The 70,781-nt window shown below is 49.1% G+C and overlaps 1 protein-coding gene and 1 long non-coding RNA gene across 2 annotated transcripts; one reads left to right on the plus strand and one right to left on the minus strand.

Annotated features, from left to right (window-relative positions):
• Positions 1–16,511: 16,511 nt before the first annotated feature.
• On the minus strand, positions 16,512–19,029 carry HES1 (hes family bHLH transcription factor 1). Its single transcript, XM_070403595.1, has 4 exons — positions 18,669–19,029; positions 18,438–18,533; positions 18,111–18,198; positions 16,512–17,435 (listed from the first exon to the last, which is right to left on the minus strand). The coding sequence occupies exons 1-4, from the start codon at positions 18,774–18,776 to the stop codon at positions 16,885–16,887; spliced, it is 843 nt and encodes a 280-aa protein (XP_070259696.1). The 5' UTR covers positions 18,777–19,029; the 3' UTR covers positions 16,512–16,884.
• A 1,086-nt stretch (positions 19,030–20,115) lies between these two features.
• Positions 20,116–47,925, plus strand: LOC139002210 (uncharacterized). Its single transcript, XR_011470130.1, has 3 exons — positions 20,116–20,208; positions 24,248–24,323; positions 47,175–47,925. It is a non-coding gene; the product is annotated as an uncharacterized lncRNA (long non-coding RNA).
• The last annotated feature ends 22,856 nt before the right edge of the window (positions 47,926–70,781 follow it).

Here is a 70,781-nt window from a genome sequence, read left to right on the forward strand (position 1 = left end):
TCTCAGTGATTTATTTGTGAAAGGCCTGGAGTGGGGCTGAAGTAGATATGGGTCCTGCGGCTCTCAGAACTTGGCGAATGATCACGCAAACCACTGAAGCGAAAAAAGAGAGACAGGGGCGTGGGGGAGGGGTGGGGCGGTGGAGTCATGGGAGAGATGGAAATATTGAGATTCTCACGCTGAGCCTGAGCTCACGCTGCAGAGAGGGAAGCTTCTAACATTTGGCTCTCAGGACACTGTAAATCAGTCTTGTTCTCTCTCTCTCCATACATACTCACCATCCCACTCTCACCCCAACTCATTTCTGCCTTTAGACCACCCTCCCCACCCCAGCTCAGAGATTTCTCTTCTTTCACTTAGAGGTTGCAACTCCTTCGGGCTGGCCTGGGCTCCCAATTCAGCATCCCTTTCCTGCCTTCACCATCTCCTTAACTACAAATACAAACACTCTTCAGGGCAAAGAAGATGGGGGCGGGGGAGATGTGGGCTCCCAGAGGATAGGAGGAAAGTCTGTGACTCCTGCTCCCATGGGGACCTTAACCACCAGGTCAGCTGGGGATGGAGGGAGGGCTGTAACCCCAGCAGCAGCCCGGGCCTGCCTGCTCTGTCCATGGCTGGGAGAGCTTGCCGGGTCTCCCTGTCCTCAAATTCTGGGCATCGATTAGATTCCATAACCGGCCCTCCCAGTTCAAAGCAAATAAGGAGCCACAGGGAGGGAAAGAAGGTGACTTGGGGGTAGGAGAGAAAGGCCAGTGGCTGTCAGGTACCTTGAACCCTGAAACCAGATTATTCAGCTACTGGCTGGCTTTGGCAGGGGCCCTCCCTGGGCCTAAGGCCTCTCCCAACACAACTTCCTTCTGCTGCTTCAATCCTCTGTTGGTGGGCAAGTGCCCTTTCCTCGATGCTTGTCAGGACCACACTCGCCCTTCCACTTCTTGGGATCACTTGCCTCCTCTGTGTAAGGAGTGTAAGGAGTCCATAGGGACTGACATGGCTTTAACTGGAGGGGACAGGAAGGGTATTTCTGTTAACTGTTGGGAAAGGAGTGATGTGAGGAGGAGGAAATCTTGAGTTTCATTTTGAAGTACTGAGTCTCAAATATGGTGCGACACCCATGTATGGTAACTCCCTCACTCTCCATTTGCTGAAAATCCAAAGACTGGGCAAGACCTTCCCCAGAGCTGAGCATTAGAGTCCTGGGACCAGCCTGACAGCACTTTCACTTAGAAAGTTCGTCCCAGAGTGAGGTTGGGATAGCTTGTGGTGCCTCATATAGTGCTTAGTATTCAGCAGGTGCTAAACAGTTTTGTTGAATAAAAGAAAGAAGAAAGAAAGAAAGAAAGAAAGAAAGAAAGAAAGAAAGAAAGAAAGAAAGAAAGAAAGAAAGAAAGAAAGAAAGAAGAAAGGAAGGAAGGAAGGAAGGAAGGAAGGAAGGAAGGAAGGAAGGAAGGAAGGAAGATTAAAATTGAAATCAAAAGGAGAGTAGAGCAGGGAAAGACAGAAGAAGTAGAAATTAGGAGTGGGCAGAGACTGGGGACAAGGGTGGATGAATGAGAGATTGAAAGGGGCTCTGTGTCCTTGGGCAGATCACATGTGCTTGCAACGTATGAATGATAACCATTAGTTTCTAAATGCGGCATCTGGCATACATAGTTCCATGGCTCACATTGTCTGCACATATTGACCCTCACTGAGGAGACAGGACTATTGGGAGGGCATTGTGGGGATTGTGGTCTCAAGTAGGAGCTGGGACCATATGACCCACTGCTCCCATTTTACAGGTAAAGAAACTAGAGTTAAATGAGGGCAAGTGAGAGTGTCAAGGTCTTGGTGAGTTGGGGCAGAGCCCATCTCCAGATCAGGCTCTTCTGCCTGTATCTGGGCTCCTCCGGGGGATTTAAAGAGGCAGCTTTTTCTGGACAACATTGACTGATGGCCGTGACTCATTAGCACATAAAACCAGTCAAACCTGGCCTTTCTCTGCCCTCCCTCTCTAAATCACACCCAGCCCTGCAGCCTCTTCTAACCTCTTCTCCCTCTACTTCAACCTCACTCACCTACCACACCGTCTGGAAGCTCCAGCCTTAAAAGAAGCACTCATTATTCTTAAGGGACCTCTTCAAACAAAATCTTTATTTACACCTAAATGCTCCAGAGATTGAGAGGCGGGTGTCCCATTCATCTGCCTCTCTACAGCAGTGATTCTCAACCTTTCTAATGCCGCGACCCTTTAATACAGTTCCTCATGTTATGGTGACCCCCAATTTCATTGTTACAAATTGAACATAATTAAAGCATAGTGATTAATCATAAAACAATATGTAATTATATATGTGTTTTCCGATGGTCTTAGGCGACCCCTGTGAAAGGGTCGTTTGACCCCCAAAGGGGTCGCGACCCACAGGTTGAGAACCGCTGCTCTACAGGATAGCACATAGTAGGTGTTTAGTAAGAGTTTAGTGTTAGTAGGGGATAGAAAAAGATGGAGACCGAAACTCTAGGTAGCCTGGGGCACCATGAGTTTTATGAACTCTGAGAAAGAATTTACCTGTCAAGACTCCTTGTGGTTAAATGAAACTAAAAATGTAAATCTTATGAACCTTGGACCCCAGGAGAAACCACACACTGAACTTCTAACCTCCTGCACCATCCCGTCTGTCTATGCTGCTGTTTGAGCCCATCACTGTAGGGAAGTTCCTCCTTCTGTCGCCATGCCATCCAGCCAATAGACTGCAACCTGCCCGGACCAATCAGAACTATACAATTTGGAAACCTCATTTGCATGAAATGGACCAAAATGGGAACTCTGGGCAGGAAGTTTCTCTATAAAAGGTGGTCTCCCCTTTGTCTCAGGGGCACAATTTAGGTTGCTACCTGAATCTGTGTCTTCCCGACTGGAGCACTTTTTGCTCAAATAAATGATTCAATTCCTTATTACAGTTTAAAATTAATTCTGTTTGACAGCTTTGTCTGTAGGTTTTCTCAGTAGAGCCCTGGACCCGTGGTCTGGCAAGGAGAGGGCCTTTAAAATGTGCCTATTAGACAACCAGGAAGTTTGCAAAGGAGTGAAGGAGGCTCCCAAACCAAATTAAAATCAAGCCAAATCAAGTTACTAGAGAAGATCTAGGGAATGGGGACTCCAGCTGGAACAAGCTCATGAGCCCTTGGCCTTTTAATATTAGTTTTCAGAGATGCAAGCACAAGCTTCCTTCAATAGCAAGTTATAACTTCCTTCACTTCCAGTCTAGCTCTGGAGTTAATATCTCACACCCATAAATAGTCAAGAGCAGCTGTGTGCCATGCACCGGCATGTGGCCATCATGTGAATTTTGTCTTGATGGCTCTTTTGGAATGGGGTCTGCAAAAATTACATATTCAGTTACTTACAAGTTTCAACCAAGGGAAAAAAGAAAAACATGAGGAATGGCCTGCAACCACACTTCAAAGAGGGTGGTTAAGATGCTCTCCCAAGGTCATAACCAAAGTTGAGGAGGATTTTAGAGATTCCCAGCCTGGACTTGTTATATCCTATAGTGTTTCCTGTAATTTCAAGTGATGTCATAGGCTTTTAAAATACAATTAAGTCTACTTTAGCTTAAAATTTTACACACACACACACACACACACACACACACACGTGTGATGCTTGTTTACATACAGTTGCCATACCTCACTTTTGCTAAGAGTTGGCTATAGGACAAGAACAAACAAATCAAGCAACAAGCAGGCAACTCATATCCAAACATTGCAGGTCACTGGAACTGCTTTTAAAATAAATTTTAAAAACTTTATAAAATAAAAACTATCAAGTAAAAACTAGAAAAAAAACCACTTTACAAAATAAAAACTATACAGAAAAGAAAAGTACTATTAAAGAAAAATAATAAGCAGAAACAAATCCTGAAAGCTTCCAATGTTTGAGTATAATTAATCCATGGTGTTTAATGATATTTTGGGCAATAACATAACTTTTGTGAGTCACGGGGGCAAGTATAATGATGTGGACCAAGCTGGGACCTGGGTTTTAACTGTGTTACATAAAGAGGGCCGTGGGAAAGAAGGCTAAAAGGACAGGTGGGGCTATTTTAGGAGGGGTCTCGTAAGGCTTCCAAAGGCGTTTGAACTGCAGGGCACGGGGAGCTATGGAAGGTTTTGAAGGGGAGAAGGGAGAAGATGGAAGCTGCGCTTTAGCAGAGCTCATCAGTAGCCTGGTAGGGAGAGATTGGTGTAGTTAGAGCAAAGGCAGAAAGCCCAAATCAGAGGATGTAGCAATAACTGACATACCAAGTATGGAAGACACTTGATCTGGGGTAAAGATGATGGAAGAGAGGAGGCAGTATTTAGATGGAATTATGCAAGCTCTTGGATAATAATGGCAGGTCAGTATGTGGGAAGAGAGAAATGAAAGCTCTGAGGATGATGACTGTTAGACCCTCCATGCTGCTCTGGCCATTACTGCTCCTGAGCACTGTAATGTGGCTAGTCTGAATTTGAGATGTGCACAGAAAACAAAGACTTAGCACCGAAAAAAGAATGTAAACTATCCCATTGATAATGTTACATATGGATTACATGTTGACATAATATTTTGGATACATTGGGGTAAATAAAATATTAAAATTAATTCTAGTTAATAACTACTTTTAAAAAATGTGGCTACTAGAAAATTAAAAATTGCATATGTCGCTCCCATTTGACTTCTAGTGGGCTGCGCTGCTCCAGTGGCTTCAGTGGCTTCCCATTGCCCTAGATTCAAATCTGAGTTCCTCACCATGACCATGGCCCTATGTGATCTGACCTCTGCCAGCCCTTCAGGCCTCACCCTGGGCCCCACCCGCTCTGGTCTGCATGTTTCAGGCACGCCAGTGCTCTCTCCTGCCTCATGGGCTTTGCCCTGGCTGTGCCCCAGCCTGGAATGCTCTCTGCTGAGAGCTTGGCTTGTTGGGGCCTTCCACCATTCACAGGTCACCCAGCGCATCTTCTCAGGAGGACTTCCCTTGCCCTATTTTATTTTCCTCAGAACACTTCATTCATATCGAAATTACCTTGTTCATGCTTTTGTTTAATGTTTTACTGTCTATCTCTTCCTGACTATAATTTAAGCTCTGAAAAAGCAGGGCCCCTGTCTTTTTCTCCTCTGTATCTCCAGTGCCTAGCCCTGTGCTTGGCACATGATAGGTGTATAATGTTTGATGAGTAAATGGAGAAATACAGAAACATTGAGAAGTGGAAGGTTTGGGGAGTGTCTCAGTGGTTAACTGCTGTATAACAAACCATCCCCAAACTTAGCGCTTAAGAACCGAAATCAGACAGCCCCACACTCAGCCTGGACATGAGAACATAAACCACATCTTATTGTTTATTTTAACAGGACTCTGTGCTCTTTCTCTGTCTTCATTAGCAGAACTTTAATATTCCTCTGCCTTCATTAATACAGTGGGGCCTTGACTTACGAGTTTAATTTGTTCTGAGACCGAGCTCGTTAACTCAAATTACTCTATCAACTCAATGCAAAAAATAAGTGAGAGACCGCTGGTATCTCAAAAAAACTCGTTAGTCGGGACACTCGTAAGTCAAGGCCCCACTGTATCACTATTTCTTCAGGAGTCTCCTGCCCAGGGAAATGGTTTGATTGTTCATTAAAGAAACTTCTCATCAACGCTTCAATGGGAAACGTCAACAGATTGTGCTATAAGATTCTTTGAATTGCTGCAGTAAAAATCCCTTGCCTTGCTGTTTCCACCAATCTCGGATTGTGATGTGGTAATTCTTGCCCAATTCTACTCATGTCTCTGCCTTAAACCAAGCTTCTAGTTATCAATATGTTCTGACCTTACCTCCCTCCTTGGAGATACTGACAAAGCTTTGCCACCTGGTGTTTCCCCTTACCACAGTAAAATGTAAGCTAAGGTTTGTCTTATCAACAAGTTGTGCTAGTTTTATTTGCAAGCCAGCTTGATAGGCTTAAAAAATAAGGCAATTATTTCTCATCATTCTGCAGGTTGACTGGGCTCAGCTGGGCAGCTCTTCTGCTCCATATGCCACTGGCTGTGCAGCAGTCATCTCGGGACTCCACCAGCTGCAACATCAAGTTGTTCCCTCTCATATTTGGTGCTGGTGCGTTGGTGGTGCTGCTGGAGGGTTAGGCTCAGCTGGCATGCTGTGATGGTGGGTCCTCTCTCTCTCCATGTAGTTTTTAAAAATATATATATTTTTATTGATTTCAGAAAGGAAGGGAGAGGGAGATAGAAACATCAATGATGAGAATCATTGATTGGCTGCTTCCTGCATGCCCCTAAACTGGGGATGGAGCCCGCAACCTGGGCATATGCCCTGATCTGGAATCAAACCATGACCTCCTGGTTCATAGGTTGACCCTCTACCACTGAGCCACGCCAATTGGCTGCTCCATGTACTCTTGAGGCCTCTCTCTCTTCCTCTTGATGTGGTTGCCCCTCCCTCCTCCCACCCTTAGGTCTCTCCATCAGTGTAGCTGACTTCTTAGATGGCAGCTCAGGACTCCCCAAGGTGCAAAGGCAGAGGCTGCCAGCTCTTCTCGAGGCTCAGGCCTGGAAGTGGCACAGGGGCAACTTGGCTGCTTTTCATTCATTAAAACAGTCACAGGGCCAGACCAGAATCAAAGGGAGGAGAAAAAAACTCTTCCTCTCTTCTGGGGAAATGGCAAGAAATCTGCCTCCACCTTAATCCACCAGAGAACTGAACTCAGAGACGTACTGGTAGACATGCATTAGCCATCATGACTGGGGAAGAGAGTGATCAGGCAGGGCCAAGCCCACCGGCTGAAGCCCTGGGGCTGCCCTCCATCTGCTGCATGAGCAAAGGAGCCCAACAGTGTCTCTGAGCAGCCCAATGTGCCAGGCAGACCCTGGCCTGATCTCAGCAGAGGAAAGCATCAGACTGCCTCTGTGTGCCAGGCGAGCGGTGAGAGACCCAACAAAGACACTCAGGACTCAGGAACATAATAATTAAATGCTGAGCCTTACTGGCACTTAGAAAAGAGAACTATTTCCTCTAAGCTGTTGTCAAAAACTCATTTTTAAAAACATAAACATTTCAGCTAGAAAAGTAGCATAACCACTTTACAGAGTATTTGGAAAATGGGAAGAGGGGAAAAAAACAAACCCCCACCCACGTTCTCTTTCAACACAGCCGCCCTGACAGTTCCGGTGTGCTCCCTCCCAGCCTAATTCTGTGCCTGGGTGCTGTTGGGGTACTTGGGAAACTGCTAAGGAATGGGTGGCTTTTGGGGGCCAATGAGTGTTTACTCACAGAGAGATCTTCCCAGCCTTTTGCAAAGGGATGCAGTTGGGAGTAACAGGCTCAGTCAGGGCTTTTCTGGGTCTTCTGTCCACTCATCAAACCAGACCGCCCAGACTGGGCAAGTGCGGTGTGAATAGTCCCCAGGCACTTTGGGGAAGGCTGGTCTCAGTGAAGCCCTGGTGGGGCAAGCAGGCACACTGAGGTCTGGGGTGCTGCCTGGAGGTGAGAAGGGCAGGGAAGGTGGGAGGTGAGGAAGAACGGAGGTCTTGGAGATAATAGGATGCCTTTGGAAGTTTTCTCATAGAGACATGATTGGATATGTAACAGCTGATGGATTGGAGGGAAGCAAGACTGAAGGTGAAGAGATCCATTTAGAGGAGGTGAAGGCAAAAAAAACTCGAAACTCCTGAACAAAGGCAAGGACGATGGGGGTTGAGATTCAGAAGACAGGGAAGCCTTCTGGTTCCTGGTGACCTGTGAGATGTGGGGAGGAAAGAGGTCATGGGGGTGAAAGGGACACTTTGAACCTGGGAAACGGGTAGGGTACCTCAAAGAGACGGGAACCGGGGCCATGAATTGAGTTGAAAACATACTGACTTGCATGTGGAAATGTCCTGTGGGCAGCAGGGTCCATGGTATGAAGCTCAGGAGAGAATTCTGGGTTGAACAAACCAGCTTTGCTGGTCTCCTTCCTGAAGATGCCACTCACTGCCATGAGTGGCTGAGTGACAAGAGGAAGAGGACATGGATAGAATTCAGGGACTGTGACCTTAATGGAGTGGGTAGAGGGCAAAAAAATCCATGGTGGATGTTGAAAAGTCATCAGAAAGGTTGGAAGCAGTCAGGAGAAGGAGATGCCATAGGGGCTAAGGAAGGAAGGAATTGCAAGGATGGAGTTTGCACATGGTCAAAAGCTTACACATGTTGACAGAGGAAATGACAGGAAAGTAATCATCTGGTCTGTTCTCTGAGTTGCCCCGGCCAGAGCATGCCAGTAGAGACGTGTTACAGAAGCCCGGCCTCGAGGGGGGCAGCGAGAGACAAGTGAGGCAGTGCAGCTCTGAGCAAGGTTTCCGGAGTCTTGGTGAGAAAGGGGCAGAGAAGTTGCAGGTAGAGAGGGAAGTAGAGGGTTGGAGAAGTTGACTCTTAAAGATTGTAGAGGAATAAATGTGTTTATAAGCTGAAGAAACAAGGAAAAAAGGTAAGGCAGGTTGAAAATTCAGGACTAAAAGCAGTAGTTCTCTGGGCCACCTCCCCGATGAAGGGGAAGGGATGGATCCAGAACACAGGCCCTGAGAAAGGAGCACAGGAGGAAGCCGGGTGAAGGTAAGCTGAGGGGGAGATGTCAGGAGATGACAAGGACCAGAATGGCAGGAGGACAGATTTTTACTTGAGGAAGGAGAAGCCCTGTTTTAGCATGGGTATGGGGAGGCAGAGATGTGTCCTCACTCCCAGCCCAGTGTGCCTTCCCTGGTCCATGGTACCCATGCTCCCAGGTCCAGATGCAAACCCCAGCTCACAGTACCCCACTCCTGAGCCCAGGCACCCACATTACCCATCCCCCTGTAAGTGCTCCCCACTGGGGTGGGAAAATGAAGTCATCAATCCAGCAGGCTCAAAAGAAAGGCAGAACCAGGCAATGAGGGGGTTCATACTGAGGCTGCAGTTGGAGGGGCATTTATTTAAAACAGAACAAGTTTCCAGGGAGTCCAGTGAAAGTCTGAGGAGGGACCCATCCAATTAGGGGAAGCACGGAGCTGAGATCTGGACCTGTGGCTAGAGGTTGTATATTAAAAAAGGAAACTTGGCTTTTAAAAAATTAAGTTGAATTCAGCTCAATATCAGTTTAGCTATATTTCAACATAATCGATTGTTTGAAACTCAACTTCTATTTCTAAGCCAGTGTATGTGTGTAAATATGATGATAGCCTTAGGTCTTTGATATGGGAGCTGTGCAAATATCTGAAGCAAGAACAACATTTTAAGTTATTCTTTTGAACTGTTCCCAGCATCAAACTGTTTCAAAATGTCTCTTCTTTGGATGCATACTCTCTGTTTTGAACTTAAAATCTCAAAGAGATCACACAAAAGTAGTTTCAGAATTGTCTACATGATTATGTATTACTAGAGGCCCAGTGCACGGAAATTTGTGCACTCAGGGGTGGTGGTGGTGGGGCACCTGGGAGCCCTCAGGGGATGTCTGCAGTCTGGCCTCCCTCTGCGGGAGGCAACCAGGGGGCCAATTGGGGGATGGCACCAGCACCACTGGTTGTGAGCCACCCCCCACCCTCACCCCCCATCGCCATCCCCTCCCTCTGCCCTCTGGCATCCGCCTTGGCTGGCCTGACGCCACCCACTCGCTGGACCCACCCCCTGCTGACTGGTAGTTCTGCTGTTTGGTCGATTTGCATATTAGGCTTTTATAATACAGGATGTTCCCCCTCCAATCTGGGCCTCCCCATTTTGCTCCTCTCCCAAACTCCAAAACAAGAAAACAAAAATGCCACCAATGAGTCTTTGGTTTCAGGGTTCTTTAGAGACTTCTTCTCCCCTGCAAGGCATTAATGGCCAATTCCACAATTACTCTATTTTGTAGAATTTTAAGGGAAATATTCATCATCTCCTGCAAGATTCTGTTTGTATGAAAATAATTATATGGGTCCTAATTATGGAGCAGAAGACAGGAAAAAATAACTTTGTGTGCTGAAAAGTATTTGTTCTTCCTAAAACTGGGGTGTGGGAAGCCTTCCCACAAGTTTTGTATCCCATCCCTGACCCTAAATATCTATTAGGTCTTCACTAAAATGAAGAAATGCCTTAAGCACTTTTACACTTACTTTTACTCTGAAACGTCACATATGGCAGTAGCTTCTGAAACTGATTTTACATGGCATTTGCCCTGTCATTGCCCTGTTAAGGAATAATATTCCTGTTTTACATTTTGATGCCTTAAGGACATATTTTATGGCTCAGGGGAAAAGCTGAAAGAGGGGAACTGTGTGGCAGAAAACATGAAGTCATGGGTGGTGGTGTTTGTCAGCATCAATAGGATTTTTCTAGGCTGGAGATTTTTATAAGCTGGATTTATAAATTTCAGGTCTCGCATTGATGACTAAACCAGCAAAGTTAGTTGAACATGAAAACAGATCACATTAGTGAATAACAAAATAGTAAGTTACAAGCAGTGCTCTTTAACATCACCATCATTAAGTGATATTTGCAATTCTAAGGGGGGAAATGCATTGATCCCTGCTGGACTAAATATAAATTACCACTGAAAATATATCTGGACATAAAAAGAATAGTAACAGTAAAGTCTTATTATTAATTTAGACTGAAATTATTTATGTGGACTGCAATCATGGCTCCTCTTATTCTTACTGTAAAGAAAGGTTTATAGTATAAATGATATTGCAAGAGCCACGCTTCACCTGCTTGAGAGAATACATTCTTTACATGACTTTAATGCATTAGTTTTACGACAGCAAGTGCCTTTGTAAGCTGTGAATTCAGACCCACTACAAGTATTTGCAAAGTTTCCTGCTTTTCCTGTTGGATATTTAAAATTCAGAGTTTTCACTAATTCAGACTGACATTCTTGTCTAACCAGACTAATTCAGCAGTGTACCAGTGGAAAAACTCTAGCCTGTTGGGGAAATATGTTTCCTTGGTGGAAAGAGTCCTGATAACCAACAAATCACATTCTCCATTCAGAAAAGAAGTGGGCAAATAATAATAATAATAATAATAATAATAAAGGAAGTGAGAAAATGGACAGGGTGGGAAGACATTTTTTAGGATGAAGAGGGAAAGTGATGGTATTTTTAACTCTTGCTAGTCTGTTTTCCAGGTAAGATAACCAGACATTGTGAGCAAATCCCATCAGATGCAGCCTCCTTGGATGTGGGGCATAGTTGTCAGTAACAGGGCAGGTCTCCAAGCATCTAACGTGTGACCTATTTCCTTACAGCAGTGGGACTACAATGCTCATCCTTTAGGTCTGTTTTCACATCTTTAACTGCAGATAAATACTTGGTTGTAAAACCACCCCAGGAGTTGGTTGAAAGTTTTGAAATATGCCCCATGTAGGCTCTTAGAGACATAGAACACATGTTAAACTGTACCAGGCACAGAGAAGCATGCTGAGCAAAGAGAATCACACTGACTGTGGAGTTGAAAAGGACTTCCGGTCTAGCCTTCTCACCGTATCAGTGAGGGAACTGGAGCCCAGTGACGTATGGGGAATTGCTCAGCATCTCACAGGGAGTGGCCCATTTGAAACCAGGATTTTGTGACCCTGGTCGAGTTCCTTGACCTCATCAAGGTGATGATGCAGACTCAGAAAATATTAGCATTGTAAAATAATTAATCTAGAAATTAACCATTTGACAATAACTTTTTTTAGGTGGAATTTGACTCTTTATTGTCCCAGGAATATGGTCACAAAAATTCACAAAGATTCATCATAATTTGGAGGACCAAGAAGTTACCTGTCATGACCTGCGAGCTTCTTTTGTACCACCATGCACACTACTCTTTTACGGCATTTAACATAATTTTTTTTTAAACTGATCTGTCTTGCCTACCAGACTGTGAGCTTTATAGCTACAGAGATTCTGTCTTTCTTCTCCCTTATTTCTATAGTGTGTGACTCAGTAATTATTGAGTGAATACTTGAAATTCAGAAACCAAGGAAGAAGCAGTGATCCTTTCATATGAGGCCTGGTGCAATTACAAGCCGATCCTGAAATCGCTGGGCAAAGGCCAGGACTGGGTTTCTTATTTGGCGAACAAACTTCACTGTGGTTGTTTAAAAATCGTCACAGCTGACATGTATTGAGGACTAATGTGTCAAGCACCATTTTTTTTTTTTTAAATCCTCACCCGAGGATATTTTTCCATTGATTTTTAGAGAGTGGAAGAGAGCGGGAAAGATGGAGAGAAATATTGATGTGAAAGAAACACTTGGGGCAAGCGCCCTGACCAGGGCCCTGGCGGGGAGGAGCCAGGGGAGGAGGCTGCAAATGAGGTACATACCCTTTACTGAAATCGAACTGGGACCCTTTGGTCCGCAGGCCAGCTCTCTATCCACTGGGCCAAGCAGGCTAGGGCCAAGCACCGTTCTTCATGCTTTATGAATGCTTACCAATTTCATCCTCACAACCCTATGAAATACTACCCGAAGAGCCCTAAGTTCCAAATGTGGCCCAGAGTTACAAAACTGAGGCACAGAGAAGTGAAGTAATAATTTGTCTTGGTTTTACAACCTAAGCATCCAAAACCAGATCATGAGCTTTTATACGCTCCCCTCCCCCCACCCCAGACTACACTGCACTAAGTCAGGACTGAGGCAGACAAGGCAGCCTTCTCTCTCTCTCTCTCTCTCTCTCTCTCTCTCTCTCTCTCTCTTTTACCTCTAAGCCAATGGACGTATTTGAAAAGTGAAATGTAACAACCACGGGCGAACTTCCTGAAATGTCCCCAGACTGGCCCTACCTGCGTTTTCCTTCACCTTCCTATTCCTCTCTCTTCCTGCTGAACTCATCTTCCACCTCTCCACTTCAAGTGCCAACTCTCTGCAAACCTTACCCGGTCTCCTCTCGAATCAGAATTAATCTCCGCGCTGAGATGCCCTTTGTTCAAGCTTCGGTTTTGGCACTGACCGCCCCACGCCCGGGATGAGTCACTGGCGTGCGTATCTCTGGCTAAACCGAGAGCGCTGTGCGCGCAGGGGCCGCGCGGGACCTTCCGGAGTCTCTCCCGCGCGGGCCGTGGCTTTGCGGCGCACTTAGTAGGTGCTGGGCTTTGGGAAATGAGGCTGATGGCTTAAGGAGTCCAGGGTGGCCGCCTGGTGACTGTCTTTTTTGGGGGACGCCTCTGTGGGCTGAGATGCCCCCGCAGCGCCCCCACTCGCCCCGCCGGCCCCGGCCCCCGCCCGGCCTCCCGCTGGGCATGGCTCTGCAGGCCGCCAGGGCCTCCGGTGCCCTGACACCGGCCTCGGCCCAGTTTCCCCGGCTGCTAACCACGGCCGGGAGCTACCGGGAGAACTGGAAAAACACTGGCAGGCGGCCCCACCCCCAGGCCCCGGCGGGCCGGGCGGCCGCGTTTCTGCGGCGAGGGCCTGCTGCTTGGGAGGCGCTGGGGCCCCGGGCGGGGGAAGCGGGGGAGGCGGCCGGGCGCGGGCGGCTGCCTGCCTGTCAGCGGGAGCGGGCGCGGGCTCGTGTGTCAGCGGCTCCCTCCTCCCTCCCCCGCCGCCGCCCGCCCGCCCGCCCGCCGGGCCTCCCGGCCTCCCGCCGCCGCCGCCGCCCGCTCCCCCCGCGGCCTGGCAGGCTGCCGGCTGCACAGGCGGGGGTTCGCGCCGTTCTCACGACCTCTCAGGTTGCCTGAGCTCATCTGGGAGCTATTCATTTCCTGCCAGAAAGCAGCCGGGCCTGCTAAGCAAACCACCTTGGCCGCAGGGCCGCCGGGGCTGGCCCGGTGTGGCCGCCCTGGCCTGCTCCCGCCCGGCCGCGGGCCCCGGCCGCCTCCCTGGAACCCCCGGCCTCCCCGGCGGGCGGGCGCGCGGCGGGGGCCGCTCGGCCGCCCATCTGGTTGCACTTAGGAGCCGGGGAGGAAGCTAGCAGCGAGTAGTTACCGGCCAAGGGGTGTGGGAAAAGTTAATTGACTTTAATGACAGGTTTCCCGGGACGGCGGTGACGCCGAGGGGGTCCAGTTTAACCCCTGGGTCCCCACTCCAGAAACACGTGGGGTGGAAGGGGGAGCGAGGGGGTGCGCATCGCGGAGTCGCGCTTAGTCACCATTTAGGGGAGGCTCCTTTCTTGACCTGGAGAGCCCCCCCCCCCCGCGCCCCCACTTCCAGTTCAGCGGCTTTCCCGCTCCCGGTGCCAGGGTCCCAGAGGGCCGGGGCCCGGGAGGGTCACCAGAGAGAGGCTAATGCGGGCGCGGCCCAGGCCCGTGGCCGGCATCCCGACCTGGAGCTTGGGGCAGTGCCTTATCTCCCGGAGCCACCAGCGCCGCCGGGGGCGGGAGAGGGGCTGCTGGGGGTGCCCCAAGGCGGTCCCAGGGATCCTGGTGAGGGTGGGGCAAGACTGAAGTGGTCTTTGAAGCTTCGCCTCGGGCCACTGATTGCTCCAGAATCAGCCTGGGTGCAGGACGGCACAAAGTCTTAGGAATAAACCCACTCGGGTTACGGGTGTAGAATTGTCCCGGAGAAGGGAAGTGGCTCGTGCAAAGTGACACGGTGAGTTTAGTAGCAGAGCTGGCACCGGAGCCCCGGGTCTCCCTTTCTGCATACTGTACAGAAACAAATGCCTCACCTAGTAATCGAAACCCATATTTCAGGGGAAAATACCACTTTTATTTTCAAGTGAACAAACGTTTACTTCTTAAAAAAAAATTATTACTATCCTCCCCAAGATACCTATGTACTGTTGATATTAATAAAAATTCACCTTTCCCCCTGTTGTTTCCCTTTAGCACAGGGAAAGACAGACTTAGTTTAAAGTTGGTGTAGAGATTGCAGGGGAGGGAGAGGGAGGGGGGAGAGAATGTAGAATTTTTAAAAACACAAATGTACTTTTATAAAAATGGGGCTGATGTCTCCATTGTTCCTGCCAGGACAGTTAAGGACTTCTAGTGGGGCCAGAAGACAAGTTTACCTAATGAAGTATTGGAGCTTGGGTTGGGCGTCTTGATAGAGCAATCGTTATTATGTTTGTGTTTAAACAAGAGGGAAATCTTGGAAATTTATGATGAAGAAGGGTGTGTGTGTGTGTACTAGTATTTATTTGGGCGTAGGGTGTATTGGGCCCTTTTCACATACACGAAATGAAGCAAGTAGAAGCCAAATTTTTAAAAGTATCTTTTAAATCTCTTCCTCTGAGTCTGAAGTTGGATAGGAGGTATCTGAATAGGAAACTAACCGCCGTCTGCTAGATCATCCCTTTGATAGAGCTGCTCTCCACACTGGCCTGTGGGAAAGGCCAGAGAAGGCAGGGGAGGAGGTAAAGCTTTTGAAACAAGACAGAAAATCGTTGGTTTTATCTTTGTTAGGAAGGCTTCAAAGATTGATCTCTCCCGCCTCATCCTTCTCCTCCCAGAAGCCCTTCTAAAGGAAGGGCGGAGGAGGGGGGGCGGTGGTGGTGAGAGGAGACTGGCGGGAGGGGCCTGGCAGGGAGCAGGACTGGCCGGCAGTGCGGGAGGAGGGCGCGCCCGCCAGACCCACAGCGCCGCTGATGTGTCTGGTCTCGCAGGGCTCGTGGTTTTCATTTCCCCAACACCTGGATGCAGTCAAACACCTGGCCAAATCTGACAAAATCTGACAAGCCTTTGTGATGGGATTTGGAAGAAATTCCCTGCAGATCCTGGCACAGTTTAAAGCTGTCCGCTTTGAGTTAGGACTTGTTAAGGAGGGTTATGTGAGCTGAAACCCGAGACAAGCCTTTTGCTCCTATCTGGAGCCCACATCTTGCCTGGAAATGGGGCATGACCAAGCGAAGGGGTCGCTTGCTGTTTGTATTAAAAGGGGGAAGATGGCCTGTGTGCCTGCCAGCTCGGCCCCCACATGCTTTCTCTATTAGAGCCAAGCACAGAAACTTATCAAAAACATATGTCTGGTGTTAATCATCTGGACTTGGGCTCCACATGGGAGTCTAACTAGCTGTCCCTTGGCAGAAGGAATCTGTTGACCTTCTCAGCTTGCTTGAAGAGGGTGCAGAGAGGCATTTCAAACTTTTGGATGCTGGTACGAGGGAATGTCTAGCTGAACCTAAGGGCTGACTAATTAAAGGAAGACTTCCAACACTTGAAGGTTGGAGGCTGCACTGGTTAAGAGTGTTTTTACTTTGAATGTTGGTAAGCTACCCCAGGGGGGAAGGGCTGCAGGAGCCTCCCTTAAAGTGACCCGGGCAATGGTACTAGATCCATTAACTTTATGAATTCAGTCCTGTTCAACCTTTCTCAGAAGGAGCAGGTACCCTGAATGGCCTACCCAACTATAACTGTTTGAAATTCTTTAAGGAATTTATCACAAATTGACCAGAGAAGCCATATTGCATAGGTTCTTGCAAATTAAATGGAATATAGTTCATGGTGAAAGGTTTGATGGATTTTTAAAAATGTTCTTTGAATAACAACAGAGCCGGTTCCTGAATTCTCAGATTACAAGTAATTCAAATTCTGCCAAGTGCCTTTATTTTTTTACATATTCTGAAATAATCAGTTCTAAGACATAAAAGTCTTCACTTTTTTCTTTTATTATATTTTCTCAAATAAACTTCCCAAAAGGAAGATATTTTAAGAGCATTTTCAAACATCTTTGGCATCTCATAAAAAAGAAATCTCGTGTAAAAAACGAAATGTCATCTGAACTTTTATAATACAAAGGCGCAATCCAATATGAACATATAAAATATATACAAATATAGTGCATGGTCAGTCACTTAATACAGCTCTCTACAAAAAAAGTAACTTTTTAGAAATTAAAAAAACAAAGTAACCACTTAATCACAAAAGTTCTCTTCTTTCCCAGCATCCAAGTTCCTGTTTAGTGTCCCGAGAGAAGAGAGAGAGGTTGAGTTTGTGGGGAGGGGTGGCCTGAGCCCCTCAGTTCCGCCAGGGCCTCCACATGGAGTCGGCCGTGAGCGAAGGTCCGCTGGAAGGCGACACTGCATTGGGTCCCACGGTGGTCCCGCTGTTGCTGGTGTAAACTGGGATGACGGGGCCACTGTGAGCGAAGGCCCCATTGGGGATGAGGAAGGCGAACTGGCCGTCTGGAGCCGGCACCACCTGGAAGCCACCGAACACCTTCGCTGCCTCTCCGGCGGGGCTGCCCAGCTTGCAGGGCGCGCCGCCGGGAGGGGGCGCCGCGCCCCCGGGGATGGGCACGAGTGGCGGCGGCGGCGCGAATGGCGCGTGCTGCGGCCCGCCGGGTCCTGGCGGGGGTGGGGGCGGCGCCTGCAAGACCGGGTGCGGCTGCCCGGGGTAGGTCATGGCGTTGATCTGGGTCATGCAGTTGGCCAGGTGGCCGAGCAGCCGGGTGCGCACCTCGGTGTTAACGCCCTCGCACGTGGACAGGAAGCGGGTCACCTCGTTCATGCACTCGCTGAAACCCGCGCGGTACTTCCCCAGCACGCTCGGGTCTGTGCTCAGCGCGGCTGCAGACCAGAAGGAGACAGACAGGTCACCCTAAGGCCCTGGCCCCGAGACCACCGCCTCCGCCCTGGGAGGTCCCCGCGGCGCGCCTTCCTGACCACTGGGCCCGCAGAACTGCCTCCAGTTAGGGTGGGTGGGTTTAGTAAAACCATCCACTTCTCCACACTAGCTTGGCGACTTAAGCCAAGACGCTCCTTCTCTCCCTTCTTAATCGCTGGATTTAAACCGATCTCGGCCCTAGATCTTACCCACCCCCTCCACTCCCACCACCCCCACACACTCAGCGCGTGCGATGTGACCTTGGGTAATGCCCTTCCCCGGCCATCCGAACCTCATTTCCCCTTCTATAATGGGGGAGGAGGGGCTGCTAAAGCAGAAGACCTCCAGGCTCTACGCAGCTCAAAACGCCAGTTCTAAGCCCTTTGGCCCCCACCCGCTTTCCCCACTGCCAAGCCGCCCGCCGCCCTCGCCGCTGCAACCACTCTCCCTCCCTTTCCGGAACAGTAACAACTTGGAGTTGTGGCTATAAATAAGCCCCAGACCGTGGGAACGTAAGAGTGAGCCAAGGCAGTAAAATGTAGCTGAATGCCTCTCACAACCACGGGCGGAAGTCTGGAAGAAATCACCGCCCGGTGAGAGGGACGCCCGCAGAGGGGGATGCGGCAAGCCGCCCTCACCCGTCATCTGTGCCCGCTGCAGGTTCCGGAGGTGCTTCACTGTCATTTCCAGAATGTCTGCTTTCTCCAGTTTGGAATGCCGCGAACTCTGCACAGAAGAGAAGGCAAGGAAGGCAAGTGAGACCCCCGCCGGCAGCCTCGGAGTGCTGGGGTCCCTCCCACGGAGCCGACCTCCCCAGACCCCCACTGAAGGGGACCGGCCCTCCCGCCTCAAAGAACGCAATGCTGGCGGGGAAGATCCGCCGGTGAGAGGATTTCATTCTTACGTGGTACCCGAGAAATAGTATTTCATTTATTAAAGCTAAAAAAGCAGCATTATCCACTTACATCTTTCTTAAGAGCATCCAAAATCAGTGTTTTCAGCTGGCTCAGACTTTCATTTATTCTTGCTCTTCGTCTTTTCTCCATAATAGGCTTTGATGACTGTAAAGAAATAAAAAGTCCTTAGTTACCATGGGATCTGCCGTTTCACCAAGGGAGTTTTAAGGGATAAAAGACCCCCCGCCCACCCCAGCTTAATTTCTTGGGGCTGCAGAGAGATACAGGTACTCCCCTTACCTTTCTGTGTTCAGATGCTGTCTTTGGTTTATCCGGTGTCGTGTTGACACTGGCTGGAGTAGCAGCCACCGGGGACGAGGAATTTTTCTCCATTATATCAGCTGGCATTTTCTGTTGTTGTTTTTTTTTTAATCCCTAGAGAATTTTATTTTTGGAGTCCTTCACACACACACGAAAAAAAAATTGTTTTATGTCCCTTTTATTCGAGACTTTCACAAAACTACTGAGCAAGTGCTGAGCGTTTATTATAATATCTTATGGCTACTTGGTGATCGGTAGCGCTATTCCAGGACCAAGGAGAGAGGTAGATAGGGGATTCCGCTGTTATCAGCACCGGCTCCGGATCCTGTGTGATCCCCAGGCCCTGGCGGCCTCTATATATATCTGGGACTGCACGCGAACGGCTCGTGTGAAACTTCCCAAACTTTCTTTCCCACAGTAACTTTCAGCCAATGGGAGGAGGAGACACGCGGCACCGCTCGTGGACCGCGCCCCCCCATTGGCCGCCAGGCACAAGGCCTGGCGGCCAATGGCGCGCGCCTGAGCCCGGGGCACCGGAGGCTACAACGTCAATCAAAAGGATTTTAACCCTTTGATACTATCCCTGCTGGGCTTTGCTTTAGGCAGGATTTTTTCCGCATTGGTTTTGCTCTAGTCTAGTTTATTTCTTTGGGGGCTACGGTCTTTGCTCTTCATTTCCTTTCAAATGGGTAATAGAGCTGCTTTGACACTAAGTTAATTTGAAAAATATTTTTAAAAGGTTTAGAAGGACAGGGTAAAAGATTATACTTGCAGTGGTTAAAAGGGGGAACGTGTGCAAGGGTGTGAGTTACCGACACATCCAAGTAATTTCCCGCTCAGACTATACATTGGGGGGCGGGGGTGAAAGTCGATCATGCAGAAAAAGAACAAAAAATATGTCCTTTTGTCATGCAGAAAAGGGAAAAAAAATGCCTCCCACCTTACATTTGCAGGTCGTTCAGAGCAAGGTGGTTTTTGATCTTCACCCCTCATTCCTCTTCAGGAGTTGGGGCTTGGATCCCGCTCTTCCTCTGGAAATAATCAGAATAATTTCCAACTGGGCAGAAAGGAAATAGAATTTCAAATGAAAGATGAACAAGGAGGACTTTGATGGCAATGCCTTAGGGACTCGCCATCTCCACCCTTTCCCTTTCAACCCGCAGGCTCTCGGTTCCGTGGCACTTAGAGGTGGCGGGCTGTGCAGGAGCCTCTCCCCTCCTTCTCGCCAGGCGGGCGGCGGCGGCGGCGCAGCCTCAGCACCAGGCGCACGCGGGCCCTTTAAGAGCGACACCAGCCGAGCTGCAGTTTGACATCAGCCGGCCGGCGAGGGCGCGCCTGGAGCCGGAGCACGTGCCAGGATGTTTTATTGCCGCCGCGGCTGCGGCCGGGGCCGGGAGGATGTGTGTGTGCGTGCGTGTGTGAGTGTGTGTGCGCGCGCCCCGGGGGCAGAGAGGCGGGGGGCGGCGGCGGGCGGCGGAGCGCGGGGGCTGGTTCCTGGTCCCCAGGAGAAGCCAAGAAGGTAAATAGCAGCTGCTGTGCTCGAGCCTGGGAAAACCCCGCCCCCTGCCCCTGGCCAGGGCTCATTGGCGCGCGCTGCGTGTGGGGTGTGTGTGTGTGTCCGGGGGCCCCCTCCTTGGGCTGGGAATCCGAGGGGGCGGCGGGAGGGCGGGCTGGGAGCCGAGTCCCTGTGCTTACTGCCCCCCTCCCCCGCGTTCCCCCGGCCAAGGTCAGCCCTTCGGGGCGGGGAGCGCGAGCCCCAGGGTGGAGAGTGGGGAACGATTCCAACTTCCCACTCCACCCCTGGTTTCAGGCTTGGGGTTTTAACTCGGGCGAAAGCCTCACCAGCAACAGCCCGGGGGGCGGGGGGGGGGGGGGGGGGAGAGGGCGGAGGGGGAGGGGCCTTCTTGTTTGCTCCTTGCCCCGGCCAGCCCGCCTTCCCTCCCCCCGCGGGGCCCCGGGCGCCCGCCGCGGTCACGAGATGCCTGACCGCACTTAGGAAGCGGCCGGGTCAGCCTCCTGCCTCCGCTCGGCGACTGCGGTTAGAGCGGCTTCGCGCCACCCGCCTCTTCCCGGGGTCCAGGGCGGCCGGGCAGCTCCCCCTTACTGCGCCCGGGAGGCCGCCGGCGGGCGGCCGGGAGGAGGCGGGCGGCGCGGGCGGCTGCGTGCTGCCGGCTGGCCGGGCCGCGCGCCGCGAGGAGCCGCCGCCGCCGCCGCCGGGTGCCACGTGGCGGGCGCCGGGCCGGGAGCGCCAGGGCTCTGGCGGCGGCCTCCCTGGGGGATTTGCCGCGCGGGGCGGGCGACGCGCACTACCCCGGCCTGCCGGCCGCCTCCTGCCCGCCCTCCCTCCCTCCCTCCGGCTCGCCTGCCCGGGTCGGCCACCCCTCGCCCCCACCCCCTCCGCCCTTCCCGCCGCCCGGGCGCTCGGCGCGCTGTTCCGGCGGCTCGGGGCAGCCTAGGCGTCTTGTTTGATGTCGCCCCCCTCTTCCCCCCGCCCTTCCCCGGGCTTGGAGGCCGCTGAAGGCCTGGCACACATTTCTCAGACACTTCATTCTTTCCTTCCTCCCAGCTCCCCACTGAGATAATGTTGTAAATGATTTCACCAGATCTCGTCTCGGCTGAGATTAGGCGATTCCTGACTCTGGGTGACCTTGTGCAAGCCCCCCTCTTCCTTTCATTATGGATCGCCACTCTGTGCCAGACAGTGTGTTAATCCCCCGGATTACCACGTTGAGAGAGACAGTGGCAGCCTACAAGGAGTTTCCAGTCCATTCTGGAGGCAGACAGACCCTGACTTTCTGATTGATGACCAGGCATTCCTCTACCGTTCCTTTTTCTTTGGGCTTAGATGATGGCCTGAGAGATCAGGAGAACCTAAAAGAAACACTAGAACACACATGTGTGGGCAACAGTATTGGTCTATTTGGGGATACAGGGATGCCTAAGATAGGTATTACCCTCAGGAAGCCCACAGACTAGAGATACTATATTCATAAGGGCAACTAATGTCTCCCAGTATATTTCTCTAGTATGTCCTAGGTTCAATAGAGACAGTTATATGTCTAGATCAGCGGCTCTCAACCTGTGGGTCGCAACCCCTTTGGGGGTCAAACGATCCTTTCACAGGGGTCGCCTAAGACCACTAGAAAACACATATATAATTACATATTGTTGTGATTAATCACTATGCTTTAATTATGTTCAATTTGTAACAATGAAATTGGGGGTCACCACAACATGAGGAACTGTATTACAGGGTCGTGGCATTAGGAAGGTTGAGAACTACTGGTCTAGGTAGAAGTAAAATGCTGAGGAGGTTTAGGATGATTAAATTACTCATACGTTGGGGTATCCTGGAAAACTTCCTGGAGGAAGTGGCCTATGCTTTGTATCTTAAAAAATAGGATGAGGGGCATTGGAAATGTGGTGAGTCATGGGGCCGGGAGGATGGAAGTACCCATGGCATTTAAGTCATAAGCTGTCGAACTTTCGGTCCTCATTCAGGGAAATGATTTGGACCCCAGGGTGTGTGACTGGGAGGAGTATAAGAAGCGACTGAAGGAGGAGGCTTGAAGCTATGTCTCAAGACCCTTAGATAAAGGACTCTGGGCTTATCTTTAGACAATGGAAGGCTATAAAATGCTCTTGAGCAGAGAAGGAACATTAAGGTTCTCTTATACAAAGATGGCTCTGGCAAAAGTGTGGAGAGTGGGTTGTAGGATTTGAAGGCAGAGAGCCCAGTTAGGAGGTTCAAGCCAGTAAAGGAGGTTCCTAAGTGACAGGTGTAGGCTGATACTCTCCCGGAAGCACCTGCCCAGAACCAGCTCACCTGGGCATTGACTGCACACTGTCCAGTGATCCAAGTTTAGTGGAAACCTGCCTTCCCTTTAATGTACCCGCTGTGGCCTGGAGTCTAACTAAGGAATCATTGTGATTTTGACCATATTTACCTTCCAAGCCTCATTTCCACCTTTCAAGACAGCCCTCAAGTCTGCAGCCAAATCTTAGCTCATTGCAGGCTTGATTTACTCACTCTTGCACCTCAGGCTACTCTGAGAGAGAGAGAGAGAGAGAGAGAGAGAGAGAGAGAGAGAGAGAGTTTTCTTAACATTGCAGAGCAGGCTGTGCCCTATCATGTTCTGAAGAAATGATGAACAATGTCTCCTTTGTTGACCTGCAACCTGGGCCAATGGGGTAGTACTTTGTTTTGTTATTTTAAAGAGATGGAAAAGTGATGATGACAGAAAATTGTCTGTTGCTTTTGAAAATGGTGGTGTTTTCCTGTGTGTTTGAAATCCTCTTGGTGAAAGGTGATGAGCCTATGAAGTTACCCCCCTTTCTGCCATGCAGACGTTGTAGGCTTCTTAAAATGCTTCTGCTCAGCATCCGACTTTTTAAAAACTGCCTAAATACTCTGACCCAGATTCTTCCAAGGAACTAAACTCTTCCAGGGAAGCATGTTAACCCTTTCTAGGTTCCCCCAAATTTATGAGAGTCAGTAACTTCCTCCAGGAAGCTCTGCTATTGACTGCTGTCTGCTCTTGGGCCCTAATTAACTAGCTGGGTATACCATTCCTGTCCTTTCTAGCCTAAAAGTCTTTTATTTTTGGTCTAATTTCCATCTCCTCAGGATTGGGCACCCTGAAGGTGCATGGAGAATGTTGAATGAGTGTTGAATATAGTCAAGTTAGGGTCTCACTGCAGTGCCTACAGCAGCCTCCTCAGTCAGATAGTTAATCAGCAACTTGTTTCTGGCTACTTTAGGAGTGCTTAGATTGGGAGAATGAGCAACTCTCTCTCTCACACACACACACACACACACACACCATACACTTTTAGATAGACAGAGGGGTCAGTTAAGTAACCAAAAATTTGCCATGAATTTGTGTTTGGGCCAAACAAACAAAGATAAAAACCAACCCAGGAAGTTGCTTGGCCCTCCACCCTAACTGTTTAAGAAGAAAGCTTCTTTGCAAATGTGCTCACAGACTATTTTTCAGTATCCTTTTCCTGGGCAGCGAAAATAGCACCACGTTGACACACTCTCCACCCCTTTCTCAAATGGAGAATTAAGCTCCTAAACTCGAGAAAAGACTTTGGCTTTGGAAGGCTCCTCTTAGATCGCAACGGCCTTTATTTTTCAGTCATCCTCCTTTCTCTCCCAAAGCAGAGAGAATATTGGACCGTGTTCATCAGCGGTCACATCTTTGATCCCACTGTGAGACCAGCAACTCACAAGGCGTCTTTGCTACTGTATCCTGCCCCGTTATTAGGACCAGAGCCTGCTGTGTTTCCTCTGGCCCCTTTTCTGCCCCCAAGAAGGGCTATTCTCTGTCTTACTGCTTCACCTGTTTGCTTTAAACCTTAAAACAAATAATGCAGCTACATGTAGTGAGACTCCCCTTTGTCCTGGAGTATCTGAATGATTTGTGGGTTTGGTTTAAAGTACAGAAAAGAGAGAGAGCGAGAGAAGAAGAAAAAAGGTATTTTGCCTGAGGACTTGAAGGTCCCCCCCTCCCCCCGCCCCTTTTCCTCCGCTTGACTGACTTTCTCACACTCAGATTCCCTGCAGCCTGCCAGAGACGTGGTCGCTGCCTTGCCAAGAGCTATCTGGGAGAGCTATTGAAAGAGCCTTGAGTAAGTACACACTGGGCGGATTTTCTCCTCCCCTTGGTACCTGCTCCGCACCTGTACCAGGAGCAGTCCCACACATATCACCTGATCGCAGCCCTTTCAGAGACCGTGAGAAAAATAAAGTCCAGGATAGAAGAGATGTTTGTCGCCTCTCCAGGGCTGCAGCCGGCTCCCCGCAGTCCCAGTGCCCAGGAACAGCACATTCCAGGCCTGTGGTGCTTGCCCGTTTGCCTGTGCGCGTGCGGAGTGGGGGCACCACAACAGGAAGGGGAGGGAAGCCTGAGATCACCTTCATAATGTCTGCCTGGCTGCCTTTGTTTTCTGGCACCTGTCTGACTGGTAGTTTTATGATCCTTTACTAGAATCATTATTATGGTTCTTCTAGACAAGAGTCCATCTATGCACGTCACAGCGGAATTCATAACTGGGACTTCTTATCTTAAGGTTCATGGACGAACTCCCAGAGAGCCTATAAAGCTCGTGAAATGGAATTCAAAATTGTTCTCCATGAATACTTTTTGAAAGAATGAATGGATGTGCTATTTTTTTTTTCCTGAGGTGAGGGTCCATAGCTTTCAGCAGAATTTCAAAACATTTTGTGACCCCAAAAGACTGAGGGAACTGAGCCAGACAGTCTCCACTTACAAGTGGATACCCAGCTTCAGGGAGGGCAAGGGACTGGCTCAAGGGTCCACAGCACCGTAAGCCAGAGCGGGGCTAGCCACCAGCTGGGAGCTCTTTCCATCACACCACAGTGCTGTGGTCCTGGGTCAGTTTAGGGTGGGTTTATAGGGGGGCTATCACCACCAAAGCCTGGATTGAAAGTAGACACATTAATAAAGACACTTTGAATTTCCAGAACTTTTTCTTGGTCTTAATTTGGAGACACTGGAGTTGCTCTGCACCCAGTTTTTGGATGGCAAAGGGATAGGCTAGAAAGCCAGGTGTCCAGGCAGAGAAGAGGATTCCCCAGAGCTTGGAGCAAGAGTCCTGGTTGCCATGCGGGGGCATTACAAACAACGGCAGCTCTGCATTCCACCTTTGATAAAAATAAGTCGCTACTTCTGAACAAAACTGCTTAGTTGGTTTCCAGCCAAGCTGGGACCTTGGACTGCTAACTGCGGGTGGAGGTGGAAGACAGAAGCTTTCAACATTGGCTAACAGCAGCCTGTAGTGCTTTCTGCCACCCCCACCTCCTCTTGGAAAACTCGGCTAGAGCCAGAGAGACCACGGGAATGTGCGCTTTCTAATGGGCTCTGAAGAAGGATGGTTGCCAAGAAAGTCTTTCCCAATGGGGTGGGGGCAGGGCGCCCTAACTCCCACGTTTGGCCTGGCCTCAGCAGCGTGGTGGGAAGGCTCTAAATGTGCTCTTGGCTAACCTTTTACCCTCTGAGCAGCATTGCAGTGAGGCAAGCCTGCAAGCCCGGGATACAGGAGGTCGTTCCCGAGGGATCTGACTTGTACCCTTGTGTGTAAAAGGCTCAGAACTATACCCTGGCTGGTGACTGGGGGGGGGGGGGGGGGGGGGGGGCGGGCTTTGGAAGGCCCAGGAAGGGAGGCAAAGCCTAGCCCCTTTCAACCCAGGACATGTGTTTGTTTGGATTGCTCATAGTTGTTCAGATGGTGAGATCAGACCAAGTTTCTCAAAAAATCACAAACGAAAGCAAAACTCAGCTTGCCAGGAAAACTACTTGGGTAAAATTGTGGGCCTAAAAGTAATATGGGACAAATGTATATGACATTTTAATTAAAATCACATCATTATTATCTTTGCATTATCTCTCAGAGCAAAGGGGAGAGAGGAGGCAGGGGAAGGGACCTAAAAAGCAGCTGAATTGGCCCCCTCATTGAAGGCATTGGAAAAACTGAGCCCAGGAGGAAGTGACTTGCCCAAGGTCAAGCAGCCTCCCAGAGAGGGTATAGCAAAGCCAGAACGGGCTCAGGCTTCCTGCCCACCAGTCCAGAAAACCACCCCACTGTATCTCTATATGAGAACATTTTGAAATGCCATCTGCAGCAAGTGAGTAACATTACCACGAAAGACGGGTTTTCCGGTTGAGCTGTGTGCTGGTGAGTGATTTGGGTAGTGTGACAGAATATGCCCAGCACAGAGCACGGGGAAATTTCAGGCTTGCTGCGTTGGAACTCTCTTCTTGGATATGCTCATCACTCCATCACCTCTGGAAAAGAAGGGATCTTGATTTCCGAGTCCCAGGAGCTAGGAAGCCACTGACAGGGCCCACACGCGACAATCATCCTGCCTCGTGTCATCCCTTCTTATAATGGCCAACCTGTCTCCTTTATTTGTGCTCTAAGAGAAAGGCTGGGGGAGAGAATATTTCCAGCCCTGAATCTGTGTTCTGTCAATACGAGGCTTGTGTCAGGCCCAGAGAAGGTGCGATGCTGGTGATACAGTGAAGGCCTTGGGGCATGATCACATCGATCTGCTGGCTGACTCACATTTAGCAGAGGGAAAGGGGAGAAATAGGAGAGATTTTCCCAGTGGTCGGTAAATGGTATTTGCATGTGAAATATATACAGAGGTGGGCAAAAGTAAGTTTATAGCTGTGAGTATATGAAACAGTTCATCCTCATATTATTTACTAATTATTGTATTTATTTGTATTATTATTTTGTATCCTTACTTATGACTCATCGTTTGGGTAATGATGGCTGGTAATTTAACCTATTTTTGCCCACCCTGTATTTTCCTTTTGGATATCAGGCTTAGGGGATGAGAGAAGACGTTTGGGCAGCCGCCACAAACGCAGCCTAAGACTGGTGGGTGCTGGCATGGTTGGGGCCTTCTGGTCTCTTCCACGGAGTTGGAGGTACCTGTTTCCCTGCTTTGTTGTACTTGACAGTTGACAAAGCACTTTTTAGTCCATTGCGACATGTTGTCATTACATACAGCCTCATGATTTAGAAAGACTTTGGTGGGAGGACGGGGGCAGAGACAGGACTCAAGTGGTCAGTGCAGGAGACATTCGACGGGGCCCTGGGCTACTGGGGGCACAGGGTATGGGACAGATGAGCTTTCTGGAAAATAGTACCTCTAGAGCAGGGGTGGGGGACCTTTCTCTGCCAAGGGCCATTTGGATATTTATAATATCATTTGTGGGCCATATAAAATTATCAGCTTAAAAATTCATCTGCTATATTCAGTCAATCATTTAATTAACTCACCCCTAATGCCTTGGCAGGGCCAGACCAAATGATTCTTGGGCCTTATATGGCCCTGGGACCTGACCTTCCCACCCCTGCTTTAGAGAGACAAGGCCGGGCAGGGAGCTGAGGCCAGGAGAGAACCGAATTTTCTTTCTCAGCCACAGGCGACAATAAGATTTCCAGAAACCGGAACAGAGGGGACAATTTGGTGTAGCATATTAGTAATCCAGAGGATGCATCTTTGGATATCTTTGCAAAGAGGAAAGGTCCTTCTTCATGGTGAGAAGCTGGGGGAGGACAGGGGAGGGGTGGGGAGGAGGAGAATCAGCAGATGAGATCTCACTGAGCAAGAAGATGGTTGAGCAGGTTCTGGGAAAGGCATGGAAAGGTGGTGGTCGTAGTCTCTCCTGGGCTGGGCTGGGGCTGCTTAGTTCAGCGTGCAGTGCCTTCGGGGGGGGGGGGGGGGCGGGATTTCCTGGAAAGCCCTTGGCAAGGGAGACCAGGCCTGTGACTGAGGACCCTTGTAGAACTCTGGACTCCACATCGCTTTTCCTCTCTAGTTAGCTTTGCTCTGTGCTGTCTGTATTGTTGTCAGCATCACATAAAACCCATGGCCTGGACCAGGTTCAGGGGCTGCTTGGACGAGACATTCTGTGAGGAAGAGAAAAGAACCTCTCCTTTTGCAGGGCCGGACTACCATGGCCAGCCTTGACTGAAATGCCAGAGGAGCAGGGGAGGGGAGCTCTGTGTGACGTGCTGGTGTGTGGCCGCCTGCCTGACCCCCAGAGGCCTCCGAGAAAGTGCCAGAGTGTTACTGGCTTCCCGAGGAGATCGCCACGCTGTGCACGTATCACACATGTGTCCAGCTGGGGCCTCACCACGCTGGGCTCCCACAGTCACAGAGGGCCCAGTAACCGCGTTCAAGTAGTTGACATTGTTGTCCGGGGTGGCTCTTCCACACTCGGCACCCTCTTCACCTGCCCTTGAAGTCTGGCACCTGGGACAGACCTAGGTGGCGTGTCTAGAAGTACCTGTCATCAGACAGGTGGGAGGAGTCTCGGCTTACTTTCTTTGTGCCTGGTGAACCTGTGTTGATGGTAGTCAGACAATACAGTCAGGGGTTTAAACCACCCAATTTCCAATGACCCCAACTTACCTTGAATTAACCTTCAAATATTTGGAGAATAATTGCATAAACGAACTTTGACTTAAGTATATTTTATTGGCAATGTCATGGAACCCTCAGAGGGTCAGCACATTTTCCCGTTTTCTTTGGTTGCTGAATCAGAGCTGGGTTAACTTTGACCACTCCCAGTGACTACCTCTGGGCAGCCAGGATACCCTTGCGGACAACCCTGCTCTGTTGCAATCAGGTGAATTTAGAGGAATCTGTGGCTGTCCGTGTTTTCCCAGGCCTATCTTTATTGATGGTTATTAAAGACACACCACCACATGGCCATATGAAAGTACAAAGCAATTCCCAGGGTAAGGTTCGTGGGAAGAAGTGAGATACTGAGCTCCCAAATAATTCTACTGTAATCGCAGTCTGCCATATCTGTGTATAGTTAATAAGTAAGACTTAAGCAGGCAGGTTCCACCACTGGGCAGCAGATGCAACGGCAAAAGAGGCCAGTAGGAGATCCCAGGTCCTTCTGGAAACTAGGAAGGGAACTAAAAAGGAGGACAGCTGGGACAGGAGAGTCTGGTGGGCAGTCGCTGAAGCAGGCAGGTCCCCGTGAGGCGTGTGCCCTCACTCTCTTTATGCCACCCCTCATGGAAGAGTGCATGGCCAAGAAGTAGAGAGTAATCATGCCCAGACACACTGAGTTCAATAGGTGTAAACACCACACACAAAACCACCTGTTTTCATCGAGCACCCCGCCACACCTGCTGTTTTACGATGGTGAGTGATATTGATAAAGGGGGCTGTAAAGGCGAGGTGAAATGGCCTCATATTTAAATAGCACCTTCCTCTGTGAACTTCAAGTGTTTTACAGCTGAGATTTGACTGACCGGGTGATCATTCCTTATAGGAATGTTGACCACATATCTCTATATCTGTTCAGAAAAGAAACCGTAGCAGGTGGCTAAAAAGTAAAGACTTTGAAGACTGACCGCCCTGGTTCACGTTCCAGCTTGTTCGCTTTCTAGCTAGGTGACATGACCATTCTGTGCCTCAATTCACTGACCGGTTACTTAGGGAGACATTCATGTTACCTTAGAGGTTCCTTATGAGAACCACTGTATATAATGTGCTTAGAACAATGCCTGGTATATTGTAAAGACAATGTAACTTTTCAGCTGTTTTTAGCATTGCTATATACCAGTATGTGTCTTGGACGAGTAATATAGGTACCCTCATTCATCTGAAAAAAAGTCACAAGATGTTAATATTCTCAAAGACATGGACAGCCACTGTGGTAAATTGGTCCATGAGTATTTGACAAAACAGAAGCGTCAGCCAGTGTTTTATGAATGTCAGGCGGTGGGAGCAGGAGAAACCTAAAAAGGGATCTGGCTTCTTCTCCTTTCGCAGGGAGGAGGGTCTCTACCACCATAGCACTGTGGTTGCGGCTTTGTCTGCGGCCCATGTAGAGCTTGGTGTGGCCTGGCCCTGATCATTGCAATGAGCCTCAGGCCCACAGAAAGCAGAGTTCTGGTGGAGGCAGGGGCATCAGCAAGATGTGTGGGTGACTCCCCCTGCCCAGGAAGGAATGGGGTGGCTGCAGAGGGACACAACCCAAAAGAGTAATGTGAACAGGCCCTCCAGGGACCCCAGCCACATTTATATGCGATAAAGATTGGTGGGGAAGATGACTGTCTGAGGTCTTTCCTGCTCCGGCAGGTTCTTGTAGATGAGCGTATAATCTGTGGTCCAAACTGGGACACTCGAGTGTTAGGAGGTAATGCTTTTAACAATTATGTCAGGACAACTGGCATCAGCTGGGACATGTGGCCATCCCACTTCTGTGGGCCCAGGACGGCATCTGCTAGTTTCTTCATCCATCTCTTCCGTTATCTTTTCATCGGGGATGCTTCCTGAGAAGAAATATTCTTCCCCAGTCACTGATGTTTTAGCACTTCAACATCTGTGGAAGGTGATGCCATTGATCTGCCTTCCATAGAGGTAGGAGCCCCGTTTTTGAACCTAGAGTATAAAGGAGAAAGCCAGGTCAGAGGGAGGCCAGGCCGCCTGATGGTTGGACGGTTGTGCTCAAGGTATGCTTTACATGACGGCTTCTTCTTCGGTTAGAGTGTGTGTGCTCTGAGCTTCCTCCCCTACCAGTTTGCACCCAGATTGTGGCTTCCACATAGCAGTGCTACCGGGGACTCTTGCACCTACTTACTATAGCTGAGCACATCTGTTTTTCTTAGGCAGGTGAATGTGGAAAAACGAGTGCTAACATTTGAAATCCAAGTCATTGTTTCATAGCCGAAGGAAGACCCTAAAGGAAGGAGCATTTTCCCACATGAAATATTTTCCCTTTTAGCCTTGAAGTTGACTAAAACTTTAATAGGAAAAAAAAAAAAACCTCAGAAAATTTTTTTCCAAATAGGCCAAAGTCAAGGTTTATTCTTTGTTAATTCCCTTAAAAAAAAAAAAAAAAAAAAAAAAAGAGAGACAAAAAGAAAAATGGCTCCCTCGCCTGAGTGGTCTTCTATGTGCCTATTTAATGATTAATAATACCTTGTGGGCTATTGTTTGATGTGGCCTCTGCTGGTTTGAACAGGAGAATACTGATTCGCTTGTAAGGCATTTATGAATCACGAGTGTTTACCCTGAAACAATAAATGAGAGGGGGAGATGAAAAAACACCCAAATATGCTGAATTCTTTGACTAAAAACTGTAGATAACCCTGTGTGGGATCTACCGCTTTCTCTCGGAGAAGAAAGGTTGTGTACAATGACCAAGACTGGGGCTTTGGAGTTTTGTGGATTTTTTTCCTTTCACTTACTGATAGGGTTGAGCCAACTTTCCCACTCCGTTTCCGTACCACATGCATTCATTTTCTTCTGATCTGTCCTTTGACTTGTAATCCAGAGGGGAAGCTGGAGCCCTGCCTTAACTAAAGTGGGGCTGGTGGGCTGAAGAGAAGGGATTCAAGAGGCTACGAGACCTGCCAGGCCTCAACTGGACCGTGATGGGGAAGGAGGAGTCAAAAGATGACGACTGGTTTGTTGTCTGAACTATGTGGACCCTTCTTCCACATTCCACGTTTAATAATAACTCCTAGACTTGTTTCCCCTTCTTTCTGCCCCAACGCCTAGAATTCAGTGAAAAAAGACTTCCAAATTTGCCCCAATGACACTTAAATATATTTTTATATTTTGAGATCATTTTAGACTTATAGAAAAGTTGCAAAAATAGTACATAGGCCTCATTTAACCCTTGAACCAGCTTCCCCGGTGTTACCATCTTATACAATGATGGAGTGATCATTAAAACTAAGGAAATCATCTTGCTCCAATCCTATAACTACAGACTTAATTCAGATTCCACCATTTTTTCCATTAATGTATTGTGTTTTCTTTTGGTTCCAGGACCCCATCCAGGCTTCCACGGTGTGTTTAGTTATCTTATCTCCTTCATCTGCTTCACTCTGTGGCAGATCCACCATCTTTCCTCGTCTTTCATGACACTTTCAAGAGTCCTAATCAGTTGTTTCATAGAATGTCCTCCACTGGGGTCTGTCTGACATTTTCTCGTGGCGATACTGAGGAGCTGCATTATTGGGAAGAACACCCAGACGTGCCTGATGTTGTATTTCACTGCCGTTAAACATGATCACAAGGTTAAGATCGTTTCTCCAGGATTGTCTATGATCAAGTTACGACTTTTGTATTTCTTAAAAGTTTTTTTGGGGTGTGTGTGTGTGTGTGTGTGTGTGATATTTCAAAGCAATGCAAATATGCTATTACGCTTGCACTTCTGCCTACTAAATCTATCAAAGGATCTCACCTGTGGCAATGAATATTGTGGCAATCTAAAAGTCATGTTATTCCCCTCATTCCTTCTACATTTACAAATTGCAACTCTTCTTAAGGAGGAGTTGCATGGTGTTACATTGTGGTAAAGCAGAAATAAAAAATGACCCATACTCTTGGAGCCTAAATTTTAGATGAAGAGATAGACAAGCAAAATAAATAAGTGGATTTGATAGTATATTGAATGGTGACAAATACTGCAAAGAGAAATCAAGTAAGGGAGGGGAGATAGAAAGTGCCAGGAGGTGCAGGTTTAAATTGCATGGTTAGGGAAGGCCTTAGAGAGAAGACTTGAAGCAAAGGAGGGAGCCAGTGTGTGAAGCTTTCTCCAAAGAAGAAATAGCAAGTACAAAGGCTCTGAGGCAGGACCACATCCAGCCTAAGTACTCTAAGGAAGCCAGGCGGCCAGAGTGATGGGTGCCAAGTGAGCAAAGTGGGGAGGGGAGTGAGAGAGAGCTGATGCAGGCCTGGGGCATTTTACTGACCTGGCTATTGATCTGAGGAGGGCAGGAGCCATTGCAAGATTTTGAGCAAAGAGGTCACATGATGTGACTTCATATTATTAAAAAATCTGCTCTGTGGTTGGCAAGGACAGAGGCAAGGAGACCCTGCTTAGGGAGCTATGACATCATCCAGGTAAGAGATGGAAGTGGGTTGGACCAGAATGGTAGCAAAGAGGTGATTGGATTGTGCATGTGTTTTGACAGTAGAACTAACACTGCTAAGAAAGGTCTTCAGCAGCTTTGGCCACCTCCTGAACGCCCAGGGCATGTATCTTCCCTCTCCCACCTTGAAGTGGGGCTTCAGAAATAAGACTCAGAAGCACGGCCTGGCCACCTGGAGTCTAAGCTCTGCAGCCCCTCATTGGAGCCTTCTTTATCTGGGTCTACCTTCATTTTCTCTGCACCCCCACTTCTCTCTGCCCCAGGCCCACCTCTGACCAGGCCAGCCCACCACCATTTGCTCACAGTCTCCCACTCCTGCTCTGCCAGACAAGATCCTTCCCCTCCTTTAAGGTTCAGCTTCATCACCCCAGGCCCCTCTAGGAACACCTTCCCTCTTGGTTGTTGACACTAACTAGACTCTGCTTCACAGGTGCAGCCCCAGAGACAAACAGGCTCTCAGACACCCCTGCAGCTCAGGAACCCTGGAACACTGAGCCGGCACCGAGCGCTTGGTCGGTATGGTGCTTGGTTTGTTGGTATATGGCATAGGGTGGAATGAAAACATTATGTTTCCTCTTGGTTATCCAAGCACATTTTGCATTATACTTCACATACTTCACATACATCCATACTTTTTTTTTCTATGTAAAAATAACTGTTTTTGCCTCTCCCTCTGCCCAATCTTTCAAGTAAAGTTAAAATTCCAGAATTCCTCTTGTTGGTCCAATCTGTGTCCCTGGGGGTCCTGTGTATCTCAGGCTGAGAAGTCAGATGAGGAGTACAGGGAGAAACGGGCATCACTGAGCTGTCATTTACTGCTAATGAATTTTGTCTCTTTATCTACTGATTGACTGAATGTATCAAAGTGCATCTGGTTAGAAATTTTAAGCAGTACAAAAGTAACCCTTCCCACCCAGTGGCTCCGTGGTTGAGCGTCAACCTATGAATCAGCAGGTCACAGTTTGATTCCCAGTCGGAGCACATGCCCAGGTTGTGGGCTCAATCCCCAGTGTGGGGCAATCAATGGTTCTCTCTCATCATTGGTGCTTCTATCTCTTTCTACCTCTCCCTTCCTCTCTGAAATCAATAAAAATACATTTTTAAAAAGTAACGGTTCCATGGGTGGCCCCATCCCCCAAGCGGTGTCCCAGAGGCAGTCACTCTCACCTGTCCCTTATATACCCATTCTGAAGTGGCTAATGAACAGTCAGTGGCCGGTAGTAGACAGTCACTATCAACTGCAGGTGAACTGAGGCGCCGTGAAAACCAGCCCCGGCTCTGCACTTCCCGGGGCCGAGGCAGCTCCATGCAGAAGGGCTGGCTCAGCACAGCCAACCTGCCATTTTGATTGTTGTCTTTGGCTCAGACCACACAGGGGTGAGTTTGCAAAGACACCACACTCGGTGGGATTGGGCAGTTGGTACCACCTTCTTTGGCTCTGGTTTTGTGCCCTCACAGGGAGATTCGTTGTCATTGAGATTTCCCAGGTTGGCTGTCGTCTCCCCCTCAAAGTCAGCCAGGGGAACACAGCCAAAAGCTACATCAGGAAGAAAGGCTGGTGGGAGAAGGGGTGGAGGAAGCCAGCCCCTGAGCTGCGATTACAGCAATGCAGGGGATTACAGGGAGTTTCAGGGGCAGCTTTACCCCCCACCCCACTCCTGGGCTCACCTGAAAGGCGGCCCTCTCCCTCCACCTTTCCCGTGGGAATTCGGCACAGCCAGCAGAACCCCTGAACTCTCCTGGGCCACTGCCAGCAACTTTCAAGCCGTTCCCCCTGCCGACTACCGTGACATGATGTCGTTTTTTATTGAGGCAAGATTAGATTTTTTTTTTTTAAGTTTTCAAAAGTGTGGTTCACATGATCTCTGGTACTTTTCCTATTGCTTGAAGACCACAGAGCTGCCAATTTCAATTTGCTTCAGCTTTTATCACTAGAAGAAGCTTAAAAGAAAAAGAAAGGGGGAGAAAGGCTGGATGAAAATATTCCCCTGGGCCCTGGCAGTTAGTGTGAGGGTGGCAGGGGACACACGCATCGCTCACTCCCTTTTGTGTAACTGGTGTAACAGGAAGATGTCAGGAGATTGAAGCTGGGACTGGCGGCTGGACAGCATACAATGTCCTCTAGAACGAAGGGTTTTTATGCCATAGCCTGAAAGGGAACGTGGAGCGTGGAGTCAGTCACAGTAGCCAGGACAGTATTAACGAGAATGCTGATCTATATGGAAATAGGTACAATAAACTCAGAAAAGCTGTTCTTCCTCTTAATTCTAATTTCATTAATTCTTCTCTTTGGAGGCAAGATTTCCCATTCATTTGTTCATTCATTCATTCATTCATTCATTCAACATATTTACTAAGCACATATTTACTATGTTGCTGGGAATGCAGGATGAATAAGGCAAAGTCCTATTTTTTAAGAAAAACTGAAGAATACCTATTTGCAGGGATCATGGTTTTTCAGATGCCAACTCAGTCCTCAAAATGGGTGGTATGATGGAAAGTTAGGGTAAACATAAGATCGAATCCTATTGTTTTGGCATAAAATCAGAGAAAGAGGTCTGGAGGAGTAAAGGACATGCTGGGGAAATAAATGTCTCCCACTCCATCGGGATCTTGGAGGAGAAACAACATGTAAATATCACCACCATTGACTTTCAGATTCCTAACAGTCCAATGATCCCCACACCAGCCTGTGCAGTAGGGAGGGGCAGCATTCATCACAGCTCTGCACTGCACCTGGCTGATGGTAGGTGATCAGTGTTTGCTGAATGACTGTGGATAAACCCCCAATTTACAGGGCGGGACAGGTTCAAGAGTAATCAGGAGATTGATCCTGAGTCACCTGGTAGTAAGTGGCAGAGGCTGGACTTGAACTCAGAGGTGTTGAGTACACACATCAAGGCCCATCATTCCTCCTAGAGGCACCACTCTCTAAAGATTTCTCCAAACTACTGCCCTTCCTTTGACTGGCAGGAGAGTGTCTCTGGAGTCAACATCCCCCAAGGTTGCAGTGAGTTTTTGGAGAGCAATTTCAATGGCTGGAGGACAAATTGACCACAACTGTGGACAGGACACACCATGAACAGACCTGGTCTCCTTGGAAGTTTCTCCCAGGGTTGAGCTGGTTGGGTTAAGAAAGCCGGGTGTTGGCTGTTCTTTGGGTATAGACTCCTAAGCTGTCCCAAATTGAGGTGGAAATATTTTGTGGAAGTCTATGCATCTCCCCAACTTATTCTGCCTCGATCAAACATCTGGATCAGAAAAGGCTGGTTTTAGAGCAAACTTGTGAAGAAATCACTTCCAATTTGTGTCTCATGAACCTTGATTTTTCTCCTCCACTGAGTGGGGCAAGTCCCGGGGAGTTTTGAAGGATTCACCAGGGTTGTAGAGCAAGGAAGTCTAATTCCACTGGCTGAAAGGAACCAGAAAGCCACTGAGTCCCTTTCCCTGCCTCCAGGGACAGAGGATCACAGCACTGGATAGGACCTGCCAGGAAAGCAGTGTGGGGACGAGAAGGAGCCTGCAGAAAAGGAGAGTCTGGATGAGAAGGAGACAAGGGGGTGGAAACCCATCTTCCTGTCCATTTTACCCCGAGAATATGAGGTAGTGTCAAAAGCTCTGGACTGGAAGTCAGGGGGGGGATCCGAGTTCTAGTCCTGCCTCTGCCGTAGACTCACAGTGTATGTCCTTGAGGACCACATTCATTGCCTCCTCTCTGGGCCTTAGTTTCCCCATTAGTAGTCTCATGGTTTCCAACCAATGCCTGGGAGGAGTTTCCTCCCAGGGAGTGCGGGCAGGGCCTGGGGGTGCTGAGCAGGAGGGGCACTTGCAAACCCTCTCATCCTTCTACCAGAACCATTTGGCTTTTGCCTGTTCACACATCGCATATCCTCATACCATTTTGTTTTTTTAAAAACAATTCCATTGGTTTTTGTGTTTAAGTTTGAAAACCACCAACTAGATCAGTGTTCTCAACCTTGGCTGCACATTAGAATCACCTGGGGATCTTTTTAAAATCCTAATTTCTGGGCCTCATCCTCCGGAAATTCTGTTTCTTTGTTACTAATGTTGTGGCCCCACCCCATAACAAAGAAACAGAATTTCCGGAGGATGAGGCCCAGAAATAAGGATTTTAAAAAGATCCCCAGGTGATTCTAATGTGCAGCCAAGGTTGAGAACCACTGAACTAGATGCTCTCAAAAATTCTCTCCAGCTCTAAAATCTCAAGAGTATTCCCTGTGCCTCCCTGGCTTTTGAATTTTTTTCTCCTCTAACCTGTAGTACATTGTGCTTTAGCCACTTGAATGCTTGTTTTTCTTTTCCCAAAGGCTCCTTGCAGACAATTCCACAAATAATTATGGATATGTGGGACCTGTTTCAAAGGCCACCTGGGCCAGGTTACCTGGCTCTCAAACTGCTCATACTTAAGCGGTATAGGCTGGAGACAGTTGAACAAAGATTTACAAAACTAAACAGTTTTTCTTTGAATATTCTTCATCAATAACTGGGACCTTGTCTTATTTCTCTCACCCATAGCCAGTGTGTGTAGGACACTTAATAAGTGCTTAGTAAATATTTGCTGAAAGAATTGATGAATGAATTTCCATCTTTGGGGGGAATCACAGATGTATCCCTAGCTAAGGGCCTTCCCAGGACTGAGTGGAGCTAGGTAGACTGTGTGGGCTCTGGGATTTCCTTTTATGAGCTGGGCTGATTACAGCTGTTGGGAGTTGTTACCTTTTATGGGTTGAATTGTGGTCCCCAAAATATATGTTGAAATCCTAACCTCCTGTACCTCATAATGTGACCTTATTTAGAAAGAAGGTGGTTGCAGATGTACTTGGTTAAGATGAGGTCATACTAGAGTAGGGTGGTTTTATAATCCAATCTGACGGGTGTCCTTAAAACAAGAGACACAGAGGGAGAAGTTGACCATGTGACGATGGTGGCAGAGATTGGAGTGATGCATCAATCTGGGAGCGCGTTTCACTTTCCCACGAAGAGCGGGGCATGCTTGTCTGAGTTAAATGTTATGCAGAGTCATTGTCCTTCTCTCCTCAGAAATGGTGCCCCTTGCTTCTGAGTATCTTCCCCGAGTTTTGTTTCATCCACCTGTCCTGGGGTAGGTTTTCAGTTCTGGCTTCTCCTCTCGTGCCCTTGATCACGGAAATACAGCCCCCCTTCCATCCCCAAGGAGATTCAGGAATTTCATAGGACCCACCTCATTTCTGGTTACTGAATAACTGTTGGGGCATCGAATGTCAAGGCAAAGAAAACAGAAGGGCCTACGTGTTGGACCAAATTACCTCATAACCCAAGCTGTTCCCATGGTGTCTGCTTGCACTGTCTGTCAGCAACTCTTTCATCACCAGCCCCACTTACATCACACTGTCCTCAACACCCAACCTGATCATTGTCACCTGCTTACAGCACAGAGCACAGGAGCACAGGTGAATGGCAACAGCTTAAGGTTTTGATTTAGCCTGGGGCAGTCTGGCAGGACGCAGGACAGGCAGGGCCTTTTATTTTCAGCTTTAAGAATGGAAGATGTGAATGGGAAAGGAATGAGGAGCTTATTGTGTTTTGATTCAAAACTCACCATTAACATCCCAACCTGGATTTCTAGCCCAAAGCTTTTCTCAGCAGTAGAGGTGGAGAAGGGCAAACTACGCCCCTCTCCCCTCGCCTCCCCGCCTGCTCCCTCCCCCCTCCCCTACACTCCTTCCCCAAATCTGACCTAGGGCTTTCCTGCAGGAAGAGAAGGTCCTGGTGCCATTTCTCTGGCCTGGGAGCCACAGCAGCAGCGCCTGTGGATGGACGTCTTCGATCCACCCATCTTTGGGCTTTAGTGGAGAACCAGACATGCTCCCTTAGGCTGTATGTGTGGAACTGCTTTCCACCACTGGTGATGACTTTAGTGTCTCTGAGAGGTTGCCACAAGGACACAGAATGAAAAATGGTCTCAAATAGCAAGTCACGGTTCCCTCAAGTTAGAGTTGGAAAAATTGGGAGGAATCTGAAAGGGCTGCATTTACTCGGTGTTGATGTCAAATTCATTCACTTGCTCACTCACTCACTTACTTACTCATTGATTCAACAGACATTTCCTGAATACCCCCTACAGGCCATGCACTGTGTGATGTGCTGGAGAAATAGAGACAAGGCCACAGTTCCGTGACACTAATGTGACTTGTGCCGAAGGAGAGGTATGTCCAGGAGGTGGATGGAGTCATGGGGAAGAGGACAGCTCAACCAGTGGCCTGGGGAAGCCCGGAGAAGAGTTTTAGTCCTGGGACTAAAATAGCGATTTTTTCAAAGCATAGGCCTTGGGTCCTCAGCATCAGAATGACCTGGGGGAGTTTGTTAGCGTGCAGATTTGCAGATTCCAGACTGCCACCCAAGCCAACTGAGCCGGAGTCTCCGGAGTGGCCCTGGGATATGCATGTTGAGTCCTAGGTACTAAGGTGTAGAATGTCCAATTCAGGAGCTTTAAAGCCTCTGCCTCACAAAGGATATTCCAGCGAGAGCCACGCCAGTGAGTGCCCAAGTGAAGAAGGACGTCTGGACTGGGAGAGGCCCAGAGCTCCAGATAGGGACAATAAACTCATTGTTTTATATATATTTTTTATTGATTTCAGAGAGGACGGGAGAGGGATAGAGAGATAGAAATATCAATGATGATAATCACTGATTGGCTGCTTCCTGCACACCCCCTACTGGGAATCGAGCCTGCAACCCAGGCATGTGCCCTTGGCTGGAATCGAACCCGGGACCCTTCGGTCCGCAGGCTGATGCTCTATCCACTGAGCCAAGCCAGCTAGGGCTAAACTCATTTATAACTGAAACTGCACTGAGGTAGAGCTGAGCAAGGGACGGCCTATTATGTCTTTTTGCAAAATTCAAGGACAGAGCTCCATGTCCCATAACTGATTTTGTCTCAGAACTTTAGGAAATCGCTTTTCTGTCCCTGTCTCTTAAAGGAGGTTGTTTGTATAAGAAGGTTTGAAGACGTGCTGCACAATTCCATTCCGAGGAGATTACTGGGGTGAATTGTTTATGCTGCCTGTTGCTCAGCCACCTGCTCTGGGGGATTAGCACTCTCCTTTGAGGCTCTGTTTGTGGGGGACTTGTGTGGTTCCTGCTTACAGCTCCAGGTAATCTTCCACTGTGGAGAGAGAGCTCCACCCCATTTCCAACAGTTCTTAGTTCTCAACAAAAAACAAGAGGAAGGACAGTGAAGGGGCAGGCTGTGCGACACTTCCCATAATGTGCTGTTCTGTTTAGTGAGTAATAACAGTTGGAGGAAATCAAAGCTGAAAGTTGGGGTCCCCTTGCTATCCCTAGAGTCCCTTCCATGGCATTGCAGGTGTTGCTGGAGTTTGGGGTGAATAAGACGGGCACAGCCCCTGGCCTCGTGGCGTTTATGATCCACAGGGAAGAGAAACCCGTTATGATGGAGTTCAAGGAAATGTGGTGAGTTATATTCATTCTCCCATGGTCCTCCATGCCTCAGAGACGGCACCTGGCCCAGGACTGGATGACTCCTTGGTACCTGAGATATCCTTGTCCTGCATTTATTCGTGCCTTCATTTGCAAACATTTGCTAAACCCCATGTTATATGTCATGTTGAATGAATTGTATCCCAGACTCTGTGCTAATAACCTGAGAGGCTGATAAAAAAAATGATGAAAAGCCTGGCCTATGCGGCTCAGTGGTTGAGCGTCGATCTATGAACCAGAAGGTCACAGTTCGATTCCCGGTCAGGGCACATGCCCAGGTTGTGGGCTCCATCCCTGGTGTGGGTCATACAGGAGGCAGCTAGTCAATGATTCTCTCATCATTGATGTTTTTCTCTCCTTTTCCCTCTCCCTTCCTCTCTAAAACCAATTAAAAATATGTTTTTAAAAAATTGAGCAAAATGCAAAACCTTGTCCTAAGGATCTGAGTCAAGTGAGAAGTCAGATGAGTAAACAAATTGCATCACCGCTGGGAGAATGGCTCAAGTGTACAGTCGTGGTCTGTAAAGGCCATAGGGGAGTGTGGGGTGGGGTGGGGTCCAGGAAGGGCAGAGTGGTCAGGTGGGACCTGGATCTGGAAGCATATGCAGGAGGGTTTTCGTTCTTTCAGTATTTCCCAGTCAAAAGGTGAGCTGATATCTGTTCATCACTCGGTCACTCAGTAACTGTGGATTGAATACCTACAATGTCCTTAGTGAACCAGCTGGACAGATTGTTAGATCTAACCAATCAGACCAACAACTCTCTCCTGGAAGGTGACAAATTGCTGTCAAGCACTGGGGACCTTATAGAAGAAGTGGGAGAATCTCTCTCTTGCCCTCAGGGCATCTGCAGCTGAACTGAGATGGCCACATGTGTTCAGTCACCTCCAGAGCTCCTCTGTTTAGAAAAAGGTGGGTCTGGCCCACTGGCAACAGTGAGTTCCCTTCTGGGGGGAAGTGAGATGCCCTTTCACCTGGGTGAGGCAGTTTAAGTACAGCTCTTAAGTTTTGTAACAGAATGCCTGGTCTGTTGTCTGCCATGTTGGTAGCTAAAGTATGAGCATCTATAGGGAGCTAATATATTTATGAACGATAAAGTTTATTATTATATTTAAAATATAAAAATACAACAATAGGTGAAAGAAGAGAACTAATCTAATTATTTGATATTTCCTCCATGCTTTTACATGGTTATGATCATTGCATATGCATAATTCTATCATCTGTGTTTGCTGTTTAATGTTATAGCGACATAAACATTATTTCAAATGACTACATAGTTTTCTTCATTTATGTACCATGATTTACTTAATATATTTAAGTATAGAACTTTTAAAATATTTATTTTTCTTCAGATAAATTCCCAGAACTGGAATTGCTAGTTTAAGAGAGAAGCATTATTAAGACCCTCAGTACATATTGCCATATTGTTTTCCAAAGGGCCATACCAGGTTTTATTTCCATAGTATATGGAGTGCATGAGTTTAATTCTAAATTGCCTGCTATTTATTCTTGTTGAAAGCATAATGGAAATAATAAATTAAGCCCCATCCTTGTATGTGATTGGGTGCAGAGAAAGAAATAGGTTTGAATTATATTAGTTTAGTTTCTTTACTTTGTATTGTAAATTAATACTGTGCCCTTAACTTTTATTATCCTATCTAATAAAAGAGAAACATGGTAATTAGCCGTACATCCGCTACCCTTCCCATTGGCTAATCAGGGCGATATGCAAATTAACTGCCAGCCAAGATGGCGGCCGGCAGCCATGCACTGAAGCGAACAGGGAGGCGGACTCCAACGTTCCCTGCCTGACTTGCCGGCCTCTCAGCTGCAACTCTAAGCAACTATGTTGCAAATATAGAAGCTAAACAAAACCCCAGAAACCTGCTTTAGTCAGCCGGGCTTTGGCCAGCTGGACCCCAACATTGTATCAAATACAGAAGGTAAACAAAAGAGTTTGGCTCAAATAAACTCACAAAAATTCAAAAAAAAAAAAAAAAAGAAGGTAAACAAAGGCCAGAAACCTGCTTTCAGCAGCCAAGGCCTGAGAGCTAAAGCTGGCCCAGAATTAAAAAAAAAAAGAAAAAGAAAAAAAAGGAGCGGTTGGGAGCTTCAGTCACCCGCCAGCCTGAAAACAGCCCTCAGCCCCTCAGCCAGACAGGCCAGGCACCCCAGTGGGGACCCCCACCCTGATCCAGGACACCCTTCAGGGCAAACCAGCTGGCCCCCACCCGTGCACCAGGCCTCTATTCTATATAGTAAAAGGGTAATATGCCTCCCGGCACCAGGATCAGCGGAGCCGCGAAGCCTCCCAGCACCGGGATCAGAGTGACACGGGGCAGCGCCCAAACCCCTTGATTGCCCTGCGGCTCTGTGTGTGACAGGGGACGGGGCCACAACCTCCTTATCCGCCCTGCTCTGTTCATGACAGGGGAAGGTGCCCCAACCCCCTGATCAGCCCTGCTCTGTGCCTGATAGGGGGGAGCTCCCCAACCCCCTGATCGCCCTGTGGCTCTGTGTGTGACAGGGTGCAGCACCCCAACCCCCTGATCGGCCCTGCTCTGTGTGTGACAGGGTGCAGGGCCCCAACTCCCCCCCCCCACCCCCCCGCAGGGGCCCTGCTCTGTGTGTGATGGGGTAGAGACATAACCTCCCCATCGGCCCTGCCCTGAGTGTGACAGTGGCGGCGCACCAACCCCCTGATCGGCCCTGCTCAGTGTGTGACAGGGTACGGAGCCCCAAACCCCCTGATGGGCCCTGCTCTGTGCATGACAGGGGGCAGCGCCCCAACCCCCTGATCTGCCCTGCTCTGTGTGTGACGGGGGCGGTGCCCCAACTCCCCTATTGGCCCTACTCTGTGAGTGACGGGGGGAGCTCCTCAAACCCCTGATGGGCCCTGCTCTGTGCATGACATGGGGCAATGCCCCAACCCCCTGATCGGCCCTGCTCTGTGCGTGACAGGGGGTGGCACCGCAACTTCCCTATCGACCCTGCCTTGAGTGTGACAGGGGGCGGTGTCCCAATCCCCAAATCGGCTGTACCCTGAGCATGACTAGGGGTGGCATCGCAACCTCCCGATATGCCCTGCTCTGTGCATGACAGGGGGCAGCGCCCCAACTCCCCAGTCGGCCCTGCTCTGAGCCCGACCAGGGGCTGCACCTAAGGATTGGGCCTGCCCTCTGCCACCCGGGAGCAGGCCTAAGCCAGCAGGTCATTATCTCCTGAGGGGTCCCAGACTGCGAGAGGGCACAGGATGGGCTGAGGGACCCCCTCTCCCGCCCGAGTGCACAAATTTTTGCGCACCGGGCCTCTAGTAGGTTATTATAAAACAAAACAAAAAAGACACATTTGGAATCTTCTGCTAAACCATCATTGATGATCCCATCCATTGTGTTATTCAGTGTCCTTTATAACAAGATATTCCTCTTCAACTTCAGCCATATTTCCATTTTCTTAAAATTGGATAATGGTACCTAGGCTACCAAGAAGCTCATAGTTCATATTCATGTTTTCTAGAAGTAAGGGTTTAAAACCATCTTTCAGAGTGATTGAGAACAGGCTTAAGGACCACTAGCCAAATACACATCAGAGTAGCAGCTTAATTGACAATGAGGTAAGCTTCCAAAGGTCGGGTTCTCTTTTAACCCCTGTATGGAGAATGGGGTGGGACCTCCTACTCCCTCCCTGAACTAGACTTTGGGACTTGCCTGCTCTGCCAAGCAGATGCTGAGCCCACATATTCAAGCTACTGCAAGGAGTAGATTACAGGCCTGCTTCTAGAAGGCTGGTAGAGTGGATGCAGCAGGAGAATGGAGACCATCCTGCTTGGTGGTGGTGGCAGTGGGCAGTGAGGGACGATTCCCCGTGCAGGTGGCCTATCACAGAAGTCCAGGGGGACAGAGAGCAGGAGCCTGCCCTGCTCTGATCAGACCAAGGAGGACAGGCAGTGACTGCATCACAGCGCCCCTGACTCAGTGACCCCTCCTGGCAAATGTGGACCTCACCCATCTCATCAGCGACTCCTCCTCTCCAAGAGGAGAGAAATGGGAAGTTCCATGCCAATCCTCCCCTTTTGTGGACGGGAGCAGGCAAGTCTCTCCTCGGCAGAAAGGTGGAGAAGAGAAAAGGAGGATTGCCCCCAAGGGTACTGAACTGTGGTAGCCAGCTTAACCAGGTGTCTAGCATAATTGTCCTTTCCGCCCTCGGTGATGTTTCTGATTATTCCCTCCCCTTGTATCTAGAGCTTTGCTATCATTTAAGTGAATTTATTTTTTGATTTGAAGCAGCCTAAATTTTTGTATTACATTATATACAAGTAAATAACATGTGCTGGACACAGTCAACAGATGAAAACACTTCCCGGGTGAGGCCTTAAAAAGCTAGGGTCAGCAAGAACTCCAGGTATCAGGCATGATTTTCTATGGGCATCCAGGCTTGAGTTGTGTTTGACCGGGTTAAGAGTTGCGACTTCAAAGGCAGTGCCGGGGGTGAGAATAATCATGAGACAATATGAACAATTGTCATTCCTTTAGCCCAGTGGTAGGCAAACTGCGGCTCGGCAAACCAAAGCTCACGAGCCACATGCGGCTCTTTGGCCCTTGAGTGTGGCTCTTCCACAAAATACCGACTTCTGCACATGGGCCACGAAGTTTCAATCACACTGTATGTGCACGCCCACACATGGTATTTTGTGGAAGAGCCACACTCAAGGGGCCAAAGAGCCACAAGTGGCTCGCGAGCCGTGGTTTGCCGACCACGGCTTTAGCCCTTTACAGTATGTAAAGCACTTTAACATCTATTGGACTGCGTAATCCTCACACCAACCCTACGGAGCAGGTACTATTATCACCCCCATTTTATCCATGAGAAATGAGGCTCAGAGAGGTCGAATGGTGGGTCTGGGACTCCCATCCAGGTCTTCTGGCTCCAAATACCATACCCCCTCCCTATACTGTTCGAGCTGAGGAGACCCACGTGACTCTAGAGAGAGTGGGAAACTGTGGTGTTGAGTTAAGGCTGGACCCGATGAGGAGGACCCTGACAGCCAAGCAGTACAACTTTAATGCAGAAGAAACTGAGAGCCATCGAAGGCTTTTGGGCAGGAATGTCGTGATCCAGATGGTGAGATCCATCCATCTGATAGCTAGTGTGCAGAGGTTGGGGAGGTGAGAAGGAGGGAGCATAGGAGTAGAGATGCTCAGAAGATGGAGGAAACCTGGTCTCCAGGTTACATTGTTAGTACCCACGATATTATTGGCTTTTTCTTGGGATTTATCATGATGGCCCAAATTGGAATTAGATACAATTGATATATTCTGCCCCTCTCATTCCCTATCTTTATTAATGAGCCAGTATCCCGGATGTTTTCTCCATGTGGTTTTGTTGTGTTTTTTTCCTCAGCATTTCTGCACTACCTCACCTCAGGACCCTCTCTATAAGCAAAATTGTGATTAAAATAATGCCCTAACATGATGATGAGTTGGGAGAAACGTTGACTTATTATAGTTAATGAATAGTTACTGAGAACCAACTGCGTGCTATTGGGGGGCAGGACTGGGAGAGAGGGTATGGGGGAGGGAGAGGTTATGCAAAACTGGCTGCTTCTCACCCTGGAAGGGAGAGGATTAGGTGTGGATCCACCCTTCAGGGTATGTCCCACTCTGAGGTTTGCTTTGCTGTGTGATCAAAGGGTGTCTCAGAGAGGCCAACAGGCCCAGCCTCAGAGGTTAAACCGCTCCTTCTGCTCTGCTGTGGCCGCCCCCGAAACTGGCTGCCCCAGAAGAGGGAGTGGGAGTCTGTCTCCTCCCCTCCTCCACCCCTTATCTGCTCCCCTGGGGCTGCCCTGGAGCGCCCCACCCTCCAAGGGGAAGTCTGTGCTGTGAGGTGCAAGAGGGCATCTGAGTCCAGCGACACTGACTCGCTGTGTGCCCTTGGGCAAGTTATTTCTTGTCTTTGGTTCCTTCCTCTTTCAGAATCGGAGCAGTTTCTTGTAGCTCTGAAGATCTGAGGGTGATTACTGCAGAATTGCATGGTGTGTGTGTGTGTGTGTGTGTGTGTGTGTGTGTGTGTGTGTGTGACTTGCTGTTTAATAGGGTGCTAAGACAGCAGGGGAGTCGTCCTTCCTGCCCCCCCCTGCGCCCCCCTCAGCCGCACACGTGTGGCTCTCATTACTGTCAGGAGGCCTTAAGTCGGCCACATGGAGATGAGAACAGACCCCTTAATTAGGCACTGTTCCCAGAGCGAGAGAGGGACCAGCCTGGGCCTGGCTGCCCTGGCCTCATGGGGAGCCCAGCCTGCAGGGCTGGAGGGGGGTGGGAAGGGGAGGCTACGGCCGGGGCATCTGAAGGACTCAGCAGGTTTACACTTCACTGACCCGATGGATGAATGGGGCCCTGTCCACCCACATGGGGGCCTGGAATCTTCAATTATGGCAATTACATCAACAGGTCGGAAGGGCAGTGCTTTCCACTGAAGAGGTTGAGGGATTAAAAGAAAAATCCTAAAGCCACTGTTTTATTTCTTTCTTTTAAAGGGATTGGGTTGATGGAAGAAGACCCCCATCTGCAGCCTAATTGGGCTGTGGGTAGAAAACAAAGATGTGCCATGTTTGGGGGATAAAATCTGGCTGGCATGTGCTCACCAGCCTCTGGACTCTGGCTCTTCCCTCAGTCGACTTTGTACTACAGTTCCTGGTGGGTGTGCATCTCCTTTGTCGTCTTCCTGAGGACTGGACGGGCGCCTTCATCTCTGAATCCTCCCAGCATGCAGTGCAGTGGATGATAGTTAAGACAGCACTGAACTGGTGTAGGAAGGGCTGGATTAGACCTTGGAGAAATCAATTAGTCTCTCTGACCCTCAGTTTCCATGTCTGTAAAATGGGTATAATGCTCGCTAGCCTTCCTCCTTTCTAAGGTTTTGAAGAAGACACTAGTTCCTGCTATATACTCGAGCTGATTGGCTGGTTTCTTTCTCTCAGCCACCTGTTGGGTAGATAAGACTCAAGTGTGGCCCTTGCACCAGCCGTATGGGTGTCACCTGGGAGTTTGTTAGAAATGTAGAATCTCAGGCCCCACCCGAGATCTACTGAAGCAGAACCTGCATTTGACCAAGCTCCCCAGGAAATTCATGTGCACAGTCGAGTTTGAGAAGTTCTGCTATCGACTGAAACTTCACATAATAAACATTAGTTAAATGAGTGAATGACAGGGAGCTTTGTGGCCTTTTTCTCATTTGTCAAATGAGGATAATAATACTTGTGTGTTTTTTCTCCCATATGAGGAATGCTATGAGGACCAAATAAAAAAGTAGTTTATAATTGTAAAGGTGTTTTATCGTCACTCACTAACCCATTCAGCAAACATTTGCTGAGCAGCTATATAAGGCAGGTTTGGGGGTTATAAAAGTGTTCTCTGTTTATGAACAATTGGAAGCATTCTAAAAGTCTGGTTTTTAAAAGAACTGAGTGCAAGATAATGTGGTAAGGGCTGTGCAATAGCTGTGTTCACCACAGGGAATAAGGGGGGAAGCCATCAATTCCGATTGAAGTTCAGGGCTGAGTGAGGGGGGAGAGCCTTCTCTGAGTGGGTGGCATGGCACTTTTGTAGGCATGAGCCAGGTGGAGAAGAAAGAAAACGTCCTCTGGAGGCTCTGAGGTCTGACTCGATTGGTAAGTACAGATGGGAGAGGTCTTGCTGCCTGTTTAGTTTCTTTTGGGTCCATCATCTGGTTTCTTTTAGGTTCCAGTCTTGCATTGGGGCCATCAGAGAGCTGTTGTCCTGTCTGCACTGCCAACTGCCTAAGAAGACATCATTTATTTTTGTTTTTGTTTTTCTTTTTAAAGATTCTTCATTAGCTCTAACGCAGTGGTTCTCAACCTGTGGGTCGCGACCCCTTTAGGGGTCGAACGACCCTTTCACAGAGGTCGCCTAAGACCATCGGAAAACACATATATAATTACATATTGTTTTTGTGATTAATCACTATTCTTTAATTATGTTCAATTTGTAACAATGAAAATACATCCTGCATATCAGATATTTACATTACAATGCACAACAGTAGCAAAATTACAGTTATGAAGTAGCAACGAAAATAATTTTATGGTTGGGTGTCACCACAACATGAGGAACTGTATTAAAGGGTCGCGGCATTAGGAAGGTTGAGAACCACTGCTCTAACAGGTGAGGTTTATGGCCAACCTCAATGTCTTACTTCATAAGATTTTAGCGTAACACTGAGTAGTGGGGTCAGTTAAGAAAGGGAAGTAGGTTTCCAGCTACATCATTGTTTTCCCCACCCCGCTGGAGAGGCAAGTTAGCACCTACGGTAACCGAGAATGGAGGTGTCAGCACGGTTAGGAAATGGTCAGTGCCCTCCTCCGGCACCACTGAGACCTGTCACTGCCCTGCTCCCCGCTGCCACCTCACTGTGTCCACAGCAATAGTGGTCACAGCCAAGGGCCACGTGGCTCTCAGTCAGGGAGCAGTCTGCAGAGTAGAGATACCCTGAGGCCCAGAGAGCAGAAACCCTCATGCACCTGGAAGAGGCGACTCCCATGGGAAGCAGCAAGGGAGTGGGGGTTCTGCCTCAGCTCTGCCTGGCCACAGCCGGGAGACAGGAGTGAGAGTGGGTGACACCGTGTGGGTGTGTGCAGAAGCAGGCACGGAGCAGGGCAGGCCCAGGGTGTACACCGAGTTCGCCGGTAGGTCAGGAGACGTTCCGGTGGCATGAGGGCTGAGCTCTGGCTTGCTGGTCTGGGCCGCCAGTGACTGCGTGTGGTGCCTGATTGCCACTCCTGACGGAGAGGGAGGCCCTGTGCAGGGCTTCTGGGTGTGGCAGGAAAGACTGATCTAGATACTCAGGCTCCTCTTCTCAGGTCTGAGGTCCCCAGCAATAGGCAAGGACTTTGCCTTGGTTGTACGGGACAGCGCCCTTGGTGGCGAGTTAAATATTTAACCAAACTTGCAAATAAGGGTTATCTGTTTGTCTCTGGCAAGGACATTGGGGCAAATGGCTTTCTGCACCACTGCCCTCGGTACTAGTGTTTATTCTCTTGGGGCAGAGGGAAGAGATAGAGCCTCCCCTTATCTCTGGTCCCTTTTAGTTCTGTTAGCACAGGCAGTCAACTTAAAAAAAAAAAAAAGGGACAAAACCCAGGGGTGGAGCTCTGGGTGAATCTTCACTGTGAGCTTGAGAGCAGCACGTGGCAGAGAAAAAGCCTGAGGATTGCAGCCAGGTAGGACTGGACTCAAACATGGACTTCTCCCCTAACAAATTGCAGTGCTCAGGAAAGTGCTTTTACCATGCCCCTGCCTCGGTTTCCCCATCAGTACCGCAGAACTGGGCTGTGCCCCTTGCTGGCGGTGAGGACTGAAAGGCGGTGCAGTGACAGGGCGGTGCTGGCTGGTTTGCTGGGAAACTGGACGTGATCGGCCCCAGTGGGCTGGACATGGAGACTTGTGGGCTTTCAGTTCATGAACAGCATCTCAGTGTCAGAGCTGGGCACGCAAGGAACCTCGTGTCAGCTCTTCATCAGCCAGAAAAGGAAGCTGCAGCCAGAAACGCCCCACCCTGCAGGGCCTCTGTGGCCACCACGCCTGTCCTCAGACCACACCCCATCCCAGGAGAGGGAGCTCCTGTACCCTCGGGCTTCCTGGACCTGTTCTTGGCACCCACCCTGCCACCACCTGACCTGGTGTCTGCTCTCTAGCTCCAGTCGCCTTGTCGTCGGACTTAACTCTTGCTAGTTCCCAGCCATGGCCTGGAATCCACTAGCAAGTGACTGATCACACACCCGTGTGTTACTTCTGCCTCTGGTGCACACACCTCCCGTTTCAGTGGGGTCCGGAGCCCAGAGCTTTAGGAGAATGCTCTCCCCATCTCCCCACTCCTGGCTGTTGGGGTTTCTGGATTGACATTTCCTTTCTCTCTCTCTCCCTCCCTCTTTCTCTCTCTTCTTTGTATTTTTTTTTATAGCTCTGGGAATCAGTCTTTGAGGATTTTGGGGGTGAACACGCTGCTTGCCTGCAGTAAGTATCGGCAAGAAAAAGGATGTCCTTAAAGTAACATGAAATCAAAAAGGGCTCTAGCCTCCCCTCCAGAGGGCAGAGGGCAAGTCCTGAGCAAGCTCCTGGCATCGGTGACTGAATCCACCTCCTCTAGATGCTATGGAGTGTTGCAAAACATTCATCTCCCTGCTCGGGGCCTTAGTTTCCTACTCTGTAAAATGGGCACAATAATGATTCTAATCTAGGTAACCAAGTTGCTGGCTGGACCGCAGCAGATACTGATGTGAAAATGGTTGGTAGGCTACACGGCTGGTGCACTTGACCTGACATAGTTCTCAGCCCCGTTCTGGGGTGAGGTCTGTGTATGCTCCCTGCATCAGTCCTGGTTGTGCTAAGCAGCCCCCTTCAAAGGGCTGTCTGGTTCCAGGACTGCAGAACCACAGCCATGGGTTCCGTCGGACCCCTCTCGTCAGGCTCCTCTCCCAGACGCGCCTCACAGGTGGTGAGGAGGCTGAAGGAGTGCTCAAGGGTTATCTGACTCCAGATGGGATCTCCCATGGCAGACACGCCTAGACCGAGGACCCCGCCCTGCCCCCCCTCGCCCTCCCAGTTAGAGGTGATAGTGTAGGGCCCAGGGAGATGTGTGGAGCTGCATAGGTGACATGGCTCCCCTGGGTAAGGAGGGAGAAAACACATTCTAAAGGGCAGCCATACCCATTGCTCAGGCAGTAACCCAGCCACCAGCAGCATTTGCATAAGGCATTTGTTCACTGTAAAGGAGCCAAGAGAGTTGTCACAAACTTTGCAGAGACAGCGGCACCAGGCTGGGAATGTTTACTAGTTCATTCATTTGTTCATTTCCTCAAACTTGTGTCTATTTCTTTAATTTTGACGTATTTATCAAGCACTTTGTATGTATTAGAGCCGTGCCAAGGGTCCTGGAGACATTATGTCTTGTGTTAGTCAGGATAGATCAGGTAATGCTGTGGTAACAAACAACCCCCAAATCTCAGTGGCTGGAAGCAATACCAGTTTATTTCTGACTGTCTCAGCATAGCTCTTTAGAGAAGGGTCTGCTCGTGGTTGACAACTTGAGGGGTGTTCCAGCATCTTATGTCACCGGTCAGCATGAGCCCTTATGATTCACTGTAGCAGGGGGAGAGAACCCAGAGAACTGTGCACTTGTCTCTAAATGATTCGGCCCGGAGGTGACACTCATACTTCTGTTCATATTTCCCTGGATGTCATACTGCCACACCTACCAGGTAACTTCAAGGAGGGGTAGAGAAGTGTAATCCTTCTCTGGGCCTTAAAGAAAGAAAAGATGGAAATAGTGTCAACTCTGTTAATTTCTACCACATTGTGAACCATCCTCCACTCCCAACAACCCTGCATGTAGTTACTATTCTGGTTTTACAATGAAGAAATTGAGCATGAGAAGGATTAAGCATCTCCTTCACATTTGCATAGCTAATAAGAGGGAGATGTGGGATTTGAACCTGGGATGGTCTGATTGCAAAGCCTTTTCTGGTTCCTTTCTATCACACAGTCATGCCTACAAAATGGTTATCTCACAAGTTAGGGGATGGTAGCTGGTCAGCCAAAGAAGGATGGGTGAGAGGAGGGAGAGATTGCTTCCCGTTGGATAAATCCAGGAAGCCTTTATTGTGGAGGTGGCTTTTGCCTCCAGGTCTTGAAGAGTAAGCCAGATTTGGACCGTCAGAGATGTTTATTTTTTCAATCAGTCAGTTATTCATTCTGTGTGCTATGTGGGCGGCCTCTTATATCTGGCAAACCTTTTTGAAATCCATTTAGTTCACACTCTTAGCTTAGTTCGCACTCTTTCCTCACATGCAAAGTCCTAGAGTGATGAGGATGGGAGGGGTGGTGGTTCTGAACTGGGTTTGACTAAGGAACTTTCCTGGAACGGGCCCTGGGGAGAGATCTGATGCAGTTGGTCAATTAAGAACTGGATTTTATTGCCAATTTATTACAGCCTTCCTTCCTTTCTCCCTCCCTCCTTCCCTCTTTGCCTTTCTCTCTCCCTCCCTCCTTGTGTCCTTAGTGCCTGCGATCTGCCCAGGGCAGTGCTCAGTACTGGGGAAGGGAACTGACCTGGACACAATTTTTGTCCCTGGGAGCTTCGGGGTTTAATGATAGGAGGGATAAGGTTGCAGGGCCCCAGGGTGCCATGTTTGCCTAGGAACTCAAGAAGAAGCCCCCAGCGTGGGGCAGAGTGACCCCATGGAGGGGTGTGGGTAACTAGAGTAAAAGAAAATAAGCTAGCCACACAGAGTAGAGGTGGGGGAAGGGGAGAAGCTTGCAGGGCAGCCAGAGGGGAAGTCCCAGGCCTGCTGTGAGAGGGGCTGAATGAGTCAGGACCAGCCTGTGTTATTCCCTGACTTGCAGGGGGAGGGGGCAGCTGGGCCCTCGGGGCTCACCCAGAGGCCGCCCGACTGCACCTGGCCTTGCCCACAGCTGTGCTTCCTTGAGTGGCCCACGCCAGCAGCCAGCTTGTGCCAGGGAAGCTAGAGCAGAACTGGCTGCTGCACTGATTTTATTCTGCTTCCTACTCCCCTCCCCGCTCCAGGGAGAACTTGAGTTTGGAGGACAGAACTCTGCCTCCATCAGGGATGGTTCAGGTGAACCAAGGATAAGAGAAGAGGAAGACATCCTTGCACACAACTTGGGGCACATGTTTCCCTTCCAGATTCACAGCAAAGCGCCTGAGGTTTCTACTCTGGAGAAAGTATCCTCAGGTCATTCCTGGGGGGCAAGGGAGGAATGCATGCCCTTTAGCTGAGTCTGCACCCCTTCTACTCCAGTCTCTTCTCCCAGTCACACCATCGAAGGATCTCAGCACTGGAAGGACCTCGGAAGGTATCTAGGCCAGTGGTTGTTCAACTGGCAGATCGTCACCGGGGAAGCTTTAAAAATAAACACACTGCCAGGCCCTGAGCCCAGGCATTCTGACTCCGTAGGCCTGGGCCTGGTCTGTGTGGGAGTTGATTGTGCCGGTCCCACGCTCAGAGGGGTGGTCCCCTGGGGCCAGAGGCCCGCAGAGCACTTCCCTTGCTTGTGCTTGGCAACCAGCCTTTTCTTGTGAATTTATCGTTCTCATTAAGGGAATGGCTCTCCAAACCCGCTGAGAGGACCAACACCATTGTGCTCCTGAATGCAGGGCCGACCGGCCGGGAGAGGGTTTCTGCCCTGGCTCGGTTCCATTTCATCAAGGAGAAGGAGCCCTTCCCTGGGGTGGGCAAGCATGGACTGTGCCAGCCACGGCTGCCTGGGGAGTTCCCTGAGCCAGCCGTGGGGAGACTGATCAGCCAGCAGCATCCTCACCAGGGCTCAGGGCTGCCCAGCGGAGAAGAGGGGCTGCGGAAATACCGCTGACCGCCGCCCTGACATCTCCACACACCCAGGCCTGGCTGAAGAGCAGGCTGTTGGCTGGAGGAAGTGAGACTCTGGGCAGTTCTCTGGGAAAACACTTTACTTTTTATTTCTAAGTCCAAAGAAGATAATAGAGATTTTATTCCATGTGCCCAAGGTTTGCTCACGTAGGCTCTCATGTGCTCCTCAGTAACTTCCCTGGGAGGAAAGGGCACAGGATTATCCTCCCGTGGGGCTATGTCTGTTAGGTACCGTCAGATTGTTCAGAAAGAAATTGTGTGTGTGTGTGTGTGTGTGTGTGTGTGTGTGTGTGAAGAGAGAGAGAGAGAGAGAGAGAGAGAGAGAGAGAGAGAGAGAGAGAAAACAACCTATAATGAAAATGGAGTAAATTTTAACAACAGTGGATCATCTGGGTAAAAAAATATACAGGGTTTTAATGTGGTTTATTCAAGACACAGAGCAAGTTAACAGTGGGGTCCCTGTCCATGTAAGACCTACTTGTCACATCTCTAAGTTAATATTTCTTAGACTCCGTTTAAATGCTAGTTCTTGAGGAGCCTTACCTGGCCTCACAGCCTGGATCGTGTGCCCCAATTTCAGGTACTTTTCCTGCCACTTTTCACAACAAGTAGGAATGAATTGTTTTTAATGTAATGCCTGTGCTCCTGCTGGACTATGAGTTCCATGAGGGCAGGACCTCAGCTGTCTTGGTCCTGGCTCTGTCCCAAGGGTCTAGCACAGAGACTGGAGAGCAACAAATGCCCAGCTAAGACTCGTCGAAGGGATGAATGAATGAGTGAGTGGATGCCAGGGCATGGGCCACAGATGTGCACCAGTGGACACTCCCATGCGCGGACACGCTCACGCTCTGCTGTCTTAGTTCCATTGCTCTGTGTCATACTCAGGCTGGAGATGCCAAGAGTTAGAGGCAGCTGGCAGGGTGGCATCATGCCTCTGGAAATGACATCTGGAATGAATGACATCCTTTGGGAAGAGAGGATGACATCCCTTCCCAGCCAGTCCCCCCCCCTCTCCCCTCCCCACCTCAAGCCCAGATGCTCTTCTGGGGAGAAATGATGCCCTTACAGCAGGTGGTGGAGGGATCCCAGGGACAGCAGGCATGAGAGGGGGGCGGGGGTGCCGAGTGGAAACCGCTGCCTTTCCAGAAACAAAAGAGCCCTTTAAAGTCACTTGGTATCACGTCTTCCTGCCCTGGGCCTCGGCCAAGCCTGCCTCTTCCTATCCTGGAGCAGCAGTACCAGCAGAGACCTGCGTTTGCTCCCCCTGACACCCTGACATGGGGAATGGGGACAAGTGCTGTGCTGGGCAGGCCTTGTGTGCCCAGTCACCGAAGCATTTTGATTTTAATTTTTGAATAAGTAATACATCCACAGATTTCGAAGTTCAAAAAGTATAACCATACATGAGGTAAAAGTCCCCCTCCCACCTCGGCCTCCCATTCATCCAGTTCTCCCTACCGATGTTTTTGGTTTTCAAATCCTTCTGCAGATAGTTGATGCACATACAACCAAATACATACTTCCCTGCCATGGTAGAATTCCATACTGGACACTGTCTCTTGCCTTTTTTACCTAATATATATCTTGGCACTCTTTCCACGGGAGTCTATACAAGAGTATCCTTGTTTTGTTTTCCTTGGCTATATAGTATTCCACAGTGTCAGCGTAATGGGGCAAATACTCAATATATCTAAGAAGCCACGCTCCAGCCTTCCCCTTGCCATGCTGTGTGCGCAAACCCACACTTCTGTTCCTGGATTGGATTGAGTGCTATGGACTGATGGAGACTTAGAGATGGGAGGCACCTCACACCTGTGCTGTCCGGTGAGGTAAGCACTAGTCTCTCGCGGCTGTTGAGCACTTGACACATGGCTAGCCACACTGAGATGCACTGTCTGCCAAACACTCACTGGATGTTGACGATTTCATTTTGAAAACCTAAAATATCTTAGTAATGAATAAATTAGATGTTTGTTACAAGTTGAAATTATGATGTTTAAATACATTGGTTAAATAAAACACGTGAAAATAAATGTCAGCTGTTTTTAAAATTACCTTTAAAAAATGTGGCTACTCACAAATGTAAAATGATGTAAGAGGGTCACGGTCGTGGCCAGCATATTTGTGTGGGGCTCTATGCTTCCTTGGAGACTTGGAGCCCGGGGGGGAGCTGGGGTGGGAAGGCGCTAAACAGAGCAGAAGGAGCAAAGCAGAGGGAAACAGACAGATGGCCAGCAGCGTGCTGGAAGCCCTGAGTCTCACAGTGACTTTCTGGGAGGCCTTGGGACCGGCCTCCTCCCTTCTCTGTCCTGGTGTCTGCCTGTGTCCGGATGATGATTGGGATTCGAATAGTTGCCACCAGGAGAGCCGAGGCTCCCCTCTGGTTTGTTCTCTCCTCTGTCCCCAGAGCTAGAACAGCATCTGGCACAGACTGGGTGCTTGCCAAATGAATGAATGAATGAATGAGAGTAGGAAGTAAAATGGAAAATGTAATTTTTCTTTTCTAGGCAAGTATTAGGCTCATCAAACTATTGGGACTCGGAGGCTGGGATCGTAGGAAGCCGCGGGCGAGGAAGCCAGGGCTCAGAATGCAGGAGAGACTGGCCCGAGGTCTCTCTGGGCGTTGACAGCAGAGATAGGACCCCCTCCAGTTTCTTCACTCCCACAACCAAAGAATCATCCAGAGAAAAAGGCTGTTCTAAATCGGTGTCTGCCCTCGGAAATGCCTGCTGTAAATGCATCCTGACCGTGGCACCCCCTCCTTCTCCTTCACCGGTTTTTAGGGAAAGAATGGGAGCAAGGAACCCACTCAAAGCCAAGGGCTCAGCGTTTTCCCATGTCCCTCAGCCAGAGGGCCTTGCTCCAGCGTGATCACCAGGCAGAGGTCCCGTCCTCTCCCCTGGCCTCCGGGGCCCAGGCACTGGCCCGGAGAGAAGCCGGAGGCCAGCCCCAGGCCTTGAGGAGCCAGCAGGCTGCACTGGGCAGCCGGGGAGCAGCCTCTAAATCATTCCCGCAGGTGGGAGGGGCCAAGAGGGGATTTTCATAGATTATATTGAAAGAATTACAATGGCAAGGGAAGGGAGCCGAGTTCCCACAGAGTGTCCGGTCACCCCTGAGGGGGGCTGGGGAGCTGGGCCCGGCGGCCTCTTTCTCTCTGGGCAGCAGCACACACAGTTTTTAATAATTAAGTAACTTTAATTGTCCTGGGAAAGCCGAGCTCGCCTTGGGGCACGCTGCACAAACTCATAATTAATGTTACCAAGAGAGATTAGCAAAGGAGAACTGAGAAATGATTCACTTTTTAAAAAGCGCCTCACTGTTAAGCCTTATTATCCTAAGTTTAGAACCTCATTTATCTGCTTTGGGGGGGTTGGCGGGGGGAGACCCGAGCCCCAGAAACGAATGCCTGTGAAATTAAAACTCCATACCTTTGTAATGTGGTTTAAAAACATCAGATGGGAAAATGTTGCCATTTAGTGATTCCATTCTGGCAAGTGAGGGAGAATTTAAGACACAGGAATAGAATTAATAAATTATAATGCATTAACAAAAACTCCAGGTTTTTGTTGTTGTTGCTTTTTTTGTTTTTGTTTTTACTGCTCTCCCTGTTCCTTAGAAACGATTTCATATTAGGAGTTTTGGGAACAGCCTTTTCTCTCTGGTTGCCCATGAAAGACATACCAAATTCTGTGTAATTTTCTGTAATTATTCATATGAAACGATCCTAGTGGAGTGTCTAGCATATCAGAGTTCGGCAAATAGCTGATGAATTACTGGATGAGCACCTTAATGAAGAAAGGAGAGCTTCTGTGCTTGCTCAGCCTCCCAGATCCACACGAAGGGCCAACCAGCCTGTGCCTGGTGACTTAAGGACGCTGGGAGAGCTGGCTGAGAGGGAGGGGCGAGAGCAGGCACGAGTTAGGAGTGGGTGTAAGAAAGAGGGCCCGGCGTGAAGTGAAGCATGGAGGTCGGGGCCTTGGGTGGCCCTTGTGCATCATGAGGAGTCCATAAATAGTGCATGACCGATGGCCCTCAACTGTGTGCTCCCTCACGAAGTCCTAGTGTCTCCACAGCACTGCCCTGCTTTTGTCTTCCATTCACGCTGCAGATATTTGTTCCCTAAATCATGGGTGTCCTACCCTTTCCAAGCACCACCATGGGTTTGCTTCCATTTAGTTGCCTCCTATTGATTGGACGCCCACTATGTTCCAGGCACCCTTTTACACGGACATACCTTGAAACAACTAGAATGCAGGTGGGAGCCTGGCTCTCCACCAGATACACGGTTCCTTTCTTCTCTCTGAGCCTCAGTTTCCTCATCCATAAGATGGGAACGGTGGTAGCAGCTTCCCCGAGGGTCTGCTGAGAGTGTGGATGGCAGGTCGTTGGCAGGTGGACAGGTGATGCTGGGAGGTCCTGGAGCCCCTTTTCCAGGTCATCGTGGAGGAGTTTCCTCTTTTCTTCTGGCTTCTCTGAAGGAAACCTTAGAGAAGGTTTCGGTCCTAGGAAAGGGTACTGTTCTTCCCACACACCCACGCAACAGGGCTCAGATGGCCCCTCCTCGCTTGTCCTAGAGTGGGAGCTGGAGGGTGACTAGTTCTGTGCACTGTGCAGCCACCTGCCAGCACGATCAGGCCTCTCCTAAGAGCTGTGCTGTCTGGAGAGGCTGGTGGGTAAATACGAGGTGGTGGTTGATTCAGCTCAAGGTGTGATTCCCTTCAGGGTCGCTCCATGTGATCAGATAGCTTACCAAGAACAAATGCTTTTAAGGCAGGAAGGAATGAAGTCATTCTCTTCCTGGTGCTGTCCCTTTGCAGCATTAGGCAAATTGCATCTGGGCCTTTGTTGCCTGAGGGGAAAGAGTAGAAGGGGCTACCCCAGGGCTTCTCCCGATGCACTGGGTGCTGAGGTGGCAGAGGCTGGGAATAGCATCCAGGCCTGTACTGGAGAGGAGGGGGCTAGGGAAACAGGGCTTGCCACGCGCAGCATCAGTGAGTAGAAATCACTCTTGGAAACCATGGCTAATTAAGGGCACTGAGCGGAAAAGCATACACTGAGAATAAATAGTATTGCTAATAAACACGGTCCCTCAACCTCTTCCAAAGATTAGATATTATAGATTACTTTCCCATGCATCATCTCATTTGATCCACATAAAAATTCCAGGTCAGAGAGTACTATTCCCATTTTGCAGATGAGTAAACTGAGGTTTCTGAGATTTTAGTTGACCTAGGACTTGAACCCAGGTTCTCACACTCCTACCACTCTGCCCGATGAAAGGCTGCTCATGATAATCCTACTATTTCCTTCCGGCTCTTCAGTACTGAGATCTATACTCCCGCTCTTTCCAACAGGTGATGCCATATATTTCACTATTACCTGGGCGCTCAGGAAAAAACAGACAAATTTCTGTTCATTACTCATCTTTCAATCATCAATCCATTGTATATTCAGTTTATTTTTCCTGAGAACTTACAGGGTGTTTTAGATAACCAGGATCCTTGACTCCCAGTCTTGAGCTAGGTGTGATTTTTGGATTTTAAAATGACATGCACAGGCCCATGTAAGTGAAAACGTGTAAGAGAAAAGAGTAAAATGTTAGCTCCTCCCTCTTATTCTTGATTCTCTGTCGCTCTCCCGGACACAATCACTCTTGCCAGTTCCTTGTGCATCCTTCAGAGATAGTCTATGCAGATGCAAGCGCGCACGCACACACACGCGCGCACACACACACACACACACACACACTGTGCACAGTGTGCACCCTTCTTCCAAAATGGAAACATACTACATGTACTGTTTCTATATCTTGGTTTTCTGTTTCCATACCTGGTTTTTATCAGGGAGATAGCTCCGTATTAGAACACAGAGAGCCACGCCAATCTTTCTAAATAGCTGATTAGCGTTTCATTTTATTTAACCTACATTTCACTTGCAAACTACTTGCCTACTGATGGGCTTTTGGGTGGCTGTCATCATCTTGCCACTTACGTTTTCCCCAGGCCTGCCCTTTGTGGTGGCCTCTGGGCATGCCTAGACTGTCGCCGTGCAGTGCAAGCTCCTGATGGGCCCTCATGTCCTGGTCTCACCGGGTCCTGTCCCAGAAGTCCTGACAGGGGCTCCTTCAGACTGGACACTGGGCCCTGTGCGGAGCCTCCCCCCTCTTCTCCCAGGCCAGACTGAGCTCTCCCCACCAGCTCCCTGATACCTTAGAGGAGAGGGTCCTTTCCTGCTGGCCCAGCCAACCCTGAACATCATCTTGGAGTAACTGGTGCAGTAGAAATGGCTGGGGACAGAGAATAGAACTTGAGAGATGGAAGTTCTATTCTAAATCTGTATTAATTAGCTACTTGACTTTGGACAAGTGCCACGGACTCCCTGGGCCTGAGTTTTACTATCCATTAAATGGGGACACTGGGCTCTAGCTAGTACCTAGCATCCTTCCCAGCCTGTCTGCCTCTGAACCCTGAGTCTCCCCAAACCTCAGAAGTAGCAGAGCGCCCCACAGAGGGTCAGCCCCAGCTGGAGCTGTGGGTGGGGTCCACTGGGCTCGGTGACCTAGTGAGCCTCTCCCGTCGCTGATCTCGGTGAGGCAATATTGAACCCAGGCAAGTTTGGCCTTGTTCTCCCCCGCATGCAGCGTGATTCAGGGCCTGTAGCGTGGCTTCCCCACTAGCAAATGAGCTGCAAGACACTTTTCTTGGCAATGGGCTTAACGAGGGCTCCGGGAATGTCTGATTACTCATGTGTTTTGCAAGGCAGCAACTCCTGGCTGAGAAGAGGAGGCAGCAAGCGTGGCTTCCTTCCTGAATTAATGACTTAAGCGTTAAGAATGACTAATCAGTTCAGCATGGAGCAGAACCGGGTGGTCGAGCTGAGGCTGGGGGTGGCAGCGAGGCAGATGGTGCCGGTGTCGGCTTTAGGGGGGCAGAACTGGGGTCATGCGTCCTTCCCAGATGCAAGTCTCCACTGCCCCCTGGAACCTGTCTACCTGGGACATCGTTGCTGTCAGCAAACTTCCCCTCTAGCCTCAGGTCTGGTCCTGCAGAAGCAAAGCTAAATGCTGACACAGAAATCCAGGAGTAATATCCAAAATGCATAAGTTGCATGACATCCTCTATCGTGTACAAGAAAGATTTCTGCAATGAATCTATTACTGGGAGAAGGTATACAGGTGGGGAGCATTCTCTTTGCCATCCTCCTGTGACAAGAGCAACAGATGGAGGGCTTTCTCCTCTCCTATCTCAGGCAGCCTATTGCATATTCTAGGATGAATGGGGACAGGAGGGAATATTTCTCCTTTAAAGCAAGGTCTCTGGCTCAGAGTTGCCCTCCCTACAACCCCGCCCCCTCCTCCTGCCCCTGCTTTCCAGCAGTGCTTAGGCAACTGCTCTTTGCTCTTTGGGGTGGCTCAAGGCATGCCCGGACTGCTGTCATGCAGCACAAGCCCTGGCCTCACCTGGTCCATCCCAGAAGTTCCAAAATGAGCTCTTTCCATCTGGACACTGAGATCTGTGGAGAGTCTCTCTTCTCCTCTCCTCGGCCAGGCTGTGCTCCTCACATCAGCCCCCTGACTCCTTGGAGGAGAGAGGTCCTCTCCTGTGAGCTCCTCTCCTTAGCATCATTTTGAAATTGCTCTCCTGACTGACATACAGGACATGTGGCTTCAGTCTATGCCATGTTTGGCTTAGGCTACAGGAAATCTCTGAGCATCCTGCATGTGCTGGCCCTCCTGTCTTCAGCAACATGTACTGGCCCCTCTCTGGGGTTTGTATTGGGACGCTTTCCCCTGTGCTTCCATAGGCAACCCTCATTGAGGGTTCTCTAAGTGTTCTGTTCTTCCCACCGACTCCCTTTCTAGGGCTTCATAGGCCAACATGCCCTCTTGAGATTGGAGGGACTCACCATTTAAAACAGGGCTCTGGCCCAGCCGGTATGGCTCAATGGTTGAGCATCAACCTATGAACCAGGAGGTCATGGTTTGATTCCTGATCGGGGAACATGCCAGGTGTTGGGCTCGATCCCCAGTGTGGGAGTGCAGGAGGTAGCTAGTCAATGATTCTCTCTCATCATTGATGTTTCTTTCTCTCCCTCTCTTCCTCTCTGAAATCAACAAAAATATATTTAAAAATAAAGCAGGGCTCTGCCCACTGTAGACAATTGTTGAATGAACAGATGGGTGAATGGTTTTCATCCTGGTCATGAACACATTCCCTTTGCCTTCAAGCCTCTAAAATCTCCTTTTGCTACATATACCTGGACCGGCCGCTTAGTCCTCAAGGATTTCTTTCCTGGGAACACCTCCACCTTTCTTGGGACTTGGCAGCAAAGTTCATCATGTCAGCGTGCCCCGGTTGCTTACAAGTTCACCAGCTCCCGGCCTGACTGAGAGGAGTTGGCCTTTGTGGAAGTCGTCCTCAACTAAACTCTTTAATAATTAGGATGTCACCCTACTTGGCCTTTTCTTAGAAATCCCCCCACAAATCATTGTATGGGCTCAGAGTGGGCAATAAGACCTCCACAAGAGCAAGGCACGTGCTTGAGAAGCAAGACTTCCCACGTGTGAAGTGAAATTTATCTTTTCTCTCCCAGAGCCTTTAAGCCGCATACCCTAAGTCCCAGTGTGAAATGCCCAAGGAGTGCTCCCTGTCCCTCCCTTCTCCGCCCAGGGCCTATGGGCTCTGGGCCTTGGGTTTCTGCCCTTTCCCATGTGGACTGCTCCTTGGCCTAGGGGAGTGCAGGCCCTGCTCCTCACAGAGAGGTCATGCCTCAGGAAGGAATATACACCGAGGCGGAAAGGGGGCAGAAACAAACCTATGTATTTCCTGTACCTGGAGACAAAAGCTAACACATTGCCTGTTTTAAGATTAACAAGCTATTTGACTAAAGAGATTTTGTTCTTTTCTGTTCCTCACCTTATCCCCTTCCTTTCTGGTGCTTGACACACCAAGACACTGGAGTCACGGGGAATGGGTAGTGTTTTTATCTTCAGAAACCCTTTTTCAGGCAACTATGTGAAGAATGTTTTCATACTTTGGGTTGGATGGGGAGGGAGAAAAAAAGGCTTAATTCCCTGAGATGGATATTGCTCTGAAAACAGACATGCAAATGTTGGGCTTGTCACCCCCTGAAATGTTTTCTTTATTCTTGAGAATTATGGCATACTGCCGGCTGAGCCTGGGAGATCTGACAAGTGAAGGAGAGAGCCCTGGAGGTGGGGTGAACAGAGTGTGGGAAAGGGGGGGCAGCAGAGGCAGAGGCACGTGCCAGATGAGCAAGGCCATCCCTCCCTAGTCCCTCAGGCTCCCTGAGGTTGGAGCTTGCCTTCCAGGGAACTGAACACCGGGATAAGGGAAAAGCCAGATGCACGCTCATGCGCATGCTCACAGACACTCTTGTGCCTGCTCTGCAGCTGTGGGGCTAGCTGGAGCTCCTGCCAGCTGGCTGGAGCTCAGACCTGCCAACCTGAGTATAACCATAGAGACTTAGTGAGAACTCGGCATGCCTGCAGAAGCCACCTGAGTGAGGCTCATGGTGCAGAATCTCTCTAGATCTCCTCCATCTCAGGCATTGGGATGGGGGCGGGGCAGATTTAACAAGTGCTTCCTGTGGGCTACTAAATAATTGCAAAGCACCTCATGAGGCCTTGATGTCCCTAGGTGTGAGTTCACAGCTCTGTGGGAGAGACAGACAAGAAACACACATGCTAAGCAAGGCAGTCTGAGCAGAATGCAAAAAGAGGGGCACATATCCCTCATCCCCACACATGGTTAAAATAAGTATCCCAGATGATAAAGTGGCTTTGAACTATCTTACTGCATCTGTAGCTCTAGAGAAGAGCTGGTGTAAACTTTTTAGGGTTAGGCTTCTCATTTCCCACTTTGCCTAAGGAAAGTATAGAAACAGGGCAGGAAGTGGCCTGCTCTGCATAGTTGGGGGAGCTTGGGTTGGGCACAGTCTCGCAGAGGCTGAAGGAAGAACGGCGGAGTGGGCTGCTATCTGACCTATCTCTCCGAGTTATTGTTTTGAGACTCAAATAAGGTAATGATTAGGATTGCATTTTGCACATTATAAATTAGTAAATAACTAAAGAGTAGTCTTATTTCCTTGAGAATTATAATTATAGCTTTGAAAACTCTCATGATACCTTCAACTTATTGAGCATCCACTATGTTCTAGGCTTATCTAGGGACTTAACTCACGTTAGAGCCAATTAGAATGTAAGCTTGATAAGGGTCAGCACTTGGCTTTGTTTCTTGCTGTAGTCACAGGGCCCAGAAGAATGCTGGTTACGTAGAAATTCTTCAACAGTTATTTTCTTAGAGTTTGAAAAGGTGATTTTTGATCCTGGCAGCCTATGAGGGCATTGGCCCTGCTATACTGATGCGCAAACGGAGGTTTGGAAGGGTTGAGTGGCCTGCTCTAGGGCCCCCTGTCAGCTAATTAGTGAGTTGAGACTGGAATTCAGTCCATCCGTCTGTGGATCCAGCTCTTTCCATGATGCCCAGGCTGACCTAGACTTCTGGGTCATCTGTCTCCTGACTTTGTTGGGCTTAGTTGTCCTTGGCAAAGGAGGCTGCTGTACCAGGAAGATGTGAAATCTTAGAATCAGCTTCAGGGACAGACAGCCTCTCCTCTCCAGACTCTAAGGACAGCGCAGAAGGTAGTCCCCAATTAACTGCAAAATGTTCGAGCTCTTCTGTTCAGAAACAGGTGGAACAGTATCTATGGAAGGCAGAAAGAATGGTCCCCCTCACACGTCCGTAACCTAATTTCTGGAACCTATGAAAATGCTATGTTGCAGGTCAAAGGGGAATTAAGATTGCTAACCAGCTGATCTTTATATGGGGAAATTGTCCTGGCTTATCCATTGTAATCACAGCGGTCCTTATAACGGGGAAGAGAGAGGCAGGAGAGCCAGTGTCAGAATGATGTGATGCGAGAAAGGCTGACCTGGTCATTGCTGGTTTTGAAGATGGAGTAGGGGGCCACAAACCAAGAGATGCAAGCACCTTCTACAAGGTAGAAAAAGCAAGAAAACTCTCTTAGAGCGTCCAGAAAGAAAGCAGCCTGGCTTTCCCCTCTTTTCTGTTCTCCTCTCAACCAGACCTCACTCCTGCCCCTGGAATCATCACCCCCATGAGAACCTTTGCTTCTAGCCCTGCTTTTGGAGGAAGCTTCTAAGACAATATGCTTGAACAGAACAGCTGCTCAGCTAGTATTTGCTCAAAGGTATATCCCGGGCCCCAGTCTCACAGAGCTGTGGAAGCTCATGAGGGCGAGGGGTAGTGGGTGGCAGCGAGCCCTGGGTCCTGCCAAGCACAGTTGCAGACCGGTCTGTCCTGGGGTCCTGGCTGAGGGTACTTCCTGGTCTAGTTAGAGGTGGATAAAGTCTGGAGGGGTTGTGGCCAGGCTCTTGGGGACATCAAGGACCCTGCTTGTTTAGTCACCCAAGCCCCCTGATTCTGGTGGGAGTCCCTTAGAGCATGCCAACTGTTCCTATCATTCAGAACAGATGTTTTTCTGATGAACTTAATTGCATTATTAGCAACCAGACTACAAACTGGGTGATTTGAGAGCGGTCCCAGGCTGGGCAGCTGTTCCCAGGGCTGGCTGAGCTTGCCTTTGCAATGGGCTCCTTCCCCACCCCCAAGGAGGCTGCCTCTGTCATGCTGATAGGCCAAGCTGCCCGATCTGAGGTTTTCCCACCAGCCTTGCCCAGAACAGATGGAAAGGGATCTCTTGGGCATTTCCAGCTGATGCGGATTTCACAGCGGGCGGAAGAGAGTGAGGGGGAGCAGACAACCCAGCCCCTTCCCACGGCCACTTGGGAGGCCGCACTGGTTGTTCAGCTGTCCACCTTCACTCCTTGTGAAAGAGGTGGGGCTCAAAATTGGGGGATCTATTTCAGTGGAGGTGAAGCCAGAAGCTAGGATTACAAAATACCCCAGTTCCTTATGGTTTTAAACCTGAGCTCCAAGGAGCTGTGGAGAGGAGGGTGGGTGTGGGGGACCCCTTACCATCACTGCTTCAGCCAGCGCAGGGTCTCCTTCCAGCTTCATTGTATAGTACCCACTGCATAAAAGGTGGGAGACGGGATGTGGGGGGGGCAGCGGGGAGAGATGTTAGTCCCAGAATGCCCCTCCCTCCACTTTCTGCCTTCCAGCCTCTGCTCTTTGCTCCTATCCCAATCTCCTTTCTGCACCAGCACATCCACCTTATCCCTCTAGACCTGGCTCACATGCCATTTTCTCCAGGAAATTGTGCCCTTCCCGCCCCCTCCCCATTTTTAGCAATAATTCATCCTTCTTTCCTCTGATTGCTCAGATGGAGCCAGTCACTTAATGTCTGGGGTCATGATTACTTCTGTCCTTAGTTATCTCTCCCACTGGACTGGGTCCTCTTCGGATCAGGGGATAGCTCTTTTTTTGACTCCATAGTCCCCTTGGGAGGTGCTTGTGAAAAAGCTGCTGTTTAAAGCTACTCTTCCCAATGACTCTGACTTAGTCTGCTTGGATTGCTGTAGCAGAATACCACACCAGTAGACTAGTAGACCTGGTGGCTTAAACAATCAGCACGTCTTTCTTCCAGTTCTGAAGGCTGGGAGGTCCAAGGTCAAGGAGCCAGCTCAGGCAAGCTCCCTCTTCCTGGTTTGCAGGCTGCTGCCTTCTTGCTGGGTCCTCGCATGGTGGAGAGAGAGAGGGCTCTGGTCTCTTCCAAATACCATCCTATTGGGGATTAGAGCTTCCAGCTATGAATGGAGAGGGAGGGCATAAACGTTTAGTCCAGTGTTGCCTGTCTTGTAATCACAACAATCTCTGAATTAAATATTGGGAAATCTGTTCAAAACAACTTCTTTTGAATGAATACCTGCTGTGACAGGCATTGGGGGAAGGTGTTGAATGGTGAGTGAGACCCAGTGCCTGCCCTCTGGGAGCTCACAGTCCAGCAGACTTGCTGTTGCCCACCCAGACAACCGTGCATCTTGTCATCAGGGCTAGACGGGCGGGGGCGGGAGGTGGCGTTTGACAGGCACGGGTGGCGAGGCCCACTCCTAATCTCCCAATCTTCATGTTCCTGTTCCTCTGCTTCCTTGGCAGGGTCAGGAGACAAAAACCATGGGCCTCAGTGAAAGGCAGCCCAAAAAAGGTTTAATCGAATTTCCCTCATTTGGGGAAACTGAGGCCGTCAGAAGAGAAGCTCCTTGTGGGCCCCATGAAGCAAAGCAGCAACTCAGCCTGTCTTGGGAGACCTCAGGGTTTGCATGATTGCTCTTAAGGAATCGAAGAAGAACAGGAAGAGGGAGGGGTGCCCTGCTGCCTACAACACATTCACAGAGATAATCTGTCCAGGGAACGAAGGAGAAAAACAACGGCGAACAAGCCATCTATTCTTGTCTGTGCCATTTTCCCATGTCAGGAGCAGCCTGCTGAAGAATTTAGGTTCCTCCTTTCATGTTTCCTTTCACCACACTCTGGACAAAATGTCTTTCTTTCCCCCCTTTCCTTTGGCAAGATCCTGACCAAAGCTGTAGAAAAAGAATCTCTTCAGAACATATATATCTATCTATCGATATACATTCAGCCCCTGACAGTGACATGGAACTGCAGTGCCTCTTAATTGCCCAGGAAGTGACAAGGTCAAGAGGTGTCTGAAAGCGGCCTTGTGGTTCTGAGCATTGATTTCTCACCATTGTCGCCGCGCCACAAGCTGGAGTGGGGGGCCACGGCGCCTGGTTTTTGTCCACTGTTTGGATTTCTTCCTTTCTTCTTTCCTCACTCCCTTTTGAAAAGGAACTTCTGGCATTTTGGGTATTGACTGAAAATTCATAAAAGCAGGACGAGTTTCAGGTTGGCTGACTAATCATAATTGCTACTTGGGTGCTTGGGGAGGAGGTCAGCTTCTTACAGATACACCCTCCCCTGATGTCCCCATTCTCTGCTACTCTCCCACTTTCTTCCCATTGTCTTTGGACTTCCCAGGAGAAAATGACAATTAAGGAAAAATTTTAATCCCATGAATGGTCACTGGTTGTGTTTGTGATGCATACATATGTTGTACCTTTTCTGCTTCACATAGAGTTTTGAGACAGAGAGTGGTATTTTTTTTTGAGGAGGGGAGCTGAGGTTTTAAATCATAGTCATCAAGAAGTAGTATACTACAAAAACAGAGCCTCAGGTGTTTCTGGGAACTGTTGATCAAAGTTTTAGAAATTCCTGGGCAGCATTTTTAGTTGTATTTTGAAATAGAGAAGTAAGAGCCTTCTCTATCTCAAAATAAGAGACGTCAGAAGTAAGAGACGTCAGAGAAACCAGTAGTGCACAGGGGCCCCCCTGAGTAGTTTGTTCCTCAATAAAAACTAAGGGAAGTGTTCACATCACCAGAGAAGAGGAATAGTTAATTCTTGGTCTGATAATAGAGGTGTCTTTCAAAATGTTCCCAAGTCCTAGTGGATGTTAGAATCTTTACTATGAAGAAAAGTCAGGGCCTACACAATGCAAGTCTATAATTCTTCATGTTTCCCTGTCAGAGAGGAGCTTACTGTGCACGTACAGCTCCTGGAATCTTCCAAAACTCTCAGGAAGAAGTCTGGGGCATAGTATTTTTCTCTTCATTGTACAAATGACACCTTGGAAAGTTAAGGCCCAAATCTAATGTTAAACATTGAGAGAATCTGTAATAAGAGAAATCTTACCTCTCTTTAGAGAAGTCTTGTATTTTCTTCCCAACCTCCCTGCTTTTCATCAAGGTTTGAAACACACCTAGAATAGATAAGCCAGACGTTTGGCTTTAAGTTTAAGATATAAAGGACAGAACAAGAAGTTGGGAGTTGGGAGTCAGGTGCAGTTTTAGTTTCACGCTACATCTGGTCTATGCAAACCTCGTCTCCTCTCCAGACCTTGGTTTCCTCTTCTGAAAAATGAGCAGTTACACTGGTTGACCTCTGATCCAGTTGGGACCCCAAGAACAGAAACAAGAATACATTGACGTCTACTTTTGAAAGCTAGGACAAACTCATCATGTTTCAGGTTAGGGACAAATTACAACATAATGGACCTTTTGTCAACTGCAAATATTGACTTCATAGGATTTGAGATCCAGCCTGAATGAAGTATTCCCAGTGCCTGTTCCCATGATGAGAAATAAATTGTGGAAGATAGACAAGATATAGAAGCTATTGGATAAACATTGAACAAGTAAATATATTAACATGATGAAGTCACCCAGGTATAAATATGCCATACGGCTCTTACTGACAGGCTGTTACCTATCTACCCATCCAACAATGTACATACATTCCCTCCATCCATCCATGAACTCACCAATCTGCCCATTTGTCCATCTTATTCTTCTACGCTATATGGGAGATAGGGATGAGTGTCATAACAAGGAGGTTTAGGAAAGTGCCATGGGGCTCAGAGGAAGGGAGAGATCCCTGCCAGCCGGTGACGTTAGAGAAGGCTTCCTGAAGGATTTGAGCTGAGTGTTGAAGAATGGGTAGCGTGTGAAGAAGAAGGGAGTGTGGGGGAGACAGCTTGCACAAAGGCACAGAGATAGGAAAGGACTGTGCTTGTCTGGGGCACAGAGAGTAGTCCAGAAAGAAGGTCAAATAAGAAAGAAGACTAAAGAAACCTGAACTTTGGGGATCAAGGCAATTAAGGAGGGTAACCGGGAGTGTGTTAGACCTTCCAATGAGTCATTTTTATGGTAGAGAGAGTGTGACGAGAACGAAGTTAAGGAGGCAGGAGGGGTGGAGAGTCACTAGACAATGACCAGCACATTTTGTTATGGGAAAGGATGTGTGAATAAAATATGAAAAAAAGCAAAAGGAAACCCTGTGTATTGTGTGAAGTTTTACAAGAGCCTCACATTCAGTCTCTAAGTTCTACAAGCAACTCTTTATAGAACGTTGAAAAGTCAAGGAGACTTGAGTTCGTAAGAGACTCATTAAGGAGTGGGAGGCAGGAGGGTGTGAAAGGAATTTTACGGTTTTTGTGTGAGACAAGAGCCTTTCCACCTTCCTGCACCTGGCCCTCTTAGGCTATTTTTTTCTGGAATTGCAGAAAAGAAAGTTCAAGCGGGTGGAGTCCACTGCTGTGCCCCAGCCAGATGGTTTTCTAAACCGGAAGCACCCTGTGGACTGAGGACAGGAAGAGGAGCAGAGACCTGGGCTGGAAGCCTGTCCTTGCTTCTCCACAGGTGCACAACTTCAGAGCTGCAATCCCTCTCTAAAATGGTATCATGAAAATGTTCACAGTAAGGTTTAATTACAATGAAATACGATAAAAGCAATGAACCCCAAATGTTAAGCCCCCCAAATGTGCTGGCTCTTTCACAGGCTATCTCATTTTATCCCTCAGCCCACTGAAGCAGGAATTATTTCCCCTATTTTGCAAATAAGAAAATCGAGGCCAGAGAGCTTGAGGAATGTTCTCATGATCACACAGCTAATTAGATGGTGGCAGAAGGATGTTCCAAACTCAACGCACCGGATGACCTTTGATAATTTACTAAACAGTTTCTGTGTTTTTTGTGCTTCGGTTACTGTGGAACTCTTGGGGACAGAGATTCCTGACTGTCGTGGACTGTTAAATAATTAGCATACATCCCTATAACCATATTTATATAAGAAGGGGGATGGAAGGTTGTGGGTGTAAGGAAGTGAGTGTTGGAGGAAATATGAGGGAGGAGAGAGAACTGGGAGGCAGAGTAACTTTG

The sequence above is a fragment of the Myotis yumanensis genome, unplaced genomic scaffold (assembly GCF_028538775.1).
Source record: "Myotis yumanensis isolate MYYU_CA2020_CCGP unplaced genomic scaffold, mMyoYum1.0.hap1 SCAF_2, whole genome shotgun sequence".
NCBI lineage: Eukaryota > Metazoa > Chordata > Mammalia > Chiroptera > Vespertilionidae > Myotis > Myotis yumanensis.

Bases quoted from the DNA above. Each gene is read 5' to 3' on its own strand.
- HES1 (XM_070403595.1), bottom strand. From the start codon at position 18,776: ATGCCAGCTGATATAATGGAGAAAAATTCCTCGTCCCCGGTGGCTGCT. The intron at 18,534-18,668 runs GTAAGGGGAGTA...ATTTCTTTACAG, and splicing joins CAGCATCTGAACACAGAAAG to TCATCAAAGCCTATTATGGA. The intron at 17,436-18,110 runs GTGAGGGCGGCT...TCTGGTCTGCAG, and splicing joins GCAGCGGGCACAGATGACGG to CCGCGCTGAGCACAGACCCG.